This window comes from Mauremys reevesii, unplaced genomic scaffold, assembly GCF_016161935.1.
Source record: "Mauremys reevesii isolate NIE-2019 unplaced genomic scaffold, ASM1616193v1 Contig35, whole genome shotgun sequence".
Lineage (NCBI taxonomy): Eukaryota > Metazoa > Chordata > Testudines > Geoemydidae > Mauremys > Mauremys reevesii.
The window spans coordinates 1-58,442 of NW_024100846.1; the positions used below are offsets into that span (position 1 = coordinate 1).

Genomic DNA, 58,442 nt, shown 5'->3' on the forward strand with positions numbered 1-58,442 from the left:
GCATGATCTGTTCTGCCGGAAACCTGCCTGTTCATCTCGTAGCTGTGGATCGACGGCATCCTTTCATTCTCTCTAAGAGGACTCGGTTGAAGACCTTCCTGGCACCGACAGGAGTGTGATTCCTCTAAAAGTTGGCACAGTTGCTGAGGTCTCCTTTCTTGGGGATTTGATGAGATATCCTCTTCCAGTCAGCCGGAATCACTTCTTCTTCCCATATTTTCTCAAAGAGGGGTACAGCATTTCCACTGAAGCATCCAGGTCTGCTTTCAGGGCCTCTGCTGGGATATCGTCAGGTCCAGCCGCCTTCCTGTTCTTCATCATGGTGATGGCTTTTCTGATCTCGTCTCTGGTTGGTTTATCGCAATTGATTGGGAGGTCCTCGTTGGCTGGGTCGATGTCTGGTGGATTTGGTGGTGCTGGTCTGTTCAGGAGTTCCTCAAAGTGCTCCCTTTCATCTGTAGTTCTATTCCTGTTATAGACTTTCCCTGCTTGTCTTTAACGACGTTCTGGCTGCTGAACTTTCCAGACAGTCGCTTGGTAGTATCGTACAGCTGTTTCATGTTACCGCTGTATGCTGCCTGCTCTGCTTCTGCTGCCAGTCCATCCACATAATCTCTCTTGTCCTTCCTAATATTCCTCTTCACTGCTCTGTGGGCTTCAGCATACTCTTTTTGAGCTTTGGCCTTGCTGCTCTAGTCCTGCTGTTGTTGACTGCTGCCTTCTTCTTCTTTCTGTCTTCTATCTTTGTCAAGGACTCTGCTGTGATCCACTCTTTCTGCTGGTGTTTCTTAATTCCAAGCACTTCCTGGCATGCTGACCTAAGTGTGTCTCTCACTTTCTGCCATCTGTTGAGTACACTGTCTTCCTCTTCTTCAGACCGATCCTGTAGTACTGAAAACTTATTCTTCAGCGTCAATCCAAAATCTTCCTTGGTCTTATGGTCCTTCAGAAGGTTGACGTTGTACTTTGCTCTTCTGTCTGACGCATCTATCCAGTTCTTCTTCAGCTTCAGCTTCAATCTGGCCACCACTAAGTGATGGTCGGACGCCACGTCTGCTCTCTTCTAACTCTAACGTCCTGCAAGGATCTTCTGAACTTCTTGCTAATGCAGACATGGTCGATCTGGTTTTCTGTCATGCCTGCTGGCGATACCCAGGTACTCTTGTGGATCCGCTTGTGAGGAAAGATGCTGCCTCCTATGACCAGGTTAAGTGCACACAGATCCACAAATCTCTCTCCATTCTCACTCATCTCTCCCCAGAGCATGGGTCCCCATGACTTGTTCATATCCTGTGTTATCAGGTCAATTTTGCATTAAAGTCTCCCATAAGGATGGTAATGTCTTTGTCTGGGAGAGACTCTAATATTTTCTGGAGTCTGTTGTAAAAGTAGTCTTTGTCCTCCTCTTCACTGTCATTGGTTGGGCGTAGCACTGAACAACATTCATCTTAATCCTCTTCATTTTAGTTCTGAAGGATGCTGTGATGATCCTGGGACCATGTGCCTCCCAACCAATCAGTGCTCTCTGTGCCTGCTTGGACAACATGAAGCCTACTCCCTGTGTGTGGTGTGCGTCGCTCTCTTCATGTCCTGAATACAGCAACAGCTCTCCTGTCAACAGTCGTCTCTGTCCAGCTTGCGTCCATCTTGTCTCTTCGCTAATGCCTAGTAGGGTCAAGTTGTTGCTCCTCATCTCTGCTGCAACCTGCGCTCGTCTTTCCTGACTCCGTACATGGTCCTCACGTTCCATGTGCCGATGGTAATCCTCCTGGTTGTAAGAAGGGTGATCGGCTTAGTGGCTTCCTGCGGCTTTCACCACCCAGTGTCATGCATCTTCGAGTTGAAGACCCTTCTTTTTCTAGGCTAAAGTCTCTGTTAACTCTATTGTTGGCGTTTCTGTAGCAAGCTGATTTTTACAGGGTGGAGTTGCTAGCCCCACGCCCAACCCTCCTCCTTTACCCTGACTTGGGACAGGCAGATGGCCCAAAGGACCTCTCTGGTGGAGTTCTGTAGTTAATAAACTTATTTTAATGTTTTAAACTTACTTGTGAAATTGTCCAAAGTTCTTGGGAAAGCTGCTCAGATTAAAAGGCTGGTGCATGTTCACTTTCTTTGAGGAAGGTGAATTAATTAATGAGCTTGCACTTTTCAAGAGGTTTTGAGCAGTGTAAGATGGTACATTTCTGAGGTGCAAGGCTGAGGGCTGGGAGATACGCTGGTATCTCTACGTATAATTGAGGAGTGGCTTATAGAGCATTCATGCAACTTAGTTGGGTGCATTGCTGCATGTTGTTGGCTGAGTGATCACAGCACATGGAGCGGGTTTTGCTGCTTGTCACTAGTGCAGCATTGTAAGACACAGCCCAGGCTGGAGAGATAAAAGGACAGAGCAGTTCCACAGTTTGGGATTGTACCCCACGGATCCCACCACACAGAGATCCTGCTGTGACCAGCCGTGGTAATACTGTGCTTAGTGCTCTGCCTTGTAGCTTCAACAGCTGCACATGCAAGATGAGTTACAGTGACCTTGACCTTGTTTCCATGTTTATCCAAAGCCTCCTTTTGACAGTTGTCAGCAAAAAGACCCGTTTCTTTTGCAAGCATTTGTATGGCTAGCCAGAGTCGGGCTTCTCCGTTAACAAAAAAGATTGACCAAAATGTGACAAGAGGAGGCACGTTCAGCAAGGCAGCACTGGATGCTGGATCCTGAATCTGCTCTTTATCCAGCAGCTCTCTTGGCAAGCTCTGCCATGGTGCCATGCTCTGGGACTTCTCCCCTAACTGTTCCATTTTTCATCAACAATAACATGAAAGGTGAAAGGACAGTCATTCTCCATTTCCTGCAAGCCCTTCAGAGAACCCTCTAGAAGGGGCTCTGTGCACAGATATCCCCAGTGAATTGCACAGCTGCACAACACAGGGTCTCCTGTCACAGCAAATTGCAGCAGAAGCAACCTCCTTGCCAATGCCAATAGCCTTTTCATCAACACCAGACTGAGGATTTGATTCTCTCCAACGCTCCGTTGGAAAGAAGCCTTTTTCTTCACAAGCAATTACTTGGATTGTCAAGGGAGGTCTCTTATGTTTCCTAGGAAGACACAGGAAAATGTGAGCAGAGGAGACAACAGCTATAGAACAAGGCACCAACTGGGAGTTGAACCCAGGATCTCCTGTTTACTAGACAGGCGCTTTAGCCTACTAAGCCATGGTGCCTTCCCCAGCAAGCTGTTTGCAACCACTCCACTTGATGGTCCCAGACTACACCTTCAAATTCCAAAGTAAAAATGTGCCCCATTTCCCTCAAGACTTGCAGACCTTGAGCAGGCTGGCTCTGTGTACAGAAAGCCACAGCTGAGCTGACAGAGGGCTTCTAACATGTGCTTCTCCCACAAGCTGCTGTGATCAGATACTGATTAGTGCTCTGTGTTTCAGCCACAGCAGCTTCAGCTCAACTCTGAGTCATGGTAACCTTTCCATCAGCTCCAGACGTACCACTTAACGCTTTCCAAGACTTAGCTGCAAGGAAGGGTTTCTGTGTCTTGAACAAGCACTTACAAGGATTGTGCAGTGAGGTCTTTTCTTTTCATTAGAAGAAATAAAATAAAAGAAAGGAGCCTGAAAAAAAAGCCAGGTTCAGCAAGGAAGAACTGTCAGGCCAAGCCAGGATCTCCTGGTGAATAGGAAGGCTCTTCAGCCAGCTCTGCCCAAAGATCACTATCCAGAGGCCACTTCCCACAGAGTCCAGTTATGATTACAGACTGATCCTGAAATTAGAGCAGGATATTTTAAAGCTTATTCTCACAGTAAAGTAACACAATTCAGCCATGTCGGCACAGAGGAGAAAGCACTCCGTCATTTCATAGTTATTGCGACTGATCTCACTGACAAACTTCCTTTTCTCGGGGTTGCTCACAGGACTTTAGGAGTTTTTCCTCTTCTCCCTTCTAGCTCTGGTGATGGGACTGCAGCAGCTCCCCAGATGGCCAGCTTTGCTCTTTCACTTACAGCCTTCACTTCTTTGACTGAAGCTGTGTTTGCCACCAGTTTAATCCATAACTGAGACCTCAGGTACAAGCAGCTAGTTACAAAGGCTCAATTCCCATTGCCATCAGTGGGAGGTTATCCAGGGCTGCAGGATTTGGCCCATGGACAGTCAAGGTGCTACAGCAGTTACATTCTTATGTGGTGAGTCCTGCAGCCTATTACCAAACTGCTCTGCCATAGTCTGCAAGGGGCCTGACTTTTTGAGAATCTGGCAGAAGAGAGACCCTGGAGCAGAGAAGGAAAATGTCCTCAGCAGTCACAGCTGGCAGGAGCAGCAAAGACTGAGTATCAGACACACTTTTTCACCAGGACAATAAATGTGCACAACCCCCTGATATATTGTCAATTCACGCCCACACCCAAGGAAGCCCTATTCTGCTCTATTACACTCTAATGGGATGAGAGGGAAGGTCCTCTCATGGGTAAATAACTGGTTACAAGGTAGGAATAAATGATCAGTTTTCAAAATGCAGAGAGGTCAATAGTGGTGCCCCCCAGGGGGTCTGGGACAAGTACTATTCAACATATTCATAAATGATCTGGAAAAAGGGGCAAACAGCGAGGTGGCTAAATTTGCAGATGATCCAAAACTACTCAGGAAAGTTAAGTCCAAAGCAGCCTGCGAAGAGTTACTAAAAGAGCTCACAAAACTGGGTGAAAGGGCAACAAAATGACAGATTTGTTGATAAATGCAAAGTGATGCACATTGGAAAACATAATCCCAACTATACATATAAAATGACGAGGCCAAAAATAGTTGTTGCCACTCAAGTGAGGGATTTTGGAGTCACTGCGGATAGTTCTATGAAAACATCCACTCAGTGTGCAATGACGGTCAAAAAAGCAAAGAGAATCTTGGGAATCATTAAGAAAGGGATAGAGAATAAGACAGAAAATATCATATTGCTTATGGCCGACCACATGAATTGGCCTCCCCTCAGGCAGGGGACTTAGAGGCCCTTCTGCCAGTTGGTGTTGGCAGCAGCAAGGGCTGGGTTCAATGTCTAGGGGAGGAGAGCAGCAGAGAGGGAGGAGGAGAGAGAGTCCCAAGAGCAGAGTGCAAACCAACCAGCTGAGGGACTCACAGGAGTCCTGAAATAACAGTAGATCCAGGTCCCATCAGGGCCGCCCAGATGGTGGAGTAAGTGGGGCAATTTGCCCTGGTCCCCACAGGGGCCCCCACAAGAGTTTTTTGGGGCTCCTGGAGTGGGGTCCTTCACTAACTCCAGGAGCTCTGGAAAACTCTCGAGGGGTCCGGGCCTCTGGAGATTCTTCCACTCTGGGTCTTCGGCGGCAATTCGGCGGCGGGGGGTCCTTCATTAATGAAAAGTGACTTCATTGAAGTGTTGAAGGGCCTTAATGTGGAGAAAAGATTGGGTATGAAAGGGCTCTTTAATCTCACAGAGAAAGGCATAACAAGACCCAATGGCTGGAAGGTGAAAAGAGACAAATTCATATTACAACTAAGGCACAAATATTCAACAGCGAGGATGATTCACCACAGGAACAAGCTACCAAGGAAATTGGTGGATTCTCCATCTCCTGGTGTCATTTAATGAAGACTAGCTGCCTTTCTGGAATGTGTTGCCCCCAAAAGTAGCTATTGTGTCATACAGGAGGCCTGTGATATGCAGGGGGTCAGATTAGATGCTCTAATGGTCTCTTCTGGCCATAAAGTCGACTAATTTCTGAAAAACTGAGTGTAGCATTGGGAGCAGCATCTGCTGTTTTCCTGTCTAGCCAGCTTGCTGCCTAGAACGAACACTCCTTGAGTGGGGTGATCCACAGGGAGTAGCTCAAACCTCCAAAGTGCCTGGCCCATGGCAGGACATTAGCACAGCAAGGGAGGGGTGTGGCAGTGACATCACAAAGGCCTTTTGCAGGACCTCAGGCTATTGGTCAAAGGTGGTGGGGAGGTGGTGACCTCACAGAGAGATGCTGACATCAGCCAGGCAGGACAGGGGTGAGGGGCCAGGGAAACCTCAGAGACCCCTGTGGCTTTGCTTCAGCAAGTCTCCCTCTCCAGGTCTCTCTTTGAGGACTGAGAGAGTATTTGGGTTCAGGTACGTGAGAGCCAGAAGGAGCCTCTTTCGAGTTTTCTCCTTCCCTTTTCCTGATTTTACTAGAAAACAGCCGTCCCTGTTTAGAAGGTAAGAGCCTCCTCGAGGGAAGGGATGTCCTGGGCATGTCACAGTTCGGATGCCAGTGCCCCCCCCCCAATGTATGGAAGTTCCCGCCACCCTGTCTGTGTTCGCACTGCGGGAGAGAGCAGCATCCACGGCAGTGATTTGCTCCTGGCTGCCGGAGCAGAGCAGCAGGCTCAGCTGTGAGAACTTCCCGGAGCTATGAAAGGGGAGGGGCCATGGCTCTGTAGCAGGAATGCAGGGCAGGCGAGTTCACGGCAGGCATTGTGGGATACTGGAGGAGGCCAGTTATGGTGATATAATGAACAGCAGCGTTTACTCTGTCACTTTAAGTTTGCTGCAAAAAGCTCTAGACCTCTCATCAAAGTCATTTTATTTTGTCAGCAAAACAGGGCAGTTTTGTCACCAGACGTGGCATTGCAGTGTGTACACCAGCCACAAGCTGCTGACTGAGGGAGCTTAGTGTGTTTTTCACACACCTGAGCAATATAATTCTGCTGAAACAACTTTGTAGTGCAGACCTGGCCAAAGAGTGACTCACACACAGCTTGCAAGGAAAACCTCACCTGCTCCTCTGCTTTGCAGAATCCAAACACAAGTAAAGCTTGTCAGGCCCCTGTAAAGATGGAGGGAGTCAGGTGTTGGCAGGGCCGGCTCTGGCTTTTTTGCCGCCCCAAGCAAAAAAAAATGGGTGGGGGCCACCGGAGCAACAAAACAGGGGGTAAAAAATGGCACGGGTGGAGCAGCAAATTGGGGGTGTGGGGATACGGCGCGGCTGAAGCGGCAAAGTGGGGGACACGCCGTGGCTGGAGTGGCACCGTGGCGGGGGACAACACAAAAACGGTGGGGCTGGAGCAGCAAAGCTGGGGAGGGACACGGCACAGCTGGAGCAGCAAAGTGGGGGGTGGGGGACAACACAAAAATGGTGGGGCTGGAGCAGCAAAGCAGGGGGGTGGGGGGAAGAACAACGGCGCGGCCGGCAAAGCAGGGGAAAAACAAAATAAAAAACCCCTACAGGGCGGCTGGAGCCAGTGGACTCCCTGTGCTGCACAGTGCGCACCCGGTCTAGTGGGGGGGAAGGGGAGGGAGTGGGGGGAGAGAGAAGGGGGGCGGCCAGCGCTTCAGTGGGGCACTCACCACGTGGCCCCGACCGCCACACTGCCTGGTACCCTCACTCCTTCTCTAGACTAACCAGTCCTGATATACTGTAACATGGTTATATTCCACCTCCTTCACTGGTCACACCCAGCAAAATGAATTATACAGCAGACAGAAACAATCACAGACCCAGACAGAGACCATGCAAATAAACATACAAAACAATACAGAAGGGAGGATTTCACAACTACATCTATACAGACATAAGGGTTTTCCAGCTGTGTCTATTGATAAGTGAGTTCTTGCCAGACAGGATGCTACCAAACTAAGTTTCCCTTTCTCTGGAGGTGATGGAATATCAGGACAGGATTGTATTCCTCACAGCCCAATAGCACCTTATTTCAATGTGACTAGTTGGGAATGTGTGAATGTGACCACACACTTCCCAGCTTATGGCTGCCTTTGCTGCTTAGCCGAAGAACCAGGCCTCAGACTGTCACAGTAAGAGAAGGCCATTACACAGACAGACAGTGATTTTTTATTCTTTCTCTTATATCTTTATAACTAGCTAAGTGATAAAAATACACCTAAATTCTTAAAGTACAGGCCTTTGCAGACAGGCCTGAATCTCTGTATCCTAACAGTCCTCGAGGTCAGGCAGCCTCTGGGTAAGGGGGTGGGGACTCAGATCCTCCCGCTGGCCAATTGCACCAGGGTCGTGTATAAACCAGGGAAGTTCCCCACAATAGCCAGACCAGATGCCCCCTTTACACTTGTGCTCTGTCCTCATTGCTTCTCTCTCTCCCTTCCCCCCATCTCTGCTGCTCCCCCTCTGGGCTTTCTCAGCACCTGGCCCCACAGCTCTCCCTGCCAGCCAGAGACTGCGCTTTCTACACCTGCAGTTGTGGCCTTTCTCCTGCTTGCTAAGGAAAGGAACCTTTCCAGGAAATGGCCATGGCTTCTGGGAATCCCTGTATGGCTGTGAACAGAGTTTGGCTCCTGGCACACCAGGCAACTTAAAAGCTGAGCATCCAGACAGGGGCTTGAATCCTGGACCCTCAGATTAAGAGCCTGATGCTCTAGCAACTGAGCTACCTGGGCTTGTTAGGATACATCTTCACCGTTCAGCACAAGAGCGAGCAGGCAGGCAAAAGGGGGCCAAAAAAAGTCCCAGGAACCCCTCCTCTTTTCTGCACAGCCACTGCCTGTCAGCAGGATTCCTCCTCCTCCTCCCTCCTGTGCCTCAGTGTGACTAAATCTCCACACCTAGACAGCCGGTCCGTCCGCTGCACCCCAATCCCCCATGCCTGAGCCTCCCTGCCAAAGCCCTGCACCTGGCCCCATATAATTAAGTCTCACGTGTCACTGGGAACTTAACTTCTTCTGCCCAGAGCGTCTCGGCCCCCTCAGCAGATGACCTGAGAAACACAGTGTCCGGCTTTTCCAAAGAAGTGTTTAGACCCCCTCATCATGTGGCCTAAAGGATAAGGCATCTCCCTGTGGATCAGATGATTCAGGATTTGAGTCCCCTTGTGGTTGTGCTCACTTTGTGCTGCAAGTCCTGCTTTCTTCACAGCTGGAACCTCTTCTTGGCTGCTCAGGCCAATGCTCTGGCTTCAGCTAGAGCCCCGGGAAGGAGTTGGGGGTTGGGTGTCACAGAGGCTGGGGCATGAGCCCCAGGTGCTTCCAGTCTCACCTTTGCCCTTCCTGACTTGCCAAAGAAAATGGGTGGCTCCACTGCCAAAGTGAGCACCCTCAGACTTGTGGGCACCAGGTGAAGCCGTGAGAATCCCAACCCTCAGGTGTCAGTTCTAGAGCCCTGACCCATCCAGCAGGAGAGGAAGAAATGGCTCTTGCAGAGCTGGAGACAGGGAAGTGGAGCAGTGTGAGCTCCAGGGCTTTACCACAAGGTCCCACTGAGATTTGAACTCAGATTACAAGATTCAGAGGCCTGAGTGCGGCCCATTACACCATGGGACCAGCTCATGCTGCCTTCTCTGGCCATCAGTGACCCTCATGGGGCCTGCTCGAGTAAGGGACTGTTGTCCCCTTATTAAAGCTTAGTGGGGGGTTTGGTTGGCTAGTTCCCAGTCCCAGTAGAAGGGGGAAGGGCCAATGGGAAATCAGGACCCTGAGACTGACAGTCCCCAGGGGCAATGGGGAGAAGCCAAAGCTCCAAGTTAGCCGCACTGACAGGCCAGGCAGTGTAATGAGGGGGTCACCAGGCCAGGGGGGTCCCATCCTCCGTGGGAGCTGGAGCTGCCTGGGCCAGAGTGGGGCGGAGCTAAGGAGAGAGCAGGAGCCCGAGAAGAGCCAGGGAGCAGAGCTGCGCAGGTGTAGTGCCAGAAACTGCTCCCTGTAGGACTTTGCTACCTGTAGCAGTTACTGAGACCTGAGGTTGTTCTTATTTGCTGACTTGTCCAAATTGGCTAAAACTTGACAGTGGTGGGGGATGGAAGCATAAAGGCTTCGTCCTCCAAACGACCCTGCCTGGTGTCCATCTGTATCTATTACCTCTTAACACAGGATTGTAAAAAATAGAGTGAGGTCATTTAAACATCATTTATTTTGCAGCTTCATTTACTGCGCTAACAATGTAGCATCCTGACACTGATACGTCTGCCCATGTGCCCTGTGGGTTGGATTCATTTTAGTGGGATGTGGGACATGTGCAGGATAATTTAAACTCTTAATTTCCTTATGGTTTCCCTGCAATATACTTCTCTGCTGGTGCAATTTCTGACCATTGCACGTCTATTGTATTTATTACAATAGCACAAGTAAGTCACACAAGTGACATAGTCTAGGGGCTTGGCTACACTTGCAAGTTAGAGCCCATTAAAGCAGCCCCGGGCGCCCTAACTCCTGAGGTGTCCACACTGGCAAGGCACATGGAGCACCTGGGCTCTGCAGCTGGAGCGCTCCTGGTAATCCACCTCCACGAGAAGCATGAAGCTCGCTGAGTCCTGCTGAAACGCCCTGGCATCACTGTGAGTGCGGATCTCCCTCAGCCTCCCCCGCAATGCTGGTCAGTTGTACTGTCACTGTGATAGTCAGTGCTTCCCTTCAGGGCCGGCCCTAGAGGGGTGCAGGGCCCAGGACAAATCCTCCCTTTTCTGCCCTGTCCCCACTCCACCCCTTCCCCCAAGCTCCCACCCCTGTCCCCTCTATTCCCATCCTGCACCTTCCTGCCCCATTCCTCTCCCTCCCCAACCTCTTCCCATCCCTGCTCCTCCCCCTCCCCGCCCAGTGCCTCCTGCACCCCACTGAACAGCTGATCACTGGCAAGTGGGAGGCGCTGAAGGGGAAGAGGAGGAGCTTGTCGGCAAGGCCTGTAGTGGGGCGGGGGAGGGAGGAGCTGGCTGCCAGTGGGCGCTGAGCACCTATTTTTGCTCTGTTGGTTCTGCAGCCCCGTAGCTCCCAGGGAGTCACTGACTTGGCTCCTTTCACACTCTAGAGATAGGAGCAGAACCAGGGCTATGGCTGATCTATGGGGCACCAGGTGAGTGGCAGAGGCTTTAGGTGCTGAGAGTTTGCCCGACCCCTCAGGGACACAGTGTGAGGGGGTGTCCCAGGGATCTCTATGAAAGGAGCAGAACAGGATTTCCTTGGGGTGGGGAGAGAATTGAAAGTGTCTCAGGGGGTTGGACAGAGGTATTGCCCGGGTGAGAGACTGGCTAAAACACAGGCCTTGCTGTGGGCAGGATTTGAACCTGCACAGGGGAACCCTATTGGATTTCGACTCTAACATCTTAACCACTCGGCCATCACAGCTGGGAGCAAAAAACTGCCCCAATGCCAGAGAAACTGGTAAAGAATCACAATGCCCAGGTGTGAAGTCATCTGAACTACAGAATTCCCACCACAAACCTGGCTCCCAAAGGACAGGGGGGATTGGGGGTTTGTTCTCTTTGCTTAGCCATGTGCAGTCGCACAGAGAGCGCGTTTAAAAGTCTCCCGTCCCACAGAGCGGGAAGGGGAAATGATTCTCAACTTGAAGCCTGACGTAGGGTGACCAGACGTCTTGATTTTATCGGGACTGTCCCAATATTTGCTCTCCCCCCGACACACATTCTAACCACTGGCCCCCACTCCCCTCCCAGGGCTGGAGATAGAACCCAGGAATTCTGACCACCAACCCCCGTCCCCCGCTCTGACCACTAGACCCCACACTCCCCTTTTAGATTTTAGGCTCGCAGTCTCTTCTATCCATGCACCCCACCTGTCCATCCCTTTGCTGCAGCTTTTTAGGGTGTCACCCCTGCTCTGCATTCCCCCAGTGCAGCCCAAGGCTTTTCCTCCCCCCAACCACACATCCTCTCCCCACACAGAGTGGATTAAGCACATCTTCAGTGGGGGTTTGGCAAGGCAGGGACAGGGGCGGCTCTAGGCATTTTGCTGCCCCAAGCACAGCAGGCAGGCTGCCTTCGGCGGCTTGCCGAGTCGCAGGACCAGCGGACCCTCTGCAGGCAAGCCGCAGAAGGCAATGCTGCCTGCTGCCCTTGCAGCGACCAGCAGAGTGCCCCCAGTGGCTTTCCGCCCCAAGCACGCGCTTGGCGTGCTGGGGCCTGGAGCCGCCCCTGGGCAGGGAGCAGGCTGGCTGGGTGTCTTTGTGGCTGTCTGCTGGCCACACATAGGCATGGTTCTCATAAGAACATAAGAACATAAGAAAGGCCGTACCGGGTCAGACCAAAGGTCCATCTAGCCCAGTATCAGTCTACCGACAGTGGCCAATGCCAGGTGCCCCTGAGGGAGTGAACCTAACAGGCAATGATCAAGTGATCTCTCTCCTGCCATCCATCTCCATCCTCTGACAAACAGAGGCTAGGGACACCATTCTTACCCATCCTGGCTAATAGCCATTTATGGACTTAGCCACCATGAATTTATCCAGTCCCCTTTTAAACATTGTTATAGTCCTAGCCTTCACAACCTCCTCAGGTAAGGAGTTCCACAAGTTGACTGTGCGCTGCGTGAAGAAGAACTTCCTTTTATTTGTTTTAAACCTGCTGCCTATTAATTTCATTTGGTGACCCCTAGTTCTTGTATTATGGGAATAAGTAAATAACTTTTCCTTATCCACTTTCTCAACATCACTCATGATTTTATATACCTCTATCATGTCCCCCCTTAGTCTTCTCTTTTCCAAACTGAAGAGTCCTAGCCTCTTTAATCTTTCCTCATATGGGACCCTCTCTAAACCCCTAATCATTTTAGTTGCTCTTTTCTGAACCTTTTCTAGTGCTAGAATATCTTTTTTGAGGTGAGGAGACCACATCTGTACACAGTATTCGAGATGTGGGCGTACCATGGATTTATATGAGGGCAATAATATATTCTCAGTCTTATTCTCTATCCCCTTTTTAATGATTCCTAACATCCTGTTTGCTTCTTTGACCGCCTCTGCACACTGCGTGGACATCTTCAGAGAACTATCCACGATAACTCCAAGATCTTTGTCCTGACTCGTTGTAGCTAAATTAGCCCCCATCATGTTGTATGTATAGTTGGGGTTATTTTTTCCAATGTGCATTACTTTACATTTATCCACATTAAATTTCATTTGCCATTTTGTTGCCCAATCACTTAGTTTTGTGAGATCTTTTTGAAGTTCTTCACAATCTGCTTTAGTCTTAACTATCTTGAGTAGTTTAGTATCATCTGCAAACTTTGCCACCTCACTGTTTACCCCTTTCTCCAGATCATTTATGAATAAATTGAATAGGATTGGTCCCAGGACTGACCCTTGGGGACCACCACTAGTTACCCCTCTCCATTCTGAGAATTTACCATTAATTCCTACCCTTTGTTCCCTGTCCTTTAACCAGTTCTCAATCCATGAAAGGACCTTTCCTTTTATCCCATGACAGCTTAATTTACGTAAGAGCCTTTGGTGAGGGACCTTGTCAAAGGCTTTCTGGAAATCTAAGTACACTATGTCCACCGGATCCCCCTTGTCCACCTGTTTTTGACCCCTTCAAAGAACTCTAATAGATTAGTAAGACACGATTTCCCTTTACAGAAACCATGTTGACTATTGCTCAAGAGTTTATGTTTTTCTATGTGTCTGACAATTTTATTCTTTACTATTGTTTCAACTAATTTGCCCGGTACCGACGTTAGACTTCCGGTCTGTAATTGCCGGATCACCCCTAGAGCCCTTTTTAAATATTGGCGTTACATTAGCTAACTTCCAGTCATTGGGTACCGAAGCCGATTTAAAGGACAGGTTACAAACCTTAGTTAATAGTTCCGCAACTTCACATTTGAGTTCTTTCAGAACTCTTGGGTGAATGCCATCTGGTCCCAGTGACTTGTTAATGTTGAGTTTATCAATTAATTCCAAAACCTCCTCTAGTGACACTTCAATCTGTGACAGTTCCTCAGATTTGTCACCTACAAAAGCCAGCTCAGGTTTGGGAATCTCCCTAACATCCTCAGCCATGAAGACTGAAGCAAAGAATCCATTTAGTTTCTCCGCAATGACTTTATCATCTTTAAGCGCTCCTTTTGTATTTTGATCATCAAGGGGCCCCACTGGTTGTTTAGCAGGCTTCCTGCTTCTGATGTACTTAAAAAACATTTTGTTATTACCTTTGGAGTTTTTGGCTAGCCGTTCTTCAAACTCCTCTTTGGCTTTTCTTATTACACTCTTGCACTTAAGTTGGCAGTGTTTGTGCTCCTTTCTATTTGCCTCACTAGGATTTGACTTCCACTTTTTAAAGGAAGTTTTTTTATCTCTCACTGCTTCTTTTACATGGTTGTTAAGCCACAGTGGCTCTTTTTTAGTTCTTTTACTGTTTTTCTTAATTTGGGGTATACATTGAAGTTGGGCCTCTATTATGGTGTCTTTAAAAAGGGCCCACGCAACTTGCAGGGATTTCACTTTAGTCTCCCTCCTCTGGCCCTGCCCTCATTTGCGCTGTAGCTTTTAAGCCTTCCCTTGGAGCTGTCAGCACCAGCCACCTCTGCTCCAGGTGCCCAGAGGAGGAGAAGTGTGTTGGGCTCCAGCCTGGGACTCTGCCTCCCTCCTGCCTAGCCCTGACTGTGAAGCCTGGCCTTGGCCCTCCTTCCTTTAAATGCCATGTGGGCAAGAGGTAACGTGTCGCTGCAAGTGAAATGGCCAAACTTGTGGGCCTCATGTGAAGCAGCAAGAACCCCAACCACCTGGTCAAACCACAGGCATCAGGGTAACACGTTCTAGATCCCCAACCCATTGTGGCCATCACAACCCAAGACCTGGCTCCAGTGGGTGAGTCACCCAGCTGGAGGGGGGAGACTGGCTCTTGCACAGCTAGAGACAGGAAAGTTGAGCACTGGGAGCTCCAGGGCTTCACCACAAGATTTGAACTCAGATTGCAGGATTCAGAGTCCTGAGTGCTGCCCCTTACACCATGGGACCAGCTCATATTTCCTTCTCTGCACATCAGTGACCCTCACTGAGCTGGCTTGTGTAAGGGACTGTTGGCCCCTTACTAAAACTTAGTGTGTGTGTGTGTGTGTGGGGAGGGGGGTTGGTTGGCTAGTTCCCAGCACCAATAGAAGGGGGAAGGGCCAATGGGAAATCAGGACCCTGAGACTGACAGTCCCCAGGGGCAATGGGGAGAGGCCAAAGCTCCATGTTAGCCGGACTGACAGGCCAAGCAGTGTAATGAGGGAGTCACCAGGCCAGGGGGTCCCATCCTCCGTGGGAGCTGGAACTGCCCGGGCCAGAGTGGGGCAGAGCTAAGGAGAGAGCAGGAGCCCGAGAAGAGCCGGGGAGCAGAGCTGCACCAGCCGGGGAGAACCAGAGCTGATCTGTGCTGGGAGCTGAGCCGCAGCAGCACGAGCCATAGAAGCTGCCCAGGGAGCAGATCTGTGCGGGGAGAAGAGCTGCAGCAAGCGGAGCCAGAGGAGCAGCCCAGGGAGCTGGAGGCAGAGCCGCAGCAGCACTGGGGCTGGAGGTGGGTGCAGTGAGCAGCGTGGGAGAGCGAGGGGGACCCTGGGCAGAAGGCCCAGTGCAAGGAGATGCCACCCGTCAAGAGATCTTGCAGGCCAGACCTTTTGGGGTGGGGGGATCATATCCCCTGCAAGGGGGGCTGACACTGGGAACAAGGGGCCTGTCACCTAGAGCATGTGGCCACTGCCAGAGCAAGTGTCCAGCCCGTGGTGTCCCTGCAGCACAGCCAGGGCCTGGGGAGGAGGCCTGGGACATGTGAGGGAGAGACTGTGACCTGCCCTGACCCTCCAGAGACGCTGGTTGTGATCTCCCTGCACCACAGAACAGGGTGACGTGTTTTCCTTTCCCACCTTTCCTTATGTTTTACATTGATTGCTGGGTAATAAATGGTGTTTGCTTGAAGCACATGCAGTGAGGAGTGGGTCAGGGAAGTGCCCAGAGTGGAGACACTGTAGCCCCCGTTCAAGTGATCATGACAAGATTGGGGGTCATCAAACCCCCCAGGATTCCTGGGCCCAGCCTTGTCGGGGTTACGAGGTCTCTGCCACACAGGAGAGTAGAAAGAGCGTCCTCGGGGTCAGGCAGCCTGTGGGTAAGGGGGTGGGGACTCAGATCCTTTCTCCCGCCAATTGCACCAGGGTCGTGTATAAACCAGGGAAGTTCCCCACAATAGCCGGACCTGAACCCCCTGTACACTTGTGCTCTGTCCTCATTGCTTCTCTGTCTCTCTTCCCCCCATCTCTGCTGCTCCCCCTCTGGGCTTTCTCAGCACCTGGCCCCACAGCGCTTCCTGCCAGCCAGAGACACTGTGTTCTAGGCCTGCTCCTGTGGATGTGGCCTCTCTCCTGATTCCTGAGGAAAGGAACCTCTCCAGGAAATGGCCACGGCTTCTGGGAATCCGCATGTGGCTGGTGGACAGCACCAGGAATCATTTGGCTCCTGGCACACAAGGCAACTTAAAAGCTGAGCACGCAGACAGGGGCTTGAACCCTGGACCCTCAAATTAAGAGCCTGATGCTCTACCAACTGAGCTACCTGGGCTTGTTGAGATCATCTTCACTGTTCAGCACAAGAGTGAGCAGGCCGGCAAATGAGAGGCAAAAAAAGTCCCCAGAACCCCTCTTCTTTTTCTGCACAGCCACTGCCTGTCAGCAGGATTCCCCCTCCTCCTCCCTCCTGTGCCTCAGTGCGACTAAATCTCCACACCTAGAGAGCCGGTCCATCCGCTGCACCCCAATCCCCCATGCCTGAGCCTTCCTGCCAAAGCCCTGCACCTGGATCCAGAGAATTAAGTCTCACGTGTCGCGGGGAACTTGACTTCTTGTGCCCAGAGAGTCTCGGCCCCCCTCAGCAGATGACCTGAGAAACACAATGTCCCCCTTTTCCAAAGAAGAGCTTGGAGGGGTTTTTCTCATGTTACCATGTGGCCTAATGGATAAGGTGTCTGAGTGTGGATCAGAAGACTGAGGTTTCGACTCCCTTGGTGGTTGTGTTTCTGCAGTTTCACTGTTGTGCTGAACGTCCTGCTCCCTTCAGGGCTGGAACCTCTTCTTGGCCGCTCAGGCCAATGCTCTGGCTTCAGCTACAGCCCCGGGAAGGAGTTGGGGGTTGGGTGTCACAAAGGCTGGGGCATGAGCCCCAGGTGCTTCCAGTCTCGCCTTTGCCCTTCCTGACTTGCCAAAGAAAATGGGCGGCTCCACTGCCAAAGTGAGCACCTGGAGTGGGAACAGTCAGAGGCCCCACCAGGGGGGCTGGCCCTGCTTTCCTACCTTCTTCTGATGTTGGCCACAGAGCATCAGCAGCCGCCCTGTGGCCTTCAGTGGGGTTCAGCACATCAGGGAGCAGGCTGGCCCTGTGGCTGTCTGCTGGCCACACATAGGCATGGTCCTCTCCTCCTCTTGCCCTGGCCTCCGCTGCTTTTAAGCCTTCCCTTGGAGCTGTCAGCACCAGCCGCCTCTGCTCTAGGTGCCCAGAGGAGGAGAGGTGCTGGGCTCCAGCCTGCCCAGCCCTGCTTCCTTCAAGCACAGTGGCAAGTGCCAGACTTGTGGGCACCACATGAAGCCATGAGAATCCCAACCCTCAGGTGTCAGTTCTAGAGCCCTGACCCATCCAGCAGGAGGGGAAAAAACTGCTCTTGCAGAGCTGGAGACAGGGAAGTGGAAGCTCCAGGGTTTTACCATAAGGTCCCACTGAGATTTGAACTCAGATTGCAGGATTCAGAGTCCTGAGTGCTGCCCATTACACCATGGGACCAGCTCATGCTGCCTTCTCTGGCCATCAGTGACCCTCATGGGGCCGGCTCATGTAAGGGACTGTTGGCCCCTTACTAAAGCTTAGTGGGGGTTTTTGGTTGGCTAGTTCCCAGCAGCAATAGAAGGGGGAAGGGCCAATGGGAAATCAGGACCCTGAGACTGACAGGCCCCTGGGCAATGGGGAGAGGCCAAAGCTCCAAGTTAGCCGCACTGACAGGCCAGGCAGTGTAATGAGGGAGTCACCAGGCCAGGGGTCCCATCCTCCGTGGGAGCTGGACCTGCGTGGGGCAGAGCTAAGGAGAGAGCAGGAGCCCGAGAAGAGCCGGGGAGCAGAGCTGCGCAGGTGTAGTGCCAGAAACTGCTCCCTGTAGGACTTTGCTACCTGCAGCAGTTACTGAGACCTGAGGTTGTTCTTATTTGCTGACTTGTCCTAATTGGCTCAAACTTGACAGTGGTTTCTCTAGCAAAGGCCAGTCCCTGGCCCCTTGGTCCAGACATCCTCATTCACATCAGGCTGGGGTGACCAGATGTCAAAGATGAAATATCGGGACGCGGAGGGTGGAGCCAAAAAAAAAAAAAAAGCCGGCGGCTCCCCCCCCCCACACCGCCAGGCGGCAGTGGCACAGCCCCGTCTCCACCCAACTCTCGGCTCTGACCCCTGATACACCCCCAGCTCCCCCATCCCCTCGCTCCTGGGCCCAGCCTGGGCTCCGAGCTCTGCAGCCGAGCCGCACTCAAGGTCCCTCCTGCAGCTCCCGGGCAAGGGGCGAACCAGGCAGCCGGGCCCGGGCCCTCCCGGCAGGAGCGTGTCTGCCCCACGTGTGTCTCCACCCCCCGCCCACATGGGTCCTGTCCGCTCCGCACATGGGCGGCAGGTTATATCTGTGTGCGGTGCCCGGGCTCCAGCAATATTCAGGGCTGGGTGCCCTGCTCCAGCAACAGTTGGAGCTGGGTCTCTCCCCCGGCCCTGCCTGGATTGGGCCCCCCCCCACGTCTCCCCGCTGCCGTGACCCTGCCTGGAGCAGGTCCCAGCCCCACCTGCCACCCCTCGCACGTATCCCCGCCGCTCCGCATCATGTCCCTGCCTGACAGAAAGCAGCGCCCCTCTCCCCTGCCTGCTCTGTGCTGCCAGAGAACTGCTGTCTGCTGCCCCAGGGTTCTAGTGCCTGCCCGCACTACTGGCGAGGCAGGCCGCCCGTACCCTGAGCCTCGCCAACACCCCAAACCCCCCGCCCCAGCCAGAGCCCCCCTCCCCCCGGCACCCTAATCCTCACCCCCGCCAGAGCCCTCATCCCCTCCACACCCGAATCCTCTGCCCCAGCCAGAGCCCTCATCCCCCCTGCACCCTAATCCTCTGCCCCAGCCAGAGCCCTCATCCCCCCGCACCCTAATCCTCACCCCAGCCAGAGCCCTCATCCCCGCCACACCCTAATCCTCTGCCCCAGCCAGAGCCCTCATCCCCTCCACACCCTAATACTCAGCCCCAGCCAGAGCCCTCATCCCCCCTGCACCCTAATCCTCTGCCCCAGCCAGAGCCCTCATCCCCTCCGTACCCCAGCCCCAGCCATATCCCTCATCCCCCCCTCACCCTAATCCTCACCCCAGCCAGAGCCCTCATCCCCTCCACACCCTAATCCTCATCCCCAGCCAGAGCCCTCATCCCCTCCACACCCTAATCCTCATCCCCAGCCAGAGCCCTCATCGCCCCTGCACCCTAATCCTCTGCCCCAGCCAGAGCCCTCATCCCCCCACACCCTAATCCTCACCCCAGCCAGAGCCCTCATCCCCCCTGCACCATAATCCTCACCCCAGCCAGAGCCCTCATCCCCTCCACACCCTAATCCTCTGCCCCAGCCAGAGCCCTCATCCCCCCAGCACCCTAATCCTCTGCCCCAGCCAGAGCCCTCATCCCCACACCCTAATCCTCTGCCCCAGCCAGAGCACTCATCCCCACCACACCCTAATCCTCAGCCCCAGCCAGAGCCCTCATCCCCCCTGCACCATAATCCTCACCCCAGCCAGAGCCCTCATCCCCTGCACCATAATCCTCACCCCAGCCAGAGCCCTCATCCCCTCCGTACCCTCATCCCCAGCCCGAGCCCTCATCCCCCCACACCCGAATCCGCTGCCCCAGCCAGAGCCCTCATCCCCACACCCTAATCCTCTGCCCCAGCCAGAGCCCTCATCCCCCCACACCCGAATCCTCTGCCCCAGCCAGAGCCCTCATCGCCCCTGCACCTAATCCTCTGCCCCAGCCAGACCCCCCACCCCCACCGTACCCCCAGCCCCACCCAGCGCCCTCAACCCCCCGCACCCTACTCCCCCCCCCAGCCAGAGCCCTCATCCCCTCCTCACCCTAATCCTCATCCCCAGCCAGAGCCCTCATCCCCTCCACACCCTAATCCTCTGCCCCAGCCAGAGCCCTCATCCCCTGCACCCTAATCCTCCCCAGCCAGAGCCCTCATCCCCCCGCACCCTAATCCTCTGCCCCAGCCAGAGCCCTCATCCCCACACCTAATCCTCTGCCCCAGCCAGACCCCTCATCCCCACACCCTAATCCTCTGCCCCAGCCAGAGCCCTCATCCCCTCCGTACCCTCAGCCCCAGCCAGAGCCCTCATCCCCGCAACACCCTAATCCTCACCCCAGCCAGAGCCCTCATCCCCCCTGCACCATAATCCTCACCCCAGCCACAGCCCACATCCCCCCTGCACCCAAATCCTCACCCCAGCCAGAGCCCTCATGCCCTCCACACCCTAATCCTCTGCCCCAGCCAGAGCCCTCATCCCCCCTGCACCCTAATCCTCTGCCCCAGCCAGAGCCCTCATCGCCCCTGCACCCTAATCCTCTGCCCCAGCCAGAGCCCTCATCGCCCCTGCTCCCTAATCCTCTGCCCCAGCCAGAGCCCTCATCCCCTCTGTACCCTCAGCCCCAGCCAGAGCCCTCATCCCCCTGCACCCTAATCCTCACCCCAGCCAGAGCCCTCATCCCCTCCACACCCTAATCCTCTGCCCCAGCCAGAGCCCTCATCCCCCCTGCACCCTAATCCTCTGCCCCAGCCAGAGCCCTCATCCCCTCAGTACCCTCAGCCCCAGCCAGAGCGCTCTTACCCCCGCACCCTCTTCCTAACGCCAGCCAGAGCCCTCTTCCCCTCCACAACCTTATCCACTGCCCCAGCCAGAGCCCTCATCCCCCCTGCACCCTAATCCTCTGCCCCAGCCAGAGCGATCATCCCCCCGCACCCTAATCCTCACCCCAGCCAGAGCCCTCATCCCCCCGCACCCTAATCCTCACCCCAGCCAGAGCCCTCATCCCCGCACCCTAATCCTCTGCCCCAGCCAGAGCCCTCATCCCCTCCGTACCCCAGCCCCAGCCAGAGCCCTCATCCCCTGCACCCTAATCCTCACCCCAGCCAGAGCCCTCATCCCCCGCACCCTAATCCTCAGCCCCAGCCAGAGCCCTCATCCCCTTCACCCTAATCCTCTGCCCCAGCCAGAGCCCTCATCCCCCCTGCACCATAATCCTCACCCCAGCCAGAGCCCTCATCCCCTCCACACCCAAAACCTCAGCCCCAGCCAGAGCCCACATCCCCCCTGCACCCTAATCCTCATCCCTAGCCAGAGCCCTCATCCCCTCCACACCCTAATCCTCACCCCAGCCAGAGCCCTCATCCCCTCCACACCCTAATCCTCATCCCCAGCCAGAGCCCTCATCCCCCCACACCCTAATCCTCTGCCCCAGCCAGAGCCCTCATCACCCCTGCACCCTAATCCTCTGCCCCAGCCAGAGCCCTCATCCCCTCTGTACCCTCAGCCCCAGCCAGAGCCCTCATCCCCCTGCACCCTAATCCTCACCCCAGCCAGAGCCCTCATCCCTCCACACCTAATCCTCTGCCCCAGCCAGAGCCCTCATCCCCTGCACCCTAATCCTCTGCCCCAGCCAGAGCCCTCATCCCTCCGTACCCTCAGCCCCAGCCAGAGCCCTCATCCCCGCACCCTAATCCTCACCCCAGCCAGAGCCCTCATCCCCGCACCCTAATCCTCACCCCAGCCAGAGCCCTCATCCCTCCACACTCTAATCCTCTGCCCCAGCCAGAGCCCTCATCCCCCCTGCCCCCTAATCCGCTGCCCCAGCCAGAGCCCTCATCCCCTGCACCATAATCCTCACCCCAGCCAGAGCCCTCATCCCCTCCACACCCTAATCCTCTGCCCCAGCCAGAGCCCTCATCCCCCCTGCACCCTAATCCTCATCCCCAGCCAGAGCCCTCATCCCCTCCACACCCTAATCCTCATCCCCAGCCAGAGCCCTCATCCCCTGCACCCTAATCCTCTGCCCCAGCCAGAGCCCTCATCCCCTGCACCCTAATCCTCATCCCCAGCCAGAGCCCTCATCCTCCACACCTAATCCTCACCCCAGCCAGAGCCCTCATCCCCTGCACTCTAATCCTCATCCCCAGCCAGAGACCGCATCCCCTGCACCCTAATCCTCTGCCCCAGCCAGAGCCCTCATCCCCTGCACCCTAATCCTCAGCCCCAGCCAGAGCCCTCATCCCCACAACCTAATCCTCAGCCCCAGCCAGAGCCCTCATCCCCTACACCCTGATCCTCTGCCCCAGCCCTGAGACCCCCACAGCATGAACCCCTCATCCTCAGCCCCACAGCCCTCAACCCTGCATTCCCTCCTATCCCCAAACTCCTCCCAGAGCATGCACCACCTCCCCTTCCTACTCCCCACCCCCAGACCAGAGCCTGCACCCAAACTCCGTCCCAAGGCCTGCACCCCGCACCCCCACCTGGACACCCACCCCTGCCCCAGCCCGGGCCTGCACCCAGCACCCAAACTCCCTCCCCGAGCCTGCACCCCTCACCTCTTCCTATGCCCCTACCCCCAGCCCAGGACCTGCACCTCATACTTCCCCCCGAAACCCCACCCAGAGCCTTAGGGTGGGGGCAGAGTTTGGGGGGGCACGGGTTCTGGGCACCACCAAAATTTCTACAAACTTGCCACCCATGCTGCCTGGCTGATGTCAGCATCTCTCTGTGAGGTCACCACCTCCCCACCACCTTCGACCAATAGTCTGAGGTCCTGCAAAGTCTTTGTGATGTCACTGCCACACCCCTCCCTTGCTGTGCTAATGTCCTGCCCTTGGCCAGGAACTTTGGAGGTTTGAGCTACTCCGTATGGATCACGCCATTCAAGGAGCGTTCGTTCTAGGAAGCAAGCCGGCTAGACAGGAAAACATCAGACGCTGCTCCCAATGCTACACTCAGTTTTTCAGAAATTAGTCAACTTTAGGGCCAGAAGAGACCATTAGAGCATCTAATCTGACCCCCTGCATATCACAGGCCTCCTGTATGACACAAGAGCTACTTTTGGGGCAAACACATTCCAGAAAGTCATCTAGTCTTCATTGAATGACATCAGGAGATGGTGAATCCACCACTTTCCTCGGTAGCTTGTTCCTGTGGTGAATCATCCTGGCTGTTGAATATTTGTGCCTTATTTGTAATATGAATTTGTCTCTTTTCACCTTCCAGCCATTGGGTCTTGTTGTGCCTTTCTCTGCTTGATTAAAGAGCCCTTTAATAGCCAATATTTTCTTTCCATTAAGGCCCTTCAACACTTCAATGAAGTCACCTTTCAATCTTCTTTTGATAAGCGAAACAGGTTGAGCTCGTTCAATAGCTCCCTAGAAGGCATTTTTCTCCAGCCCTCAGAACATTTGGTGGCTCTTTGGTCATCAGACTCCTGAACTGCAGCTGGATGTGGCTCTTGTTCTTCTGCACAGCACAGCTCCTGGAGAAGAGGGATCTGCAAATGTACATTCATATGATCCCTTTGTTTAATCGATGAAAACATAAACTAGACACTTAGAGGATTGGAACTGATTTCAGCTGATGGACAGCTTTGCTAGGTTTTTATGCATTTGGACAGCAAAATGTTGAGTTTTACATTCATATCAAGCACCCCCGTATAGTGGAGCCCCTGAACAGAATGGAGAATGGAAATGAAAATGTTTTCCTTTTTTTTGAAAAAAGAAAGAAGGTTATAAAACAACACAGGGGTTTGAACTAAGGCCCACTTGATCAGCAGTCAGGCACTTTACCACTGAGCTATGCCCCCATGACAACAAGAGTATAGAATTGTGATCTCCAGGACTTTTCAGGATGGACCCTGCTTCCTCGAGCTCCTTTGCCATTCCCAGACCACAGGAGGTTTTAAAAATGGGGTTTGATTAAACTTCTTAAATGTGGTAAACACCACAGCTTGCGCACCCACCGATATAGCTTCTCCCACTGACATCGCTGCCACCTCTTGGGAAGTGGATTAACTGCACCCCCAGGAAAACTCTCTCCCTTTAGCATAGAGCAGTGGTTCTCAAACTGTGGGGCAAGACCCCAAAGTGGGTCATAACCCTGTTTTGGTTGCCAGGGCTGGCATTAGACTTGTTGGGGCCTGGGGCTGAAGCCAAACGTCTGAGCCCCACCACCCAGGGCCCAATCCCTCAAGCTCTGGTTTTGCCCTCCCCTCACTGGGGCAGGGCTCAGGCTTTGTCTCCCCTGCCTCTGCCCAGTGGGGAGGGGCCTGGTCCGGTCCCTCTTTCCAGGGCCATGTAGTAAGTTTTTTTGGGGCAGAAGGGGGTTGCGGTGAAAGGAAGTTTGAGAAACCCTGGCATGGAGCCTCTGAATACGTCTAGACTTGGCTCCCTGTGGCAGATCAGACACTGAAAGTGCAGCCATGGAGACACCACACACCAGCCTTGCCTAGCAGGCAAGAATCAAACCTCCACAGAAAGATGCCTGTTGTTTTCTAACCCATCTCCCTAAGCCCTCAGCCACCACCACTTAACAAAGGGGCTTTTCTACACTATGGTTCTGGTCTCACTGAAGGGTCATTTCCAATTGTTTGCTCAGACCAGCATTAGGGGAAATGGTGCCCTGGGCAAAGCTTGTACTTTGGCACTTCCCCATTGCCCCTGGACGATTCCCACTCCCCCTTTACCGCTAGCTCCTGCACTCCCAACCCTTGCACCTCCTTCACCCCTAACTCCTGCCCCCTCCTGTGCCCCCTTTGCCCTTAACTCCCTGTGCCACCAGCCATTGCCCCTCTCTTGCAGCCCCTTCACATGGCTCCAGCGCTGGGGGCCCCGCACTTGTTCTCCCTTTCCCTGGGCTTTGGCATCACTAGCCACTGATTAGTGAGTAGGGTTCAGTGGTCCCCAAAATGTGGGGCATGACTCCTAGGGGGACACAGAGGAACATTCATGGAGTCACCTCAGGGCCTGAGCCAGCCCCCATGGAGGGAGCAGCGCTCAGCCCCACTCTGCCCCAGCTCTTCCCCAAACCCACCCTCAGCCTGGGCCTCTGGCTCCCAGCTCGGCCTCGACCCCCTTACCCCTGTCTGCACCCCTCTCCCCAGCAAGCAACAGCCCCACTCCCAGCCCATGTTCTCAACTGTGACTTCCGAGGGGCCACAGCCATGGCTAAGAGGTCACAGAGTGAAGTGTTTGGGGACCACTGGTTTAGGGTGATGTTCTCAATCACTTCTATGAAGTCCAATAAAAGCTATTTCTCACCCACCGACCCCTCCATCAGGACGGTCTAGGTATGTTCTGCTGCCCTTCACTCATACAGGAAGGATAATAACATTTCATTCCATTCAATCCTAAAGTGATTTGTAACCCACCACCAGCCGAAACTGGTCATTTTGGGAAAGCGGCCCCATCATGCTGCATAGCTAGGCAGAGTAGGTGTGTCTGTGCAAACACGCTCTGTTCCTGAAGTCTTTCCCCCAGCTCCTCACTAGATGTGAGGGGGGGAGCTCATTCAGCCCCTGCTTCCGCTTAGTATTTAAAAAGGCCTTATTGTCCCTAGCTCTGCTGGCCTTAGATTTCTCCTTCTGTCCCTTTTCTAACAGCTCAGATGAGGTGGCCGAGTGGTTAAGGTGATGGACTGCTAATCCATTGTGCTTTGCATGCATGGGTTTGAATCCCATCCTCATCGGCTGCGTTTAGTTTTCACCCCTCCTTTGTAGACAACCATCTCCCCCTTTGGAACAATGACAGATCAAACAATGTTGCTTCTTGCAAACAAAAACCTTCTCAGAAACTCAGAACTCCCTTGCTTTAAATAAAATGTCTAAATCCCAGATTTCTTTAAAACAGAAATTCTCTGGTGCTGTATTTCTTAGTTTTTATCTCAAAAGGGAACATCCTCATCATCTCCCCCAAACACCCTGGAACCTGCCCAAATTATTAAAATACCCTCAACCCGAGCAAGGCCAGAGCAGTGAACCAGAGCTAGTGTCTAGGCCAAGCTGTTCTGAAGGAGGCAACTCCAACATTTTCTCCCTGCTTCCCTTGGCAAGGTCTGACTGAGAAAACAAAATTCCCCAAACTGAAAATTTTCTGCTGAAAAACTAATACTAGTCTGTTTGGGGACTTTGGTTTGCAAGTATTATTGTTATTATTCTCTTCTGATTTCTGAATCAGTTCAGTCTTTGTCCTCCAGGTGTGTTTCCAGCTGCTGAGTTGTGGGGGAGAGAGGCCAAGTCATGATGTCTCTTCCCCTCTTTCATAGTTTCTTCCAACTTGCTAGGAAGCTCCTTTGTTACCATGTGAGTCAAGCAGTGTCCATTGTCTCTGTGCTATCTTGGGCCTGGTCTACACTAGGACTTTAATTCGAATTTAGCAGCGTTAATTCGAATTAACCGTGCACCTGTCCACACCAGGAAGCCATTTAATTCGACCTAGAGGGCTCTTTAGTTCGACTTCGGTACTCCACCCCGACGAGGGGAGTAGCACTAAATTCGACATTGCTATGTCGAATTAGGCTAGGTGTGGATGCAAATCGAACTTACTAGCTCTGGGAGCTATCCCACACTGCACCACTCTGTTGACGCTCTGGACAGCAGTCCGAGCTCGGATGCTCTGACCAGCCACACAGGAAAAGTCCCGGAAAAATTTGAATTCCTTTTCCTGTCTGGACAGTTAGAATCTCATTTCGTGGGTGGACATCGGGGCGAGCTCAGCAGCACCGGCAGTGATGCAGAGCTCTCCAGCAGAGGAGTTCATGTAATCTCTGAATAGAAAGAGGGACCCGGCATAGACTGACCGGGAACTCTTGGATCTGATCGGTGTGTGGGGCGAGGAGTCTGTGCTTTCGGAGCTGCGCTCCAAAAAACGGAATGCAAAGACCTACGAGAAGGTCTCCAAAGCCATGAGAGACAGAGGATACAGCTGGGATGCAACGCAGCACCGCGGGAAAATCAAGGACCCCAGACAAGGCTACCAACAAATCAAAGTGGCAAACGGACGCTACGGAGCCTGCCACCACTGCCCCACCAGTGACCATGGACTCTGACGATGGGACAGTGTCGACGGACAGTTCCTCGGCGATGTTCGCGGACGGGGAAGATGAGGAAGGGTTTGTGGAGGACGAGGCAGGCGACAGCGCTTACAACGCTGGTTTCCCCGACAGCCAGGATCTCTTCATCACCGTCACGGAGATCCCCTACCAACCGTCCCCAGCCATTAACCCGGACCCTGAATCAGGGGAAGGATCACTCGGTAAGTGCTTTAACCATGTAAACTTTTATTCTTAATATAACAGGAATCTGAAGTATATGAAAACATGGTCTCTCTATATATGGGGCTAGAACAGAAATCCTCCTGGGAGATCTCCACGAAGCTCCCCTGGAGGTAATCTAAAAGCCTCCACAGGAGGCTCCTGGGGAGAGCTGCCTTATTGGGTGCTCCGTGGTAGCACACTTTTCCGCACAAGGCTTTCATGAGCTACTCAGGGAGCATTGCCTCCCCGAGCACGGCTGCATAGTCCCCTGGTTTGTGCTGGCTTTCACGCAGCATGCGCTCTCTAACTCCTTCAGTGACCGTCCTCAGGGTGATCTCGCTCAGAGACTCCTGCATCTAATTAGGGGAAGTACTGTAATGTTACACCTGGTCCTAAGTATTTTTAAAAAATCTCCGGACAGACGGCATAGCAGAGACTCAGCACGCTGCTGCGTGACGAGCGTAACGGAAACCCAAAGAATCAAATGGACGCTCATTGAGGGAGGGGGGACTGAGGACGCAAGGTATCCCACAGTTCCTGCTGTCTCCAAAAAGCATTTGCATTCCTGGCTGAGCTCCAAATGCTTCTAGGGTCAAAAACAGTGTCCGCGGTGGGTCAGGGCATAGCTAGGCAATTTACGCAACCCCACCCACCCCAGAAGTGAAAGGGAAAACAATCCTCTCTTGACTCTTTTACATGTCACCGTATCTTTACTGAATGCTGCAGATAGATGCGATGGTGCAGCACTCAACACCAACATCCTTGCTCCCCCCACGCTATGGATGGCTGGTGGTACAATAGGATTGATATCCATTGTCATCATCAGCCTATTGGCATATGGGGCAGTGCAAAAGGACTGGTAACCATGCAGACAACCATCCGTTAGGTCAATCAAGGGTGCCTGGCCCTAATTTTTCCTGGTAGATGGTACAATATGGCTGATAACCATCATCATCATAGCAACAGGGGGCTGAGCTTCATCAGCCCCCACCCTTCATGTGTAAAGAAAAGATTCAATTGCCCCTGGACTAGCAGCAGGATGCTGGGCTCCTCTCCTCCACACTCCTTAATGTACTATCTGGACTATCATAGCAACTGGAGGCTGCCTTCCACTCATTTCTCACTAACAAGTCACTGTGTCTTATTCCTGCATTCTTTATTAATTCATCACACAAGTGGGGGGACAATGCTATGGTAGCCCAGGAATGCTGGGGAAGAATGGAATCAACAGGTGGGGTTGTTGCAGGAGCACCTCCTGTGAATAGCATACAGCTCATAATCTATGCAGGATCTGACACAGAGCAGCTGGGCTCTCTGATACAGTGGTTCTCTAGTATACTTGCCCATATTCTAGGCAGGACTGATTCTATTTTTAGATATCAAAAAGGAAGAATTGACTCAGGAAGTCATTTCCAATTTTGGCTTTTACACCCCTGGTTAAGAGCAGCCAGGGGCACTTATGACAACAGCAAATGGTGCAGCGCAAAAGGACTGGTAGCCATGCCCATCTTATTACCAATTTATGGTGTGGTAGATGGTACAATATGGCTGGTAACCATCTCTGCTGTCATGCAAAAGCAAAAGCATGCTGCTGTGTAGCGCTGCTGAACCGCCTCTATCAGCGGCATCTGGTACACATACGGTGACAGGCACAAAAGGCAAAGCAGGATCCATGGTTTCCACGCTGTGGCGTGTGCCCGTGGAATCCAGGGAAAACGGGCTTGAAATGATTGTCTGCTGTAGCTTTCCCGGAGGAAGGGATGGCTGACGACATTTACCCAGAACCACCCGCGAAAATGGTTTTTGCCCCATCAGGCACTGGGATCTCAACCCAGAATTCACAGAGACAGACTAGACTGTGTTCATTGTTCACAAACATTTATCTTGGCAAGGAATTCACTCCCTTTTTCCCATCACACAGCTTGGACTGTCTCCAGACCTGCCACAGCATCCCCGTCACAGAGGCTGACAAAGATTAGGCGGCGAAATAAAAAGACACGGGACGAGATGTTCGCTGAACTTATGGGGTGCTCCCGAGACGATGCGGACCAGCAGAGCCAGTGGAGGGAGACCCTCTCTCTGTGCCAGTGCTCACACAGCGAACGGGAGGAGAGGTGGCGTGAGGAAGACAAGCAGGCGACTCAAACACTGCTTGGACTAATGAGAGAGCAAATGGACATGCTCCTGCGCCTTGTGCATGTTCTGCAGGACCTCCGGCAGGAGGACAGAGCCCCCCTGCAGTGTATCTGCAACCGCCCTCCCCCGCCACAAAGTCCCATACCCCCCTCACCCAAAATAACCAGAAGGAGGGGCGCCAGTGGCTGTGAAAATGGTCACTGCACCCCAGCAGAGTGCTCAAGTACCCAAAAGCTCTCATACCCTCAATTTTGAAAAGTCCTTTCCTTCCCGCCTCACCGAAGCCCCCATCCCAGTTTCATCCCCTAACTGTCTAGTTGATAATAAAAAAATACTTTTCTGTTAATTGCTGTTTCCGTCATGTTCTTTTAGAGGAGACTGTGTTTGAAGGGAGGGAAGGGGGTTGGTAATGTGACAGGACAATCACCTTTACCAGGGTACAGACATGGGGGCAGGATCAGCAGCAGGTCACACACACACTGCAGTCAGTACGCACCCTGGTCGGTATGGGAGGTGGTTTGCAGGTTCTGTGTGGGTGGGGGGGTACGTGACTTTGTAGCGGGGGGGGGGGTTCAGATCTCATGCAACGGTCCCTGTCCTGGACCACAGAGCCACGCAGCAGAGGAATCTGTATCCGTCCTCCCGCGCCAAAAGGCCACATAGCCCCCGCACACAGAGTCCCAAAAAGGAGGGATGGCAGGCTCCATTGAAACAACCAGTCCGGCACTGCAGACCGCTCTGGGAGCAGGAGCCTATCATTCCTCGAGTTTACAGGCAGTCTTTACATCACTGCACACCCTACCCAGCACAGTCCGTGTCCCAGTTTCAACCCTGTAACGCAAAGTCATCAATAAAGAAACCTTTGTAAAGTTACAGTGGAACATGTATTTTATTTTTAAACGTGTGTTGGAAGTTGGGAAAGCGGGGTGGGCGGGGTATGTAACTGCAGATGCTAGTCAACAGTCACTTGGTAAAGAAACAGGGGCAGCTTCAGCGTCTCTGTAAAGAAACTGAACAGTCACAGGTCACACTGCTCACTGCTCGCTGGTACTTGAAGAGTTCCTTGTTGCTGTGCAAGGCGCCTGCACAGGGCTTCACGAGCCAGGGCATTAGCGGGTAGGCTGGGTCCCCGACGATCACTATAGGCATCTGCACATCCCCAAGAGTTATTTTGTGGTCCGGGAAGAAACTACCTTCCTGCAGGCATCTAAACAGACCAGAGTTCCTGAAAACACGCACGTCATGAACTTTGCCTGGCCACCCGACGCTGATGTTGGTAAAACGTCCCCCATGGTCCACCAGTGCTCGCAGGACCATTGAAAAGTAGCCCTATTTCTCAGCAGCTGACTGTGGAAGAGGTGGACGATAAGGTGCGAGGAGTTGACAACGGCCATAACTGCAGCGGGATCCGTGCTCAAAGTGCTGTGGCGCCTGCGCTGTCACTGAGCAGAAAAGTGCATGAACAGAGTGCCCGCAGGCGCTTTCAGGGAGGGAGGGAGGGAGGGAGGGAGGGTGTGATTAATGGTTCAATGATGACAGTTACCCAAAACCACCCTCGACACATTTTTCCCCCCAGCATGCATTGGGGGGAAATACCAGGATTCCAATGGGCAGCGGGGACTGCGGGAACTGTGGCATAGCTTCCCACAGTGCACCATTTCCAAAGTCGACGCTGGCCCCGTTACTGTGGACTCAGACAGTCGAATTAGTGTATTTAGTGTGGATACACAAATTCGACTTCATAAGGTCGATTCCACAAATTCGAATTAAGTAGATTCGAAATAGTCTTGTAGTGTAGACGTACCCTTGGAGAAGTCTGCATTGTACACGCTTCCTGGGCTAGTCCTTGGGAGTGTGGATCCCTTCAATGGGCCAGCAGCGAGTCTGGCTCCTCCCTTGTCACACCTGAAAGGCTGGTGGGGGGCATTTCTCAACCTCATAACATATCTCAGTAACACACACAGAGCAAAGCTTTATAACTTCCCAACCAATGCGAGCACACACAATCCAACACGATATTAATGTTCAACAGATCAAGACTTTTGAAATGATACGTCACAAGGCAGACTTTGAACAAACCATCTCATCATTATATGAGAGTGGTGAATATAGGGATTCCCGGTGCTGCTATGAGCACAGCGTGCCACACCTGGGCTTACATTGCAATGGAGACGTACCCTTAGAGTCCATCTCTCCTGGGATAAAGATGGTCCACACCTGACTCTCTGCCAATCCCCACTGGGCCCTGACAAGTGTTGTTTGTGTTTGGATTCTATAAAGCAGAGGAGCAGATGAAGTTTTGCTCCCAAGGTGTGTGTGTGATTCTTTGGACAGGTCTACACTACAAAATTAGGTTGGTGTAATTACATGACTTAGGCTGGCAATGCAGTTCTATCAAGCTAATCCCGGTATAGATAGTGGCTCAGCTGTCAGAACTTTCTGGAGCTATGAAAGGGGAGGGGCCCATGGCTCTGTAGCAGGAATGCAGGGCAGGTGATTTCACGGCAGGCATGGAGGGATACTGGTGGAGGCCAGTTATGGTGATATAATGACCAGCAGCATTTACACTGACATTTGTCACTTTAAGTTTGCTGCAAAAAGCACTAGGCCTCTCGTTGAGGTGGTTTTATTTTGTCACCAAAACAGGGCAATTTTGTCGCCAGACGTGGTATTGCAGTGTGTGCACCAGCCACAAGCTGCTGACCGAGGGAGCGTTGTGTGTTTTTCACGCATCTGAGCAATATAATGATGCTGAAGTAACCTTGTAGTGCAGACCTGGCCAAAGATTCTCTCTCTCTCTCTCTCTCTCCCTCTCTCACACACACACACACACACACACACACACACACACACACACACACACACACACACACACACACACACACACACACACACACCTTGCAAGGAAAACGTCACCTGCTCCTCTGCTTTGCAGAATCCAAACACAAGCAAAGCTTGTCAGGCCCCAGTGGGGATGGCAGGGAGTCAGGTGTGGGCAGACAGTGTGCTGTTGCCACAGGCAGGCACCATGGCTTAGCTGGCTAAAGCACCTGTCTTGTAAACAGGAAATCCTGGGTTCAATTCCCAGTGGTGCCTTATTGACTAACTCTTGGGCAACCTGGTATTGGCTACTGTGGGAAGACAAAACACAGAGCTCTTTGGTCCAGCCCAGTATAGTTGTTTAAATTATACTCACAGGCACTGATAACAGACTTACTGAAAATTTGGGAGTTAAGAGCTGATAGGTCAGTGTTCCAGCCTGTCACAGATGATCCTGCTTCCTCTGGGACAGGGGCAGGTCTGGGCTCTCACACTGAATGGCTCATTGTGGCTGGCAGAACCTGTGGGCAGCTTGTTTAGTTTGTACCGAGGGTTGAGTCCTGCTTTGTGCACCGTGTGTGAGGATGAAAATCCTAAACTGCCCTTTGAAATAACGAATGCAGCAGGACGTGTTATTGTCTCTGCCCCAAAGCAGACAGACCAATGGAGAAATGCCATTGAGTCCAGGCTAATACTCCACTGCCATTTTACCTTGTTTGCTTGCTAAACTCCCTCCCAACCTTGAGGGCTCCCAGAGCCCGGTATTGACCCTGAGCCGAGAGGTCTACGCTGCAAATTTACCACCCCATGGCCCTAGCCTGGGAGCCTGCACTGGCACGGGACAGCACTGGGTGTTTCATTGCAGTGTGGACATAGCCCAGCATTATGTCTATACTGCCATTAACACACCCAAGTCACTATTCTCAAACCCTGGGTCAGTTGATTCAGCGTAGACACTTGGGCTTCAGCCCAGCCTCCAAGACCCCATGAGGGGTGAGGGTCTCCGAGCCTGGGCTCCAGTCTGAGCCCAGATGTCTACGCTGTAGTTTTTAGCTCCACAACCTGAGCCCCAGGAGCCCAAATCAGATCATCCAGGCCAGCCGGGCCAGTGGGATTTTATCACAGTCTAGATGCCCTCTCAGGGTATGTCTACACTGCAATGTAAGCCCAAGGTTAGTAGAAGTCATGTCAGCAGCCCCAACACATAAACATAAACCACAAGGGAAAGACCCACCCCCCAGATAAGCTGGGCAGTGTCCTTCTCCCTACGGTTCGTAAGTCCAGCAACCAAAAGTCCTTTAACATGAGCCATCCCCTCTCCCACCCCACTCACAGCTGTTGTCCTTAGTCAGAGCAAGCCCAGAGGTGCCTCTGTACAGTTCACCTGCCATCCTGGGTGGAAAAGGGGGGAATATAAGAAGGCACCCTACTCACTATGTTGTCTAGGGACTCACTCATCCCTCTACAGCCACCCTGTCCTAAAGTTGGTCTGACACCTAAATTTTAGCATTGGGACCCAGACCCCAGCCCACTCAGCTTTGGAACCCCTGTCCCCTGCCTAGCAAGTGCTATTGAATTGAGGTGAGTCCCTCAATCAGGGTCTGCCAAGCACAGTTGTGCTGCCCTCGATTCACACAACAAGGATAACAACCCTTTATTTCTCCTGCCCCAATAACATGGAGACTGGGAGTCCAGCACCAACCACAAGTGATCATTTCGGCAAGCAACCCAACCTATTTCCAACACACTGTAAAATCCACATGCAGACTCATACACAAAACCTTGCAATAAAATCTTCCTGAGCGGGTCTGAAGCACCTGCTGCTGGAGGGAAGGAGGGAGCCGTGGATTGGGATTGAGGAGCAGCATGAGGAGAAGGGGCCTGTGGGTTGGGACAGAGGAGAAGGGTGAAGAGGAGCAGGCTCGGGTTGGGAGTGAGGAGCAGTGAGCATAGGAGGGACTGAGGGTTGGGTCTGAGGGGCACTGGGAAAAGAGGCGACATGGGTTTAGGCTGAAGAGCATCTTCATTTGGGGATCCAGCAGGACAGAGGAAGGCAGCAGGTGATTCTAATTCCTTAGGGATATTCTGTGTGTGTGTGTGTGTGTGTGTGTGTGTGTGTGTGTGTGTGTGTGTGTGTGTGTGTGTGTGTGTGTGTGTGTGTGTGTGTGTGTGTGTGTGTGTGTGTGTGTGTGCAGGGGAGGAACATGCTCTATGCCCAGAGGCCTTTATTCCTCCAGGCTGCAAGGACAGAGGGGCTGTCAGGAAGTTGCCCCTTCAAACCACACACAAAAAGGCCCTTCTGAGGAAAGGGAAAATCCTGAAGAGAAAAAGTAACATCAAAGAGGACTCCAGCAAGACAGTGTAAGATCTTGGGGAGTAGTTTATCACCTGACCAGGGACTTGAACCCTGGACCCTCAGATTAAAAGTTTGATGCTCTGCCCACTGAGCTAGCCAGGCTCATAAAGAAAAACAGCAAGTTGGTGCAGAGGAGAAACTAGTCAAGAAAACAAGAGCGGGAAACAATATGGGAAACCTGCTGCTCTCTCTGGCCTGGTCAACACTACGAGTTTATATCGAATTTAGCAGCGTTAAATCGCATTAACCCTGCACCCATCCACACAACGAAGCCCTTTATATCGATATAAAGGTCTCTTAATACCGGTATCTGTACTCCTCTCCGACGAGGGGAGTAGCGCTGAAATCGGCATTGCCATGTCGGATTAGGGTTAATGTGGCCACAATTCAACGGTATTGGCCTCCGGGTGCTATCCCACAGTGCACCATTGTGACCGCTCTGGACAGCAATCTGAACTCGGATGCACTGGCCAGGTAAACAGAAAAAGCCCCATGAACTTTTGAATTTCATTTCCTGTTTGCCCAGCGTGGAGCGCCGATCAACACAGGTGACCATGCAGTCCCAGAATCCAAAAAGAGCTCCAGCATTGACTGTAGGGGAGATACTGAAGCTGATCTTTGTATGGGGAGATGAATCTGTTCTATCAGAACTCCATTCCAAAAGACGAAATGCCAAAACATTTGAAAAAAATCTCCCAGGCTATGATGGAGAGAGGCCACATCAGGGACTCAACACAGTGCTGAAACTTAAGGAGCTGAGACAAGCGTACCAGAAAGCCAAAGAATGAAATGGACGCTCATGGAGGGATGGGCGGCTGATGACTGTAGCTATCCCACAGTTCCACTCTCCAAAACCATTTGAATTCTTGGCTGAGTTCCCAAAGCCTGAAGGGTCAAAAACATTGTCACGGGTGGTTCAGGGTATATGTCATTGCCCCCCCTCCCCCGTGAAAGCAAAGGGAAAAAATAATTTCTCGCTTTTTTTCAATGTCACCGTATGTCTACCGGATTCTGCTGGCACATGTTGTGCTGCAGCACTACACAGCAGCATCCCCTTCCCTTCCCTTCCAGATGGCAGACGGTACAGTAGGACTGGTATCAGTCATCGTCATCCCGTGAGTGCTCCTGGCTGACCTCGGTGAGGTCGCCCAGGGGCACCTGGGCAAAAATGTGAATGACTCCCAGGTCATTCTCTTCTTTAAGCTTTGTCTAATGGAGATTCAGTCCTGCCTGGAATATCATAGCAGCTGGAGGCTGCCCCCCCTCCTCCTTTGAGCTCTACTTGCAGAGGCAATAAAGTCAGTGTTGTTTCAAATTCCTGCATTCTTTATTACTTCATCACACAAATGGGGGGATAACTGCAACAGTAGCCCAGGAGGGGTGGGGGAGGAAGCAATGGGTGTGGTTGTTGCAGGGGCACCCCCTAGAATGGCATGCAGCTCATCATTTCTGCGGGATGTCTGGGGCTCTGACCCGGAGTGGCTGTTTGCCTCTCTGGTTCTTTAGTAGGCTTGTCTGATAGTCTAGACAGGACTGACTCTCCCTTTAGACAAAACGTAAAGAAGGGAATGACCGGGGGAGTCATTCCCATTTTTGTCCATGCGTCCCCGGCCGACCTCACCGAGGCCGGCCAGGAGCACCCATGACAGCAGCAGACAGTACATTATGACTGGTCACTGTCATTGTCAACTTGCAAAGCAGCAGATGGGATGGGATGGCTAGTAACTATCTTTGCTAACTTGCAAAAGGCAAGGGGATGCTGCCGTGTAGCGCTGCAGTACCGCGTCTGTCAGCACCATCCAGTAGACATACGGTGACAGTGAAAAAAGGCTGAACGGGCTCCATGGTTGCCGTGCTATGGCGTCTGCCCGGGCAATCCAGGGAAAAGGGCACGAAATGATTGTCTGCCGTTTCTTTCACGGAGGGAGGATTGAGTGACAACATTTACCCAGAATCACCCATGACACTGTTTTTGCCCCATCAGGCATTGGGATCTCAACGCGGAATTCCAATGGGCGGGGGAGACTGCGGGAACTATGGGATAGCTATGGGATAGCTACCCACAATGCAACACTCTGGAAATTGACACTAGCCTCGTACATGGACGCACACCACTTAATTAATGTGCTTAGTGTGGCCGCGTGCACTCGACTTTATACAATCTGTTTCCAAAAAACAATTTCTGTAAAATTGGAATAATCCCATAGTGTAGACATACCCTGTGATTAACAACTTTGCTGGCTAATTGAAAGGCTTTGCTGGCTAATTGAAAGGCTGATGGTTCAAACCCAAGTGAAGATGGAGGTGTTTTTTTAGTGATGAGAATCCAGTACATTTTAACAGGCAGAAAAGTGCCTCAATGCTGCTCTAGCCTCATTGGGCAAGCATAAGTGGCACTTTTGCCAGATGCATTGGTGGTATAGTGGTGAGCATAGCTGCCTTCCAAGCAGTTGACCTGGGTTTGATTCCCAGCCAATGCAGGGAAGTGACATTTTCTCTACTGGGAATTGGTTTTAGTTCAGTCACGTTGTATCAGTTTATCAATGAAATGAGAGAATCAATGTCCTGCAGGTCATTCAACACACAGTGGAGGAAGAAAGGGGTGGGACTGTACAATGAGCTGTTGGAGTTATCTGGTATTACAATGTTTGGTTTATTTAAAAAAAAATATCTTTACTTCCCTCTCCCTTTTAGACTCAAAGCCTTTAAGGTCAGAAGGGAACAATGTGATCATCTAGTCCGACCTGCTGCACCTTGCAGGCCAAAAGACACCACCCACCCACTCCTGTAATAGACCCGGGAGGGGAGGCAGCTCTGTGCACTGCCCCTACCCCAGGCAGCACATGGAGGCCCTCTGCTCCCCTCCCCCCATCAGTGTGCAGAGATGTGCCAGCAGCACTGAGGTGGCTCCGTGCCCACTCTGCCTCCGTCCCTCCGTGCCACTCCCAGAAATGGCCGGCATGTCCCAGCATCCCCTGGGGTGGGGGGGAGTGTCTCCATTCACTGCCTCTGCCCCGAGTACCAACTCCGCAGCGCCCATTGGCCAGGAACTGCAGCCAATGGGAGCTCTGGGGGCAGTGCCTGCAGGCAGCGGCACACAGAGACCCCCTGGCACGGCCCACCTAGGACCTGCTGCCGGAGGGTTGTGTGTACCGGTCACTTTGGGAGCTGCAGTGCCCGGGGTAAGCGCCACCCCTCCTGCACTCCAACCCCCTCCCCCAGCGCAGAGCCAGCACCCCGCACCCAAATTTCCTGCCAGAGCTTTGCTTGTCTTCCTTTCACCCAGAACCATCGTCCTTCTCCTGGGCTGCAAGTAGCCACCCCTGGGAAGCCAAGAGGCAGGCACAGGATTCTGCCTCCCAGCAGCCAACCGCACCTCCCCAGGCTTTGCAGAACGACTGGTGGTGCTCTACTAACCCCACTTAGCCGCACTGAGGCGCTTAGCTTCTGCCCTGCCTTCCTCAGCTCGACTTTCCTCTTTTGCCCCATTGCTGCCTCACTTCCTCCTTTGGCAAGTCACACAGAGGAGGCAGCAGGAAGAGCCGGCCGCCATAGGCCAACCTCCCAGGGCAGAGGAGACCAAACCACAAGTCTTCAAAAGGTGACTGGCCAAGATCCTCTAGCTTTCCCGTGCTGATGCCAAGGCTTTTTCCCAGCTCATTTCACCACCCTCTGCCAGGCAGGGGTTGAGTTTATCACAGGTGTTACCCAAAATTGGGCCAGCTAGTAAGCTAATGACCCACCAGAGTTTGGCAGAAAGCAGCATGTTTATTATACTGACAGCTAAGCTCAAAAGAAGAAGCGGGGGGCAGCGGGGGTGACACACTCACACTTGCATACTCACGCTCCCAGGACAGGCACAGCACTGGAGATGTCAGGATTCTGCAAGGTAAGGCAGTCCGGGCAAAGGGCATTCACTGGAGGTACAAGCTTGTGAGTGCTCTCCTGAGCACAGGGCCCTTCCCCTTTTAAGGGCCTGCACCTCATGGCCTGCGACTAGAGATGACTTGGCTGCATCTGGTTGGTCACACTCCATCCTGGGCAGTGTCCATGCTCTGGGTGTGTGAGTGCTGCCTAATTAGCGTCCCAGACACCTTGTCTACCTGGGAGCTCTTCTGCTCTTCAACCAGCCCATTCATCCCACGAGCATTCCAGGGGGGAGCGGGAGGGAGAAAGCCACTTCACAGGCATTCAGAGAGGGAGAGGAGACAAAAGTGGGAGCAGGGGAAGTACAACAGACCTTCTGAGCATAGAAATCACTGCTGCTCCTACAACAGCAGGGACAGGCCAGTAGGAGCTTGGAAAATTAAGCCATTGTGTTTCTGCCTGGCTTTGAACCAGGGACCTTTTGCATGTTAGGTAAACGTGATAACCACTACACTGCAGAAACTCTGTCAAAAGCCTTTGCCCCTCCCTTCATAAGTACATAAGAATGGCCATACTGGGTCAGACCAAAGGTCCATCCAACCCCGCATCCTATCTGCCAACAGTGGCCAATGCCAGGTGCCCCAGAGGGACTGAACAGGTAATGATCAAGTGATTTCTCTCCTACCATCCATCTCCACCCTCTAACAAACAGAGGTTAGGGACACCATTCCTTACCCATCCTGGCTAATAGCCATTCATGGACTTAACCTCCATTCATTTATCTGCAAAAAGAAAGAGGAGTACTTGTGGCACCTTAGAGACTAACAAATTTATTTGAGCATAAGCTTTGCTGGGCTAAAACCCACTTCATCGGATGCATGCAGTGGAAATACAGCAGGAAGATATATATATATACAGAGAACATGAAAAAAAATGGGTGTTGCCATACACACTATAACGAGAGTGAGCAGTTAAGGTGAGCTATTATCAGCAGGAGAAAAAAACCTTTTGTAGTGATAATCAGGATGGCACATTTCCAACAGTTGACAAGAAGATGTGAGTAACAGTAGGGGGACAAATAAACAAGAGGAAATAGTTTGACTTTGTGTAATGACCCATCCACTCCCAGTCTTTATTCAAGCCTAATTTAATGGTGTCCACTTTGCAAATTAATTCCACTTCAGCAGTCTCTCATGAGAGTCTGTTTTTGAAGGTTATTTGCTGTAATATTGCAACTTTTAGGTCTGTAAATGCGTGACCAGGAGATTGAAGTGTTCTCCGACTGGTTTTAGAACCTTATAATACTGGACATGTGATTTGTGTCCATTTATTGTTTTACGTAGAGACTGTCTGGTTTGGCCAATATACATGGTGGAGGGCATTGCTGGCACATAATAACATATATCACTTTGGTAGATGTGCAGGTGAACGAGCCTCTGATAGTGTGGCTGATGTGATTAGGTCCTATGATGATGTCCCCTGAATAGATATGTGGACAGAGTTGGCTTTGTTGCAAGGATAGGTTCCTGGGTTAGTGTTTCTGCTGTTTGCTTGCTGGTAAGTATTTGCTTCAGGTTGGGGGGCTGTCTGTAAGCAAGGACAGGCCTGTGTCCCAAGATCTGTGAGAGTGAGGCATTGTCCTTCAGGATAGGTTGTAGATGCGCTGGAGAGGTTTTTGTTGGGGGGCTGAAGGTGACGGCTAGTGGGGTTCTGTTACTTTCTTTGTTGGGCCTGTCCTGTAGTAGGTGACTTCTGGGTACTCTTCTGGCTCTGTCAATCTGTTTCTTCATTTCAGCAGGTGGGTAATGTACTTGTAAGAATGCTCGATAGAGATCTTGTAGGTGTTTGTCTCTTTCTGAGGGTTGGAGCATATGTAGTTGTATTTTAGAGCTTGGCTGTAGACAATGGATTGTGTGGTGTGGTCTGGATGAAAGCTGGAGGCATGTAGGTAAGCATAGCAGTCAATATGTTTCTGGTATAGGGTGGTGTTTATGTGACCATCGCTTATTAGCACAGTAGTGTCCAGGAAGTGGATCTCTTGTGTGGACTGGTCCAGGCTTATGTTGATGGTGGGATGGAAATTGTTGAAATCATGGTGGAATTCCTCAAAGGTTTTCTTTTCATGGGTCCAGATGATGAAGATGTCATCAGTGTAGTGCAAGTAGAGTAGGGGCATTAGAGGATGAAAGCTGAGGAAGCGTTGTTCTAAGTCAGCCATAAAAATGTGGGCATACTGTGGGGCCATGCGGGTACCCATAGCAGTGCCGCTGACTTGAAGGTATACATTGTCCCCAAATCTGGAATAGTTGTGGGTGAGGACAAAGTCACAAAGTTCAGCCACCAGGTTTGCCGTGACATTATCAGGGATACTGTTCCTGACGGCTTGTAGTCCATCTTTGTGTGGAACGTTGGTGTAGAGGCCTTCCACATCCATAGTGGCCAGGATGGTGTTTTCTGGAAGATCACCAATGGATTGTAGTTTCCTCAGGAAGTCAGTGGTGTCTCGAAGATAGCTGGGAGTGCTGGTAGCGTAGGGCCTGAGAAGGGAGTCTACACAGCCAGACAATCCTGCTGTCAGGGTGCCATTGCCTGAAATGATGGGGCATCCAGGATTTCTACGTTTATGGATCTTGGATAGCAGATAGAATACCCCTGCTGCTTTTTTGGCCTGCTGCTTCTCTGTCTGGGATGTTTTTGTCAGTCCTGGCACACAAAAAGGGTATCATTGCAAGCGCCCACGAAGGCGAGATGAATTTTTGCCTGCCTTGCTCAGCTTGACTTGCTTCCTCACCCCATTCCTGCCTTAGATCCTGGGTCGCCTGGTGGCTGAAGATGGTCCATTGTCTCGAGCGGTGCCAGAGCCTGACACAGTGCCCCGGGCCGCCTTTGCTCTGCACATGCCGGCCATGCACATTTGCAAATACTTTAAAGATCCTGTCAGTAAGTTCTGGAGACAGTTGCTCACCTTCAGAGGAAGCTCCCTAAAATTGGCCTGTCTCACCCAGTGGTACATTGACCTCTGTTCAGACTGAGCCGAAGGGGGGGGGCTCGCTGCTGTGGCTGCCGCTGCTGTGAGGGTGGCCACTGTTGCGGATGAAGCCATCCTGGAAGCACCTTCCACCTAGCCACCCACTGAAAATCCTGTAGGATGTAAGGTGGGAATAGAAGAACACGGGGGGGGGGGCGGGGGCCTTCCTAATTTCCTCCCCCTTCCGCCACTATTGGCCATCCCATACCTGGTGCTGCACCCAGTGGGGTAAAAAAATACGCCAGATCGGAAGAGTCAGTTGGGTTCTTTATGGTTGTCCCGTCATTCTCCTCGGGCCTGACCTGCCCTCCAGCTCAGCCACCCACTGAAAATTGAAAAACAAAAAAGTAGAGCCGTACAAGGCTTCAAAGCCCACCAGGCCCAACCACCATTTCTAATACAGCAGAAAAGCCGCACTTCTCCTGACTAGGTAGGGACGTCCTATGGCCCCACAAGAAGTGGAAGGTCATCGTGTTCGGTCTCAGCAGCATTCGTGGAGCAGGGGGAAACACATGGCTGAGGTTAATGACAAGGTCCCCTTACGCCACCGGCTGAGCCACTCCTCACAGGCCAGCAACCATTTCTCCCAGTTCGCGTTCCCCACCTCGTCCCCAACCGAACGCTAGAAGGCCCAGCCATCAACCTGCAAACTCTTGCTGCCCTCCTCTTCTGCCCTGACTGATAGGGGGGAGTATTGAGCCTCCCTCCCTTAGGCCCTTCAGCATCCCTGGGGAACACCAACACCGCCCAAGTGACTTTGGGCCAGTAGGTCAACCAATAGGGCTGCCTCCTAGGCCAGCCTGCAGCCCAGCTTCAGGACTCAGAGGAAATGGAGCTCGCATCCCTACCTACAGGACTCCAGGCACGGCCAGGCTTCTGGATCAAACGTCCCCTCTTGTGCTCAAGTCACAACAGCTAGCGGGTAAAAGACAGGCTTTCATGGCCTTTGAGAAAGCAAGATCGAGCCTTGGAAGACCCAGCAGGGTTTGTGGCACAGGAATTGTCCTCAGATCCCACCGAGACTTCAGCTCAGATTGCAGGATTCAAAGTCCCGAGTGCTGCCCTTACACCATGGGACCAATAGGGAACCCCCAGACCTCTGCTGAGCTCTGGTGTGGATGACCCTGTGGGGGCAGCCCTGCCTTTACTCACCAAGTTGGCCTGCAGCAGTTTGCTGCAGCTCCCAGAGGCCTTTCTTAAACCAGACTGAGGCCTGGTCTACACTAGGACTTTAATTCGAATTTATCAGCGTTAATTCGAACTAACCGCTCAACCGTCCACACCAGGAAGCCATTTAATTCGAACTAGAGGGCTCTTTAGTTCGAATTTGGTACTCCACCCCGGCAGGTGGAGTAACGCTAAATTCGCACTTGCTAGCTCGAATTAGGCTTGGTGTGGATGCTAATCGAACTTAGCAGCTCCGGGAGCTATCCCACAGTTCACCACTCTGTTGACGCTCTGGACAGCATTCCGAGCTTGGATTCTCTGGCCAGCCACACAGGAAATGACCCGCGAAAATTTGAATTCATTTTCCTGTCTGGGCGGTTTGAATCTGACGTTCTGGTTGCACATCGGGGCGAGCTCCGCAGCACCTGCAATGATGCAGAGCTCTCCAGCAGAGGAGTCCGGGCAATCCCAGAATAGAAAGAGGTCCCCAGCATGGAGTGACCGGGAAGTCCAGGATCTGATCGCTGTGTGGGGCGAGGAGTCTGTGCTCTCGGAGCTGCGCTCCAACAAGCGGAACGCGAAGACCTTCGAGAAGGTCTCTAAAGCCATGAAAGACAAAGGATACAGCCGGGATGCGATGCAGTGACGCGTGAAAGTGAAGGACCTAAGACAAGGGTATCAAAAGTCAGAGCGGCAAACGGACGCTCCGGAGCACAGCCCCAGACATGCCGCTTCTACGAGGCACTGCATGCCATTCTAGGTGGGTCTGCCACCAGTGCCCCACCAGTGACGGTGGACTCCGAGGACGGAATAGTGTACCGGGACAGTTCCCCCTCCCTGTTCGCCGATGGGGAAGATGAGGAAGGGTCTTTAGAGGACGGCGCAGGCGACATCGAACCCACTCCCGCTTTCCCTGACAGCCAGGATCTCTTCATCACCCTCACAGAGATCCCCTACCAACCGTCCCCGCCCGTTAACCAGGACTCGGAATCAGGGGAAGGATCAGTCGGTAAGTGCTACAAACAGGGAAACATTTATTTTTTTAAGAAACAGGGATTTATATAAAAAATAGAAATACTATATAAACATTTTTAAATATGAAACTAAACAAACAGCAGGTCTACACAAACAGCAATGGAGCAATAGTCCTCTGGGGATATTTCAAAAAAGCTCTCAGAGAGCAGCTGGAAAAGCCTCAGCAAGAGGTTTCTTGGGAGAGGTGCTTTATTGGGTGCTCCGTTGAAGCACACTCTTCCGCGCCATGCCATCCTCAGGTAGAGGGGACCATCGCCTCTACGAGCATGGCAGCGTAGGGTCCTGGTCTGTGCAGGGCTTCTATTAACATCCGCTCTCTGTGTGCGCCTGACACGCCTCAGGGTGATGTCGTTGTGGAAGTGCTGCATCTAATTAGTGGAATTAGTGTACTGTTACTATTGTGCATGGTAGACTTTTACTTTGCATAAGAATGACCCTCGCTTAACAGAGTTTTACTTTGCATAAGAATGACCCTCGCTTAACAGAGTTTTACTTTGCATAAGAATGACCCTCGCTTAACAGCCACGTGTTGCAGGCCTCAGAGGAAAAGCATACAGGGGTCTTTCGCGGTCACTGGCGGGAGATGCCGCATAACGCTCATCTTTTCTGCTTTGCACATTGCCTCCAGCAGGAGAGCACAGCTAAGCACTATCTGATAAGCAGTCTGTACTGTAAGGCTTACCAGGACTTTGTGCAAGAGGATGCAGCTGTCTCTCCTCGCTTGTGCGCTATCCAGTGCAATCGCGCGCCAATGAGAGCGTATTCCGAAATCTCGGACTAGTTCCGAGATCTCCTGAGACTTGGTTCCCTGTTTGGTCTTCTTAACTGAAAATGACTAGACTGTGTTTACTGTTGGCAAACATGTATTTGTTCAAGGAAATCACCTACTTTTTCGCATCACACAGCTTCGGCTCCTTCACGGACTGCCCGCCATCCCCCTGCAGAGGCTGGCTCAGATTAGACGCCGAAAGAAAAGACAAGGGACGACATGTTCCAGGAACTGATGGCCAGCTCCAGAGCGGAGGCGGCAGAGCAGAGACAGTCGAGGAGAGCCTGTGTCAGCAGCATCGCACACACCTGGAACGGGAGGATAGGTGGCGGCAGGAAGACCAGCAGGCGACTCAAACGCTGCTTGGTCTAATGAGGGAGCAAACGGACACGCTCCGGCGCCTTGTAGATGTTCTGCAAGACCACAGGCAGGAGGAGAGAGCCCCCCTGCAGTGCATCTGCAACCGCCCTCCAACGCCAAGAAGTCCTGTCCCCCCCTCACCCAAAGTGACAAGAAGGAGGGGGTAGGGGCCGTGAGAACTGTCACTGCACCGCAGCCGAGCGCTAATGTACAAGACAACGCACGCGCTGTAAATTAGTAGAAGTTCTTCTTTACAGGATCACCCAGTCCCAAATCCAAGTTTCAACCCCCCACTGTGTATAACATTATTAAAAGCGGTTTGCTGTTACTCTCTGTTTCCGTCACGTTTCTCGTGTCAGAAGACTTTGTGGGGGGGGGGGATTTTTAATTACAGTGCATAGCCCACATTACCAGGGTACAGACTTGGGGGCAGGGTCAACTGCAGGGCACACACAGACTGCAGTCACTAGGCACCAGGGACAGTCTGTGTGGTGTATGCTGCCCCGGGTCTTTCCTTGATGTGTAGGGTCCTGGTGCCTGACATCCCCGAATGTAAAGGCAGGCTTCCCTTCACATGCATTTGGACCGTAGTCACGATCCTCCCCGGTGCCCCGAGCCCCAAAAAGAGACCTCATCCAGGGGCAGATACTCACCCTTCCCCCACACCCCTCACCCCTTCCAACGCCCAAACCCACAGCCGTCATGGTAACCCCTATCCAAGGACGGCACCCCTCGCCCCTTCCTGCAAACCCACCCATCAGTGCACACCTTAACCAGCACAGAATGCTTCCATGTTTCAACGAAGAAACAGAAATGCAAAGTCAACGAAAGATTTATTATTAATTACTAAAACATGTCCTTAGTTTTAAAACGTCCTTGGGAAGTGGGGAAAACTTGGTTTATGAGCAGGCTCTCTTAAAATCAAGTGGACAGTCACAGGTTACCCTGCTCTGCGAGGAAACTCGCTTTCAAAGCCTCCCTGATGCATATCGCTTCCCGCTGGGATATTCTCTCAGCACGGGTGTCTGGCTGATCATAAACAGCAGCCAGGCGATTTGCCTCAACCTCCCAAGCGGCCAAAAAGGTCTCGCCCTTGCTCTCACAGAGATTGTGGAGCACACAGCAAGCAGCAATAACTACGGGGATATTCTTTTCGCTGATGTCCGAGCGAGTCAGTAAGGTCCGCCATCTCCCCTTGAGACGTCCGAAAGCACACTCCACCACCATTCTGCACTTGCTCAGCCGGTAGTTGAAGAGTTCCTTTTCACTGTCCAAGGCGCCTGTATAGGGCTTCATGAGCCAGGGCATTAGCGGGTAGGATCACTGTAGGCATCTGCACATCCCCAACCGTTATTTTGTGGTCCGGGAAGAAAGTGCCTGCCTGGAGGCGTCTAAACAGACCAGAGTTCCTGAACACACCCGCGCGTCATGAACCTTGCCCGCCCACCCGACGTTGATGTTGGTAAAACGTCCCCTATGGTCCACCACAGCTTGCAGCACCATTGAAAAGTAGCCCTTTCGGTTAATGTACTCGCTGGCCTGGTGGGCTGGTGCCAGGATAGGGATGTGAGTCCCATCTATAGCCCCACCGCAGTTTGGGAATCCCATCGCTGAGAAGCCATCTATGATGACCTGGACATTTCCGACAGTCACTACCTTTGAGAGCAGTTGCTCAACGATTGCGTGGGCTACTTGAATGACAGCAATCCCCACGGTAGATTTGCCCACGCCAAAGTGGTTCGCTACTGACCGGTAGCTGTCTGGCGTGGCAAGTTTCCAGAGGGCTATGGCCACTCGCTTCTGCACAGTCAGGGCTGCTCGCATCCTTGTGTCCTGGCGCTTCAGGGCAGGGGACAGCAAGTCACACAGTTCAAGGAAAGTGTCCTTACGCATCCTGAAGTTTCGCAGCCACTCTGTGTCATCCCAGACCTGCAGCACTATGCGGTCCCACCAGTCTGTGCTTGTTTCCTGGCCCAGAATCGCCGTTCCACACCATGAACTTGACCCATTGCCACCATGATCTCCACTGCCCGGCGTACCCTGCTTTCTGAGAGGTCTGCGCCACTCTCCTCACCGTGCTGCCGGAGCCTCCTCGCACGGTTTCTCAGCATCTGACTGTGGAAGAGGTGGACGATAACGTGCGAGGAGTTGACAACGGCCATAAGTGCAGCGATGATCGCAGCGGGCTCCAAGCTCGCAGTGCTGTGGCGTCGCGCTGTAACCGACCAGAGAAGGGCGCGAACAGATTTCCGCCGCGCTTTCAAGGAAGAGAGGGAGGCGGGATTGACGGTTCAATGACGACACATTTTCCCCCAGCATGCATTGGGGAAATCCACAATTCAATGGGCAGCGGGGAGTGCGGGAACTGTGGGATAGCTTCCCACAGTGCACCGCTTCCAAAGTCGAAGCTGGCCCCGTGAATGTGGACTCAGAAGTTCGAATTTGTGTATTTAGTATGGATACACAAATTCGACTTATTAAGGTCGAATCCACAAATTCGACTTAAGTAGATTCGAAATAGTCCTGTAGTGTAGACAAGCCCTAAGACTACAATAATAACAACAGCAGCGCAGCGCTTGCGTAGTTGGCAGGATTCGAACCTGCGCAGGGAGACCCCAATGGATTTCTAGTCCATCGCCTTAACCACTCGGCCACAACTACTTGACACACCTCACTTTCACTGCATGATGATTTTGTTCTTACTGAATTGTCACTTCAAATTGTTTGCACAGACCAGCTTCCCCAGCACACTCACGGCTGCTCATCAGTGTAAGTGTGTCCTTGGCTGAACAGCGAGAATTCCTGCCCATTTCCCTTCCGGCTGGAGCAGGATGGGAGTGTGTTTGTGTTAATGACATTGCTGTAGATTGTTGTTCATTCCCCACTCTGACAATTCAGACAGTCCCTTTCCTAGTCAAATCTCCAGCACATCGTTCCAATAGCAGGGGGCAGGATTTCTCTGGGGCACTGAAATTTTTTCAGGGGGCTGGTGCATGAACTCAGCCTTGCATTCCACCCTTGATGTTTCATGGACTAACAACAGCAGCAGAAAGAAAGAGCGGAGCCAATATCTCCCTGGCAGGGATGCAGGTGCCATGACCCCTCTGTCTGACCGTCACTATTGCAGGAGAAAAAGGTTCACTGGCATCGAATGCCCTGGCTCAGACCAGAGACACAGGGAGGTTTTGCTGTTTATGGATCTGTGCAAAGGAAATTGTGTCTCTGTGTGAAACTGAGGTCAGAAATGAAACATCCACACGGTGGCCCAATGCTCTAGGGAATGTGGGTGAAGGACTCGGGCTGAGAAATGATTTAACAGGGGTTTGTTTCAATTTATTGCCCTGATTAAAATCTATGGCTAAAAGGCAGCCACTGTTGTTAGTACTTGTACCTGTGTAGGGACACCCCAGTGGGTGTCAAGTCCATTGTCTTCACCAGGGGCAGTCGATTATTTTAGCAAAGTACAAATTTCTTGGTCAAGGCCTAGACTCCAGAGAAAACAATACACTGCTGATAAGAAGAAGTACATCAAAAGATTTTGCAGCCACCATGGGCATAACTATGATGTGTCGTGTTTCACTCTTTATACCTGGCGCCACCTCCTTTCCCTTTAGCCTTGTAGTTGACCAAGGGCAAAGCTGAACATCTCCTCAGCTACCAGGGAGTGTTTCTGTCCATTCCTGCGAGCTACACAGGGGTTTGATGTTGTTGCTTTCAGTCCTCTGGCTCTGGCGGGATAAGAAACAATTCAGGCTGTCGCTGAACTGAAGGAGGAAGATCAGTTTTTGACAGGGAGAGGGACGCCTCCTCTTAAAGGGGTTTGTCTGGCTGGCAGTCCTGGTTCCCAGGTCTCGCCCATGGGGCTCCAGCAGTTTTGGGACCGGCTCACTCCCTTGGCCCCACCTGCTGCCCCCAGGCGCTCCCCCAGGGGCCCCGTCAGTGCAGCGGAGCTGAGCAGCGTCTGCCTGCTCGCTCCAGTGGCTGCCGGCCCCTCCCCATGGCAGGGCAGGGTGGGGCTGGGCCTCCACACGCTGCCCCCGCCCCGACCCCCTGCAGCCAATGGGACACTGCGGGGGTGATGCCTGGGGGCAGCAGCACACGAAGGCCCCCCAGCCTGCCCCGCCTTGGAGCCCCAGGTAAGCGCCACACTCCTGACTCCCTCCCACAGCCTGTGACCCCTCCCTCCACACACCCCCTCCCGCCTGACCCAGTCTCACTCCCAGAGCCGGCACCCCCACCCCTCCTCCGGGTCCCCCCCCCCCGGCCCCAGCCCAGAGCCCGCACCCAGCACCCAAACTCCCAGAGCCAGAACAAGGAATTTTTGTGCCCGAGGTAAGGGCCGGCTCCAGGCTCTTTGGCAGCGGGTCCCACAGTCCCTCGCTGAATTGCTGCCGAAGAAGCAGCAGCGGTAGAGCTGCCACTGAAGCGCTGCTGATCGTGGTAGAGCTGCGCCCCTCCACTTTGCCTCACTCGCCTCGCCCATGTTACGGCGCTGCAAACTCCATCCCAGAGCCTGCACCCAGCACCCAAACTCCATCCCAGAGCCTGCACCCCAGAACCCCTCCCCCACCCAAACTCCCTTCCAGAGACCAGCCTCTCACCCCTTCTGCACCCAAACTCCCCCCAGAGCCTGCACCCCTCCTGCACCCCAATCCCCAGCCCAGGGCCTGCACCCTATACCTCCTCCCCCCCACCCAAACTCCCTCCCAGAGCCTTAGGCAGGTGAGGGGCGGAGTTTTGGGGGGCGGGTTCTGGGCAGTATGAGTGACATTATTGGTCCACTGGGAGGACTGGAGGACTGGCCCTGGCCCTAAGGTAAATCGAGGATGAGACCCTGCTTTAAGGGATTGGAGCAATGCTGGAGAGACTGACGGGCAGGGAGCTGGGGAGCTGTGTGTGCTCCAAGGAGAGTTGTTGTTGTGCTCTGGTGACACAGAGCGGGGGTGGGGAGTTTGTAAGCTGTGGTGTTTGTACAGAGATAAAGTTTACTAACCCCCACATTAAAAACTGTTCCTGCTCTGGGCTATCCGTGACACTCTTTGTTGAGAGTATAAATCAGTGGGTGAATGTTTCCCTACAGCATAATGGCTTCCTAGTTCCAATCCAAGTGATTCACTTAAAAAGCTTTTTCAAATGAAAATCGATTACCAGACCCATCTCCAGTATGTTCAGGAGTTCGCTGAAGGCAGGGAGGGGGGAGGGGTTGAAATGAATTTAAACTCTCAGCATTTTCCTGTGCAAATGAATAAAGACCTAGCAGAGTTGTCCAGCAGCTGAAATCAGTTCCAGCCCTCGGCGTCTCTGAGAGGGACACTCGGTAGCTGAGGCACGTGGGACACCTCTGTGGTGAGGACAGGTGAAAAACTGCTGGATTCAATGAAAGCTGAGACCATAGGAGGGGAAGGTGAACGGCAGCACCACGCAGGGTCATAACACTCAGACATGGGGCTTCACTGTCACTGCCCCTGTGTTTTCCATCATTTCTATCCTAAGGAGCACCCCCTCCCCCCCACTGTCACACAGAACCTTCTCCCCTTGAGCCCCATCCCACCCCTACCCCTCTCCCCCACACACGCCATGGGACACAGCCTCTCGGTGACTCACCCAGATGGGGGCTTGTCTCTGCATCTCCCCAACAGCGGAGCAGAGAGCCGAAAGGGCCACAGGAGACCAATGGAGCTAGGCAGGAATAGAAAAGGCTTTCCCTCCCTTCTCTTCTCTTGAGTCCCGTTAATCTCACCCATGAGACGTTCCAGCACCGGGTGGGCTCAAAGCACCAACCTTCCCCTGAGCAACGGAAGGGGGAACCAGCTCTATCACATGGAAGGAGGCTCCCCACCTCTGCTGCTGCCATCCTGCAGCCTTTAATATGGATTTGTTTTAGCTAATGCAACCCCCACACTCCACTAATCCATCCATGAAACATGGAGACAAGCTCCTGCAGGTAGTGTCCAGTGGTGCAATGGGTTAGTGCCCAGGACTTGCAAAGTAGGGCTGAGTGGAGTCATGTTGAGGTTGTGAGTTCAAACCTCACCTACAGCACTAGTTTCCTTTAAGCAAATGGCTTCTGCCAATCATTTTGCCCTGCAGAAAATACAATTGCAGCTCAGAAGACACTGAGGTCCCCTTGCTTTACAGAGAGCAGGGCAGATTCCACAGATCTCCCAGGCTCTGCTCTCCACCAGCCGCCTGTGTCAGGAGGGGTCAGGCAGAGCCCAGAGCACTGCCCCCGACTCCCCCTCAGTCTTTGCTCCCCAAACCACCTGTGTGCTCACCCCCTTCGCTGTGAGACTCAAACCCTGCCTGGCTTTCTGTATGTCGGTGTGGTTTTCGTCTGTTGTGTTGATGTGCATGTGGGTCCTGTGTGATTTTGGTGGATGTCTTGTGTAGTTTTGTGTCCGTGGGTGTGTGTATGACTTTTGCATGCAGATTGTTTTTTGCTAAGTATTCTTTTGGTATGTGGTTTTTGTGCTTTCCTGTTGTGGGCTTTTGCTGTATTTTTGGTGTGGATTTGTTCTATGTTTTGTGTGTTTTTTCCCTTATGCAGTGATGAGCTGCCAAAATAGTAACAACTGGTTCCCTCCTTCTCACCTCACGAGGGGGTCGTGCCCCTCCGGGAGGTCATGCCCCATCCAACCCCCCATGTTTTTTGACACCCCCCCCGGGACCCCTGACCCATCCCCCCCTTCCCTGTCCCCTGACTGCCTTTTGCAGCCCCATCCAACCCCTCCTCTCATTCTTGATGGCCCCCCGGGACCCCTGCCCCATCCAACCACCCCTTCTCTCTGTCCCTGAGTGCCCCCACCGCCTCATCCAACCCCTGCTCCTTCCTGATTGCCCCCCGGGATCCTTGCCCCCATTCAATCGCCCTGTTCCCTGCCCTCTGACCACCCTGACCCCTATCCACCCCCCACAACCCAGTGAATACCCCCTCCCTGCTCCGTGCCCCCTTACCACACTGCCTGGGGCCGGAGCCGTGGGGCCCGACTCCCCGGGCCGGGCCGGCACCAGGGCTGGAGCCACCGCGCCCGACTCCCCGGGCTGGGCCGGCACCGGGGCTGGAGCCACCGGGCCCGACTCCCCGGGCTGGGCCAGCACCGGGGCTGGAGCCACCGGGCCCGACTCCCCGGGCTGGGCTGGCACCGGGGCTGGAGCCGCGGGCCCTGACTCCCCGGGCCGGGCCGGCACTGGGGCTGGAGCCGCTCTGCCAGCACCAGGGCTGGAGCCTCGGGTCCTGAGCTGGGCTGGGTCTGAGCCGCGCAGCTCGGCTGGGGTCAGGGGGAGCCGTCCCGCCCGCACCCGGCTTACCTGCCTGCTGCTGCTGCTGCTGCTTTTTTCAGGCTTCCCATGAACATTTGATTCGCAGGAAGCAGGGGAGGGGGAGGAGAAGGAGGGAGGATCATTCAGGGGAGAGGGGGAGGTGAGCTGTGGCCGGGGGCCGGGCAGACAGCTGCCCGAGCCTTTGTTAAATTTAAAAGCTTTTTAGAACCGGTTGTCCTGGAACAATTCTAATTTTAAATTTAACAGCTGGTTCTTGCGAACCGGTGCAAACCGGCTGGAGCTCACCGCTGTGTATATGGCTCTGTGTGCTGGGTGGGTTTGGTCTTTGTTTATGTCTGTGTGGGCCTGTGCAGTCTGTGATGTTCTGTTTCTCTCTGTTTGTATCTTCATGTGTAAATTCACTGGAACTTTTCAAACTCTCCACAGCTTTGCCAATTTCCACCAGGAATTTTACTCATTAACAAATTCTCACTTGTTCCCTACCAGTCGGTGACCATTGCCCCAGGGGCCTGTCAGTCTCAGGGTCCTGATTTCCCATTGACCCTTCCCCCTTCTATTGGGACTGGGAACTAGCCAACCAAAAAACCCCACTCAGTTTTAGTAAAGGGCCAACAGTCCCTTACACAAGCTGGGCCTGTGGGGGAGGGAGAGCTCAGTGGTTTGAGTATTGGCCGGCTAAATCCAGGTTTGTGAGCTCAGTCCTTGAGAGGGCCATTTAGGGATCTGGGATAAAAGTCTGTCTGTGGATTGGCCATGCTTTGAGCAGGGGGTTGGACTAGATACCTCCTGAGGTCCCTTCCAACCCTGCTATTCTATGATAGGGTCACCCATGTTCAGAGAAACTAGCACAAGGTGGGCCCATGGTGTAATGGTTGGCAGGCTGAAATCTGAGTTCAAATCTCAGTGGGACCTTGTGGTAAATCCCTGCAGATCCAAGTGCTTTCCTATCTCCAGCTGTCTAAGAATGAGTTGTTTATCTTGTGCTGAGTGACTCATACCCCCTGGAGCCAGGTCTTTGGTTGGAATGGGGTCTAGAAGTGGCTATGGTTTGACTGGGTGTTTGGAATTTCTGATGCCCACAAGTTTGGCCCTTGTGCTTTCTACCACACTTTTCCTCTTGCCCACATGGCGCTTGAAGAAAGGAGTGTCAGGGCCAGGTTTCATAGTCAGGGAAAGGCAGGAGGGAGGAAGAGTCCCAGGCTGAAGCCCAGCACCTCTCCTCCTCTGGGCACCTAGGACAGAGGCGGCTGGTGCTGACAGCTCCAAGGGAAGGCTTAAAAGCCACAGAACAACCAAGGGCAGGGCAAGAGGAGGGGAGAACCATGCATATGCGTGGCCAGCAGACAGTCACAGAGACACCCAGCCAGGCTGCTCCCTGCTCCCTGCCATGCCGAACCCCCACTGAAAACCACCCACAGCCAGCTGCTGATGCTCTGTGGCCAACATCAGAAGACGGTAGGAAAGCAGGGCCAGCCCCCCTGGTGGGGCCTCTTACCGTTCCCACTCCAGGTGCTCACTTTGGCAGTGGGGCAGGAGATTTTACCCCAAGAGGCTTTCCCCAGCTGGCGAGAAGCAGAGAAACACCCAGGCTCCCAAGGCGCTATGTAGCAAGTACCCTCCAGCACAGGGACAGGCGCACACTTGGAAGAGGGAAACTGCTGCACACGCTAGCCCGGGCAGCCGCCCATTTTCTTTGGCAAGTCAGGAAGGGCAAAGGCGAGACTGGAAGCACCTGGGGCTCATGCCCCAGCCTTTGTGACACGCAACCCCCAACTCCTTCCTGGGGCTCTAGCTGAAGCCGGAGCATTGGCCTGAGCGGCCAAGAAGAGGTTCCAGCCCTGAAGGGAGCAGGACGTTCAGCCCAACGGTAAAATCGCACAACCACGAAGGTACTCGAACCCTCAATCGCCTGATCCAAAAGTCAGATGCCTTATCCATTAGGCCACATGATCAAAACCTTTCTAACTCCTTATTTGGAAAAGGCAGACACTGTGTTTCTCAGGTCCTCTACTGAGGGGGGCCGAGACTCTCTGGGCACAAGAAGTCGAGTTCCCAGTGAGATGTGAGACAATTCTCTGGAGCCAGGTACAGGACTTGGCAGGGAGGCTCAGGCATGAGGGATTGGGGTGCAGCGGACAGACCGGCTGTCTAGGTGCTTAGATTTGGTCTCACTGAGGAGAAGGAGGAATCCTGCTGACAGGCAGTGGCTGTGGAGAAAAAGTGGGATGTCCAGGCTGCTCAGGTCTCCTTCTTCCAGCTCCTCATCTGGCTGAGCTGCTCCACCGGCCTGGACAAGTCCTCTGCATGCTCAGCAAATAGCCCAAGAGCCATTTCTGCCCAAACCTGTGCTCGGGGGTGAGCTTCTGTCTTCCCTGTCCCATCCGCGCTAGAGCAGACCACTAGATCGAGAGAGACAGTCAACAATGATTAAGGCTAAGATTATATAAAGGGGGTCACAGAATTTGTGACTTTCAGAGATCTCAGTGACATTTTCCACCCACAGCTATCAGCCACCAGTGTCGGAAGGGGCTCCCACAGGCCCATGCCACCACGGATGGACCCCACAGCTCCCAGCTACTGTGGGTGGATCCCAGAGCTCCCAGCCATGGGGGGTTGTGCCGATCGGGTGTCTGCACTAAGTTTGGCATCAATATGGTGATCCCTGGGAAGCTTGGGGTCCCCAGGTTGCCTAAGGAGGGGTGAACCAGCCAGGTAGGAAACAGAGCAGGTCAAATCTCCCGTGCCGATCAGTAGTGGGATCGCGCCTGTAAGTAGCCCCTGCAGCTTAGCCTGGGCAAGACAGTACCACGGTCTCTTTTTAGACACCCTCCATCCCCCGCAGAGACTGTATGGGGGGATGGGAGCACCCATTGTGGGGACCCTGAACTGGTGGGAGGGAGGCACCATGTACCAGGGATCCTGAAACGCGGAACAGGGACACCCACTCACCAGGTGTCTTGCAGCAAGAGCTGCAGTCTTGATTTACAAACTGTGTGTGATGGGGAATTTACCACCTTCCTTGCGGAGCTTGTTCCACTAGATAATTAGCCTCACGGTTAAAAAATGGTTATTTCCAGTTGGCATTTTCTGACATCGACTACAAGCCCAGGGGGTCTTGTTCAGTGTTTGTCTGGTGAATTAAAGAACACTTTAAATCACATATTCCCCCCTCTGGGAATTTGTAAAATGTATTTAAAACAGTGATTAAATCGCCTCTTAACCTCCAGGCAATGAAATCAATTGAGCTTCTTCAATCTCTCGCTGTAGACAGAAGAGAACAATGCACATTTTCCTTGTTTTTAAAGGCAAAAATCCTGATCTTTCCAAGGGGATCTTCTGCTTCAACTGTCAGTTTGGGGAAGAATTTGGCTTCCTGGGTTATAATCTGCCCGCTCGCTTATAATCTGCAGTCTGAAGGGTCAAATTTAGATGAGGCCATTAGTGCTGCCCCCGTCTGGCCAGAGAGGGGAGCTCACAAGCAGAGATGAAAGCTGGAGCTGAGAGGGACCTGGCAGGACATGCGGGGCACAAAGCCTCTCGCGTGGGACCCTCGCTGTGCAGCAGGAGGCGGAGGGAAGCTGATTATCAGGGCTCAGGGCAGCTCCCTGCCAGGCTGAGCCGGTGTCTGTGCTAAGCTCAGCATCAATCAGGTGATTCTGGGCAGTTCGGGGTCCCCGGGCTCCCACAGGAGGGTGAAGCAGGTCACCCCTGGAGCAGGTTAAAGCTGCAGGGTGACAGTGGGGTTGCTGCCCCTGTGAACAGCTGCTGTAGCACCGCCTGGGCAGGACAGGGAGAGCCAGTTATACCCCCCCCCCAGCCTGTATCGGGGGATGGGAGCACTCACACCCTGGGGACCCACCCACCAGAGATCTGCTGGGGGGGAGAGTGGCACCCACACACCCAGGATCTTGTAGGGGGGCAGAGTTACCGGGACACCTGGGCTCCTGGATGGGGGATGGGGGGCACCGAAACATCTGGGATCTTACATGAGAGGAGAGAGGAGCCTGCACCCAGACATGAGACGGGGGCGGGGGAAGCAGGATCATTTCCCAGTTCCAGGCTGTCCCCGTCTGGCCAAGGCACAGAGCTCACAAGCAGAGTTTAAAGCTCCAGCTGCCAAGCAACAAAAGCAGCTGGGCTCCGTGGCTGGTGCCTGTGATACCAGCACCTGGGGAGGCTGAGGCCGGCGGATCGCTTGAGCTCAGGAGTTCTGGGCTGCAGGGGGGCTATGCTGATCAGGTGTCCGCACTAAGTTCAGCATCAATATGGTGATCCTGGGGGAGCTTGGGGTCCCCAGGTTGCTTAAGGAGGGCTGAACCGGCCAAGGTCAGAAATGGAGCAGGTCAAAACTCCCGTGCTGATCAGTAGTGGGATTGCACCTGTGAATAGCCCCTGCAGTGTAGCCTGGGCAAGACAGTGAGACACGGTCTCTTTTTACACAGACACCCCCCGCAGAGCCTGGAGGGGGGGATGGGAGCACCCACACACTGGGGATTCTGACTTGGGGGGAGGGACGCACCCAAGCAACACGGATCTTGAAAAGGGGAACAGAGACACCCACAGATCCCGGATGGGGGCAGGCAGGGGAAACCACACACTGGAGCTAGTTCATGGGGTGGGGGACAGAGACACCCACCAGAGATCCTGGATGGGAGCACCCACATGATGGGGATCTTGAACTGGGAGGAAGGAAGCACCATGTACCAGAGGTTCTGAAGGGGGAACAGGGACACCCACACACCAGGTGTCTTGCAGCAAGAGCTGCGGTCTTCATTTACACAGGGCAGTGATGGGGAATTAACCACGTCCGTTGCGGAGCCTGTTCCACTAGATGATTAACCTCATTGTCAACACTACGAGTTTATATCGAATTTAGCAGTGTTAAATCGCATTAACCTTGCACCCATCCACACAACAAAGCCCTTTATATCAATATAAAGGGCTCTTAATACCGGTATCTGTACTCCTCCCCGACGAAGGGAGTAGCGCTGAAATCGGTATTGCCATGTCGGATTACGGTTAGTGTGGCCGCAATTCGATGGTATTGGCATCCAGGCGCTATCCCACAGTGCACCATTGTGACCGCTCTGGACAGCAATCTGAACTCGGATGCACTGGCCAGGTTGACAGGAAAAGCCCCGCGAACTTTTGAATTTCATTTCCTGTTTGCCCAGCCTGGAGCGCCGATCAGCACAGGTGACCATGCAGTCCCAGAATCCAAAAAGAGCTCCAGCATGGACCGTACGGGAGATACTGAAACTGATCTCTGTATGGGGAGCTGAATCTGTTCTATCAGAAATCGGTTCCAAAAGACAAAATGCCAAAGCATTTGAAAAAATCTCCAAGGCCATGATAGACAGAGGCCACAACAGGGACTCAATACAGTGCTGAAACTTAAGGAGCTGAGACAAGCGTACCAGAAAGCCAAAGAATGAAATGGATGCTCACGGAGGGAGGGGTGACTGACGTCTGTAGCTATCCCACAGTTCCCGCACTCTCCGAAAACGATTTGAATTCTTGGGTGAGTTCCCAAAGCCTGAAGGGTCAAAAACATTGTTGCAGGTGGTTCAGGGTTTATGTCGTTCCCCCCCTCCCCCCGTGAAAGCAAAGGGAAAAAAATCATTTCTCGCCTTTTTTCAATGTCACCGTATGTCTACTGGATTCTGCTGTCAGACACGGTGCAGCAGCGCTACACAGCAGCATCCCCTTCTCTTCCCTTGTGGATGGCACATGGTACAGTAGGACTGGTATCTGTCCTCGCCGTCCTGTGAGTGCTCCTGGCTGGCCTCGGTGATGTCACCCGAGGGCGCCTGGGCAAAAATGGGAATGACTCCCAGGTCATTTTCTTCTTTAAGCTTTGTCTAATGGAGATTCAGTCCTGCCTGGAATATCATAGCAGCTGGAGGCTGCCTCCCTCCCCTTTGAGCTCTACTTGCAGCGCAATAAAGTCAGTGTTGTTTCAAATTCCTGCATTCTTTATTACTTCATCACACAAATGGGGGGATAACTACCACGGTAGCCCAGGAGGGGTGGGGGAGGAGGGAAGCAATGGATGGGGTTGTTGCAGGGGCACCCCCTAGAATGGCGTACAGCCCATCATTTCTGCCAGATGTCGGGGGCTCTGACCTGGAGCGGCCGTTTGCTTCTGGTTCTTTTGTAGGCTTGCCTGATAGTCTAGACAGGACTGACTCTCCCTTTAGACAAAACTTAAAGAAGGAAATGACCTGGGGAGTCATTCCCATTTTTGTCCATGTGCCCCCAGCCAACCTCACCAAGGCAAGCCAGGAGAACCCATGACAGCAGCAAATGGTACAGTATAACTGGCAACTGTCATTGTCAACTTGCAAAGCAGCAGATGGGACGGTATGGCTGGTAACCATTTCTGCTAACTTGCAAAAGGCAAGGGGATGCTGCTGTGTAGCGCTGCAGTACCGCGTCTGTCAGCACCATCCAGTAGACATACGGTGACTGTGAAAAAAGGCTGAACAAGCTCCATGGTTGCCATGCTTTGGCATCTGCCCGGGCAATCCAGGGAAAAGGGCACGAAATGATTGTCTGCCGTTTCTTTCATGGAGGGAG

At 53.0% G+C, this 58,442-nt stretch overlaps 7 non-coding genes across 7 annotated transcripts; 3 read left to right on the forward strand and 4 right to left on the reverse strand.

Annotated features, from left to right (window-relative positions):
• Window positions 1-3,138: 3,138 nt before the first annotated feature.
• Window positions 3,139-3,213, reverse strand: TRNAT-AGU. The gene has a single exon. It is a non-coding gene; the product is annotated as a tRNA-Thr (tRNA).
• A 7,765-nt stretch (window positions 3,214-10,978) lies between these two features.
• On the reverse strand, window positions 10,979-11,060 carry TRNAS-CGA. The gene has a single exon. It is a non-coding gene; the product is annotated as a tRNA-Ser (tRNA).
• Window positions 11,061-17,406: 6,346 nt separating this feature from the next.
• On the reverse strand, window positions 17,407-17,478 carry TRNAQ-CUG. The gene has a single exon. It is a non-coding gene; the product is annotated as a tRNA-Gln (tRNA).
• Window positions 17,479-25,396: 7,918 nt separating this feature from the next.
• On the forward strand, window positions 25,397-25,478 carry TRNAS-GCU. Its single transcript has one exon. It is a non-coding gene; the product is annotated as a tRNA-Ser (tRNA).
• Window positions 25,479-32,202: 6,724 nt separating this feature from the next.
• On the forward strand, window positions 32,203-32,276 carry TRNAT-UGU. The gene has a single exon. It is a non-coding gene; the product is annotated as a tRNA-Thr (tRNA).
• A 4,488-nt stretch (window positions 32,277-36,764) lies between these two features.
• On the forward strand, window positions 36,765-36,836 carry TRNAG-UCC. Its single transcript has one exon. It is a non-coding gene; the product is annotated as a tRNA-Gly (tRNA).
• Window positions 36,837-47,161: 10,325 nt separating this feature from the next.
• On the reverse strand, window positions 47,162-47,243 carry TRNAS-AGA. The gene has a single exon. It is a non-coding gene; the product is annotated as a tRNA-Ser (tRNA).
• Between the last annotated feature and the right edge of the window lie 11,199 nt (window positions 47,244-58,442).